The sequence below is a fragment of the Eschscholzia californica genome, unplaced genomic scaffold (genome assembly GCF_041429995.1).
Source record: "Eschscholzia californica isolate CP2 unplaced genomic scaffold, dmEscCali1.0.p SCAF_5, whole genome shotgun sequence".
In the NCBI taxonomy this organism is placed as follows: domain Eukaryota; kingdom Viridiplantae; phylum Streptophyta; class Magnoliopsida; order Ranunculales; family Papaveraceae; genus Eschscholzia; species Eschscholzia californica.
Window position 1 is genome coordinate 44,745,209 of NW_028238472.1, and position 68,325 is coordinate 44,813,533.

The following is a 68,325-nucleotide window of genomic DNA, read 5'->3' on the forward strand; positions in this document are numbered from 1 at the left end:
AAGAAAGTTGTTAAGAAACTTAGGAAGAAGAAGAAGAACAAAAAGAAAATGAGTTCAAGATTGAGTTCTTCATCTGATAATTTTGGATGGTTTAGTAGTGAAGATGATGATAAAATTGATGATGAAACAGAGACATTTTTTTCATCAAGAAGTTTTTCTTCTGATTCATCTGAATCATTAAGAAGAAATTCTGGCCGGAAAAGAGGTGAATCTCGCCGGAAAAGATCTGCAGTAGTTGAGAAAACAGAAAAGGGTAGTAGGATTGAAGAAAGTTTTGCAGTAGTGAAACGTTCAAGTGACCCACAGAGTGATTTCAGAACTTCAATGGTGGAAATGATAATAGAACAACAAATATTTGCAGCTAAAGATCTTGAAAAACTTTTACAATGTTTTCTATCTCTAAACTCTTCTCATCATCATAGAGTTATTATTCAAGTTTTTACAGAGATTTGGGATGCTCTGTTTTCTAATAGGTTTTAGAACAAAAACCATTTAGTAGTACTACCTTAGTACTTTCTCTCTCTAGTTTATATGCTAATTAACTCTTGTTAACTTAACTAATCAAGTTTGTTCTATGGTAAATGTTGTTACGCCCGGCCACTCTCCCGAGTGAATCCCGACGGGTGAGGTGGCCGGGCTAGATTTAGAGAGGCCAGGATTCACTCGGGAGAGTGGCCGGACATAGTATCAAGGTTGTTGTTCTATTATGGGTTCTGTTATTAATTAGATGTTTATGTTTAATGACTACTACTAATCTCGACGACTTGTAATCAATCATTAATATCAAGTTATGGGTTGAATTCTAAAATGGGTTTTCTTCTATAATCTTTTTTATATAGATTCATTTCTATTATTTCACTTCTACAAACATTTTGTTAAGGAAATAGAAGAACAATAGTTCTTTGTTTGCTTCTGAAAATTAGATTTTGTTGCAGTTGTGAAAGAGATTGAAGAGAGAAAGAGAGAGAGGTATAGAATGAGTTGATTGAATAAAGTCAATACTTATTGGATTTATCTGTTTAGATGGGTTTGTTTGGATGGAAGCTAAGAAACAAAGTATAAGGGACAAATTTTTACTCAAAAGATTCATGTTTTTTTTAGTTATTAATAATTTTTCATGATTGAAGTAATCATAGGTGTTTTAATTAGGTTAGTAATTAGTACAGTTTAGCCGACAATTTGAATTGGTGTTCTTTTATAAGTTTGACCTAAAAGTCTAATAAATCTTCACTAAAAGAAGGGTAATGCTCTGGGAGTTTGTTAATGTTTTTCTTTTTGACTCCTTCTTTGGACATGGGCTAATAATAGTATGAGTTTAAACTTTAAAGTTAAATTTAGTTTTGAATTCCAAATAGTATTGTCCTTCGTTTTAGGTAGGATAGACACATAGACAAATCGAAGAATTGGGGGTCAAGTAATAAATATATAATCTCTCAACAAAAAAAAAAAAAAAAGTAATAAATATAAAGATTAATATGCGGGGAGCTGGATTTCTGAGTAAGAAAGGGTTGACTTGAACTAATATTAGGCGACACAAATATCAACTAGAATGTGACATTATCAATCGATAATTAAATACAGTATCAACTATCAACTAAATATAATCAATGTGAGCTTTGTTTATACCTAAGCCCACTTTTCGTAGATTTTTAGGGCGCCTTAAGAGGGCACTTCGACCCATACCACGACCACTGCCAAACGATGGGGTTTAATCTACTGGACAATAACATACATCTTTATGATACTAATAAGGTAAATGTTTTATTGGGATGACCTTTGGATAAATGTCGGACACATTATGGTCATGCCACCTGTAGATAGTTTTTAACGTTACACGTGTCGAGCGATGGTGCCCCTGCGGTGGGTGTAAGGTATGATGTTAGAGTTGAAATTGATAGCACCTAGTCACACTATAGTGGCCACTTATGGCAACGAGTTTTTGCCCATACAAACTATGTTGACTGTGGATAAAGAAAGTCGATCAAGGGACGGATCCAGGATTTTCATGTAGGGGTTGCCGATTTATATACTTAAATAATATTTTTTTAAAAATATAGTAATTAATAAAATATCTATATTCATTACTTATATTAATACATCAACGATTACAAACGCAATAGACCGCGCGAGAATTCATATCTTAAAATGTTCGCATAATCGACTCATTGTCAATTTCACTAAAAACTTCTTTTTCAATAAAGACTACTAAACTATCATTCAACCACAGAGGCAGTTGCAATCATCAAGGTTAGTGTTAAAGTGATAAGCAAATAAACTAAATGATATACTTTATCTGTCTTGGTTTCCACCAACGTTCTAGCAAGAGCTCAAATCCCACCTAATTTGAGACATCATCATTCTGCCTCGCATCGTAAATGTAATTATCAAGCTGACAACTAAGTAGCACAGTGTCAAGACTACTGAATTCTGACGAATAAAATTTAGCAAGACGCATCAACTTACTTTTGTCGAAAAGGACAAAACTTGTAGATGGACTCAAACATATCAAAAAGGGCAAAACCTCGATAAGTTGAAATTTATAGGGTTTAAGGTAGACAAATTAAATTTTATAAGACTTATGGTAGATAAATTAAAGTTCATAGGATTTATGGTAGATGAATTGAGTTTTACAGGATTAGGGTAGTTGAATTGAATAACTTCATTATAAAAGATTTAAAATACTTCAAATTGGATATAGTGGGACTCGGACTTGGGACCTCAAGCTCCCACTCGCCAAACCTTAATGCCTCAACCACTAAACCAGAGCTTAATTGATGTCAGTTACATATAATGTTATATATATATATATATAGGAATAGATAGATATGTATCAAAAAAAATATATAATGCTTGTAGAGGGACTCGAACTCATGTCCTCGCGTTCAAAACCATATTCCAAACAATGCTCCAATTAGGGGTGGGAAAACGGTTCGGGAACCCGAGATGCGGCCCAATCCGCCCGGACCGTTAGTACCCGAAATTCGAATCTCAAATGGGAACCTAGTAAAGTTATCTTTTGGGCCTGATTCTATTTTCCTTAGGAAATATTGGTTGTATTATTTTGATTCCTATCTTTTTATTTATGAAATTTTCTTGTTTGGGTTTGACCGTTTGAATAGGTTGAGATGAAACTTTCTTGTTTGGATTTGAAAGGGTTTAGATTGAAATCAGTGAACTCTTCATCAAAAAAAAGATTGAAATCAGTGATGAAATTCTTTTGTACTTTATTCCTACTTAGAAAAATATTGTACATGAAATTAATTTTTTTTTGAGTTAATTAATGGTTATTATATATTTTTTTTCTTCTGAAAAACCCGAGTCTGCCCGACCCGTGACTGGAGGAGCCCGCTCGGGCTCTCGGACAAAATCAGACCGCGGGTTCGAAGAGACTCATGTTTACCCGGCCCGAAGTGCCCGACATCCCGATCGGGTCACTGACTCTTGAGCCCGAACCCGCACGAACCCGCCCGATTCCCACCCGTAGCTCCGACCACTAAGCCAACGTTTTCTTTCTGGCATTTTCATACATCATAAGCTATACATTATATATACCTATTACCTATACATATAAAAAAAAAGAAAAAACTGTAAAATCTATTTACTGAGCGGCTATAAACTCAAACTCGTACTTCACCATAAGAGCTCGAGCTCACAGAATTAACCCTCAAAATAAATTGATTCTCCAACAAATAAAATACACGTACAATGAATCCGCCTCATCTTAATTTGTCTCAACATTACATGCTACCTTGCCTCCTTATGTTTCTCTTCATTAATTAAAATTATATTTATCTAGATTGAGCAATATGGCATGCATGTAACATGGGAAGAAGGCATGGACATTTTTTTAATAAAATTACTAAAATATATCAATTTGTTCAAATCCGACCCATACCCACTTCTTCATCTACCATATAAAACAAGCTAGATAGTGAAAAATAAATAATTAACGAGAAAGAAAGAGACAATTGAATGTGAAGCTAGAGTACTGTTGCTCTGCTTTTACTGTTGTTTAACCTAAGAGAAAGAGAGAGACAAAAATTTCCATTTGTATGAATAAGAAATATAAGAGGAGCTTCTTATTTTCTATGTCTATTTGCATGTATATGACTGCATGTATATTTAAAATTTGAGAGGGACAATTGAGTGATAAAGGAAAGAGAGAGAGAGTAAAGAAATAAAGTAAAACTGCAAAGGGGTGTTTGGTGGTTGGAAGACAAATAAGAAGAAAGAAAGTGAAAACTCAAAAGAGAAAAAAAAGAATTCCAGTGTCACACGGGATGGTCTTTCAAGAATGTCTGAAATTATCTATCTAGTTGCCTTGCCTCCTCAGCTACCCACCAAAACTCAATTAGGGCTAGGGCTAGGGCTAGGGCTAGGGCTAGGGCTAGGGCTAGCTAAGCACTAGCAATTGCAGTAAAGAAGTTTAAATCCGTATATCCTCTCACTATGACTTGATTTCTGCCACTACATATCGACTCTCTCGTGATGTCAAGTTCAAATTTTAGACGACTAGAGAGAGAGAAAGAGGAGAATAGGCTCAAGAATCAAGAAAATTCGAGGGGCATTAATTAGAGGAAACAGAAAAACTGTTAAATATAGGCCTGCTATAACATTAGAGCTAGTTTAAATGGACAGAATATCAAACCTTTAGGTATTGATAGGTTCTTCTCCTAATGAAACCTTGTAATAGTCATAAATATATTGTACATATAAAAAGGACTGTTCTTGTAGGCAGTTAGAGGATTGTTATTCATATGTACCTAATCTCATAATTAAGGAGATATTTGTTCTTATATCTAAGTAAGTTTTTTTTTTTAAGGAATATATCTAAGTAAGTTTGTCAATATTTAAACGAACGTGAGGTATCTAAACAATTTTTTTTGTAAGTTTGACTGTATCTAAACAATTCTTTTTGGACCCGTTCATCTTTTAATGGCCTGAGATTCGGTCTAACTTTTAAATGGAACTTACATCATTTCTCGATAAAGTCCGTTTTTTTTTTGTGAATCTAGCATTACCGGTAATAATATGTATGAGTCAATCAGTCAAGCACATTTCTTAAGACAAAAAAGGTGGGGGCACTGCTGGTTTAGTCTTTGTGGTTGTTGGCCCATTACTCATTCTCTTATTAAGCCGGGCTTCCCAATTACTCTTAATTTGGGATGATTTTTGTAGGCTCTCCCCTAACAATGTGACCTCTGAATTTTGTGGCTCAAAGCGAGCAACTGCTGGGGATCAAGTAAGCAATCATATTAAGGATTGTAGCTTCCTTTCTTCTTCACAGGAAAAATTATACTCGCGAGTCGCGAGTAACTAACCAGCTCCGTTAATAGAGAGAGAGAGAGAAAGAGATGACGAGGGAAGATGGTGGTGATGAGGAAGATGAAAGAGAAACGAGGTGGTTGTTGATTGTGGTGGTGGAAAAGATTCATCTTCGTCTTCTTCATTTTTTTTTTCTTTTTGGGGTTGTACAAGTAGGGGGTTTGCTCTTGTAAAGCCGTAATGGCCAATTACCCATGTAACTTGCATTTGAGTGCAATGATATTAAGAGAGCTTAATGGGGTTTGACTATAACTCCACCGAAGATGAAAAGAGTAATTTGTCGATTTAATTACTATGCTACATAAGATTTTAACGTGGTAATGAAAAAACTCATCGTGCTCGTGAAGAAAACATTAATCCCCTTCTAGGACGCATGGTGGTGGTGCTCCATGTGGTGGGTGAGTGTGAGTGTGAGTGTGAGTGAAAATTGACTTGGTCAAGTAATTTGACCACATCAAATGTGATGTGAGTTTGGCAGGTAGAAATGGTTAGTGTATATACAATTCAACTTATTGGAGTGGGCCTTATGCTTTCAACTGTAGGTCTAGTGGAAGCACTCCCCTTAAAAGATTCAAGCCCACCTTGGGGACTGGGTCCAGTGGTCGGTTCCAATTTTGGGAAATTCTGCAGGCATTTCCATTTTTTTTTGTTGGCTCCCAAGTCACTTTTCCATGGTCAACTAGGAATTCCTTATCTGTAAGCCTGTTTTAAGTAAGATGAAGAGGATGAGTTTTTTTTTTTTGAAATGGACTATGTTGACCTAGAACCTCCAGATTTTTGGAGTTTATGTCAACACTTTGAACCACCTGGGCCACCAAGTGTTGACGAAGAGGAAGAGTTATATACTTATATCCACAAAATTAACAAAGTAATGTATGCAATTTGTACAAAGACAAATTTAAAAGGTGATATGAATGACTATAGGAGGTTTAAGGAGAATAAAAGAAGATTAAAGAAAAAAAAAATCTACAACTTTTTATCGTAGTCTTAGGACTACCATATGAAAAAAAACTTGATGATTAGGATATGGCTTTGGACCGACTTTATTATTTCTAAAATTTTGACCTACTTTGTGATACATCTATATCATTTAGGAGAGTCTTAGAAGTCTAGAAGACCGTTGATAGCTCCAACTTAACAAATGTTGAGGCTTTTCAAATGTACTTGTGGGGTTTCTTTCCAGGATGAAAACCCCATACACATTGAGGTTGATCCAAAGCAGAGATATTATCGGTAACTAGCAAGAGTAAAATTGTCAAATTTCATGTTAGTGTTAAGAAGATTATGTGAATCATGATTTTGACATGATACCTAACGAAAGGTCAAGTTTCTCTTTCGTAAAAGTGCAAGTTTATAATCAGGGATATTTAGTAAACGCCCCCCACTTATTTAGCAATATTAGGACTTCACCCCTAAAAACATTATCGTTCAGGCGTTAACCCCCATTGCCCTTTTTTCCGTCAAAATCTCGTTATTTAGTGGGCGTGCGAGTCACGTGCTTGTCATCGGACCAAAATACCCTCGTCCTAAGTTTTAGTATATGACCCCCATATATTTAGCTATATTAGGACTACACCCCCAACCAAAATAGTTTGGTTAGTTGTTGAAGGACAATCTGAAAATCGATTTAACATGGATGAATTTCTTCCTTAATTTTTTTTCTTTGATTGATTCTCCTTCTCCTTCTTCAATTTCTTCTACATTTATTCTAGATTTCAATTCTTCTCTAGCAAAATCTTCTAAGATTTCATCTTTTCTTTGAAACCCATGTCTAAGCAATGGACAACTCCTTAAAACATGACTAGAAGATTCAATATCAGATTTTTGTGAGAAACAATTATAAAACAGAGACTTTTGAAACCAATTACACCATTTTTGGGTACAACTACTACTAGTTGTTCTTCCATTCTTTTTCGAGTTCTGTTTGGTGGATGTTATAACTTGAACTTGACCCATACGAGTAATTTTATGGTACAACTACCTCGGACTGGTAAAGACACGATCCACCCTACCATCAGAAGGTATTAGCTCGGGATAAACTATTCGAATGGACAAGGTATTTTGGTCGGGGGTGTAGTCCTAATATAGCTAAATAAATGGGGGTCATATACTAAAAATTAGGACAGGGGTATTTTGGTCCGATAACAAGCACGTGACTCGCACGCCCACTACATAACGAGATTTTGACGGAAAAAGAGGCAATGGGGGTTAACGCCTGAACGATAATGTTTTTAGGGGTGAAGTCCTAATATTGCTAAATAAGTGGGGGGCATTTACTAAATATCCCTTATAATCAAGCAATTTTATAACACACAAAACACACTAGCTTAGCGGCTTCCATTCCTTCTACAGTACTATATATTTATAACAAAGCTTAATTTGATTGGTTTATGAATAGACACACTTAAAATTTTATTTATAATTTTATATGACCTCAAATCAAATATTTAAAATTAAGAACATTTAAAACCCTAGAATTTGACCCAATAAACTTTGTCCAACTTCAACCTGTTAGACTCCATATGATTCTATCACTTGGTAAATAAGTTCAAATTTAATTATCTACATGATTCATTGAATCTTATACTTATTTGTATAAGAAAAGTCTAACTACTACACCACCAACTCCCCGATTCTTTCAACAAAAAGAAAAAACTCCCCTACTGATTAGATATCATGTCACCTTTACATATATATAATATATATATTGGAGTCAGTATTTTCATTTAATTTACAAAATTCTATACTCACATTTTGAAACCCTACTGAAAACTCAAAACTTTGAGAGTGTTAATATTTGTGAAAGTTTAGAGAGACATTAAACAAACCTATAATCAGTCTCAAAATCTAAAGGTTGTCGAACTTCAACTCATTGAATTCGGAAACTATGATTCAATTATTATCTAGTAAAGGAGTTAACATTAATTGATTACATGATCTATTGTCCTATTGAGTATATTTTATACAAAAAGATTATCTAGCATAAACCTCTCGCTATAGTGATTAAGAATCATGTCATAAAAATACTTAGGAATTTGCATGATCAATAGAATATTATATCGAGTGGATGGGTTTTAGGTCTAAAATCACAGGGTCAATGGGTTTAGAGCCTAAAGATAATATTAAATAGAAAATAAATCCACTAGAAGTAATTTACATGTTTAACCTCTCTTTTCTCTACTACTACACCCCTTAATTTACCAAGGTTAAATAAAATTACCCAGATTAGAAGATGCAAATAGCCTTTTCAGTTTCAGAAAAATAGTTCTTCAATAAGAAGTTTTCATCCCTACAAAAAATTGTCTTTTCTCTTAAAGGAATGTTTCGTTAATCTTTTGACCCAAACAAAATTGATCATAACTCTTTCTTAAAGGAATGTTTCGTTAATCTTTTGACCCAATCTTTTGACCCAATCTTTTGACCTAAAGAAATCACTGAGAAAATTCATTCGTGCTTTTTAGTCTTCACTTGGAGAAAACCTAGAAGAACATGATGCTCAATGGATTAAATTTCTTCTTTTACTATATTCTCGTTTTTTTCAACGATAAATTGTTGAATCGGTGCATGATTTTGTTGTCCTTATTCTTACAGCTAGGAATATCAATTTTTTTTCAAGAAAATCCTTCAGATCTTGTCCCATTGTTTCTCTCTCTACAATCTTGTTTTCTCCAGCAAAATTGCATGAAAAGTAATTATATATTTCGCAAATTTTTTGTATATTCTCATAGCATTTTCTTGATTTTAACAACATATTTACGTTTTGTAATTTTTTGAGTTATCCAGAAAATCATTTACGTTTTGTAATTTTGAATGAGCGAGTTTGTTTTGCACTCGGCAACGCCCTCAAATTTCTTGTAACATTTCTTTGATTTTGCATAAATTGTTGAAATTTCTACCAACACTTTTTAAACTTTGAAAATAAAAATAAAATTGAATGCAAAAATAAGAGGGTTGAACTAACTTGGTTGTTACTGATGAATTGAAGGATAAATGAAAAAAGTCTTTAAGTTATTAGTTTTTGTAATTGGTTATGTTGTAATTGATTATGTTATAATGAGTTTCTTTTAATTTTAATCACTCTAAGTTTTAGTACAAATATCGTGAAATACATAAAAAAAATGTTGAGAGTTAATGGAAAATGTTATAAGATATCACAAAAATGGTAGAATTACCACAACGATGACAACATTTCTTGATTATATTTGAGTATTTCTATATAATGCTTGGCCTACATAGGTGAATATAGATGATACACACGCCTCTTTCTTATTATTTCTCCATTTCATATAAGAGACAATATAATTTTGTTCGCTAATATCTATTTCATGATCGGTAACTTGTGCATCTACATAGTAAATAAACATTGAACGATACGAAAACATCAATGTAAAAGAACAAAATATAAAACTTTGCGGGAAATCTATATACTTTATTGTGGGTAAATTCAACTTATTTATGTTTGTACAAATATGATAGTTTTTCAGAGTCATATGATGCTGTTAGGATCAATAAAATGCTACAAAAATATTAAAAATATCTGAAAAATATATGTCAATTTACATGCATATTTTAAATGAAAACAACGTCGAATTTTTTATTGTAAGATATAATTGTGTCGTTAAAATCTAAACTAAGTAACTCAAAGAACATGTTATACCCAATAAAATACTAGGTAAATAATCAAAGTTTTGTTCACCTGCTCTAGTCAAGTAATGACTGAGAGCATCTCGAAAGGCTTGAACCCACCCTCAAACTCTTGACCGACGTGGGCGAAAATTGGACCCCATGCATCTGCCTTAGTTATTTTCCGTTTAAAAAAAAGAACTATGATAATTCGCATCACTGAAATCCATTCAATAACTGAACAACTAGTCAATAAAAATGTAAAAGCATTACGTGTAATAAAAATAAATAAAATACTAGAAAAATATTTAAAATGTTGTTCTCCTAATTTAAGTAATACATGAAAATTAAGAAAATGCTAGAGAAACGTTAAAAATTTGATTAACATAACGTAAGTAAGTCAAAAAACATGTGATACATTATTATATTGTTATTACGTCGATTCTTCACCTAAGTTGTTTTAAAAAGTTAGAAATACCTTTTAGTGTAATTATATAATTGTATTTTTAAAATCAATAAAATTCTAGAATTTTTTTAAAATTCTGTTATATTTAAGAATGTTGTTATAATCAATAAGATGGTAGATAAATAATCAAATTTCTATTCACCAACTCTAACTGATTCATAACAGAAGTCGCGCATGTTATGCTAATAGAATCAATAAAATGTAAGAAAAATACTGAAAATGTCAGCAAAATAAATATCAGTTTACAATATGATTTTTTTTTATGAAAACAAGACTCTAGTGGTGGAAAATTCAACTTCTTTTCATACGAAAAAAGTGATAATAAATATTACATTTAAGCATGTTGTTAGAATTAAATAAATGTTTTAAGAAGGTTTGAAATTTAATCAACATATTTATAATTTTCATAATGATTTTGAAGACAAAATAGTTTGTACAGATAGAAACGTTGTAAGAATATAAAGAGAGATTGTTTGGACAAGAACAACTGATTTGGTATGTTGGTCTTGACAACTAGTATAAGTTTTGGAAATAAATATTGAGAAATAAATTTTGACCATAAATTTTCTCTCTTAAAATTTATGGAAAGAATATATTTATTAACTCAACTACAAAAAACCTTTGGTTTACTATAGGCTAAAATATATTTATAAACGGGCAGTAATGAGAGAAAATAAATGGATTCAAGCATGAGGTCCACCAAAAAATACACTTTTGGACTTATTTTTCATTTTATGGTTTATTTTGGTCTTATAGTGTTTACTAGGTATAGCCCGTGCCTACGGCACGGTGAGAATTAAAAATTTAATATAAGCTTCCGCGTTGTTATTGTTGAGCCCAAACTCCATCGATTCACAGAATGACCTTAAATTAATAGGAAGTTCTTTAGGCGTCAGTAATTACCTATAGGAGAAATTCTACACCCGACACTCTCAAATGGTTCCATTAGCATAATATTACATCGTTCAGCATTAGAATTTGTGAAGTATTAACTTTTGAACATTCTCTCTTTATAAGACGATTTTAAAAAAGACTTAGGCCTAACTAATTTTAACACAGTACCAGAGCATTGCTTGCACGGATTTGCTTGTTGATGTCTAATGGGTTTCCATCACCCTCACAACATCCGTAAGCCACTGAAACAAACTTATTTGTACTCATGCGTACTATTAGTGAAGCACAATGAAAGTATCCCATTTATATGAAATATCATTGTTGAATTCGTGTCTAAGAAATTATAAGAAAATGCATGATAGATTACAAATACAACCCTGTACGTCATCATTGAATATCTTTGTAGAGTTTCAAAACACTTCCATAGAAAACAAATAAATATTCTTTTCATCCTAACCTCGGTTGGCGTAGTAACAAATCTGCAAAGTTCCAACATAAAGTGAGAAGAAGTAATTTTGTTGAACCACATGAGAAATAAATAAATTGAAGTAAATTTTCACCGATGTATTTTAGTGGGTTGATGGCAGCAGTTGTAACATCCACGTCGAGTTCCGCAGTACATATCCTTATCCTCGAACTCCAAGGGCACAAAGTGACAAAGGGTTAGAATATTACTTCCATCTGTCAACTTACATACAAATATGCATTGTTAACCGATAATTAATCCACTTTGGGTAGTGGAAGATGAAAGTGGTGAAGATGGAGTGAAGTTTTCGTGATGTCAACACAATCATCGTGTATCTCATATAATTTACATTGCTCATCTCTCACTCTCTAGACAAAATAAATATGGCACCATTTACCCCAAATTGCATATAACAACAACCGAATTCACTAAAACTCTTTTAGTGGTAGTGGATAATAGATCTGATTCTATATTCAACCCAACATCATACAGAACTAATCAAACAGAAAAAGAACAAAGAATTTAAAAATCCAGTAAAAAAGGTGAGGATGTTACAATCTTGATCTGAAAATGCAGAAGTTCTATTCAAAATCCAAGAAAAATTAGGAAGAATAATTTTAATTTTAGGGTTATGCTGACATACCTGAAATTGAAAAATCTGAAGGGTCAACCATAGGAAAAACATTAACATCGGAAGTGATTAGTTTTTGGCTTTGCTATAATCAAATTTAAAAACGAAACCAAACTATTAGAAGAAACTCTTTATTCTCGTAGTCTAGTTATATGAACCAATAGTACCGTCAAGAATTCAGGAAGAAACGAAAACAAACTAATCAACCACCAATTTCAGCATAACTTTACATAAGTTGAAGGGTTTAAACTAACATGAGATGGTGAAAAAATAACTCGAAATGATCAAAATACGAAGAAAAAAAATGAAAAGTATAAGCTTTTACCTTAAATACCTCATTGACCGATTTGACATCCAATGTGCTTGCTAAATAACCTGAACCACTGTGTAATTACGTAGAAAGCATTAAAAAAAATAGCCTTATTGTTGGTAAACAACCATTAAAAAGTAATTCACAGCTTGGAGTCTGGAGTGATTGGAATTCAACAATTTATGTAGAAGCTGTGAAACAAAACTCACCTTTATATGACCACGTGTCCAACATAAGCACACTAAGCAAAGGTAGATATTTCCACGGAAGCATCACCTGCCACAATGTATTTGTAAAATCTTCTACCTCTCTGTCTCCATTACCACTTTGAAATTAAAATTTAACGAATAGGAGTTTATATATAACACAACTTACAACTTATGCAATACACACGAGTAACATCTTCATCAAAGCAACCATTTCTCGACAAACATAACAAATCTCTACAATTCAAGTACTCCGTCATAAAATAAAGGTTTTCACGACATGTAAATGGATACAAGAAATGCACCTGGTTAAGTTTAAACAATATTTTAGCCACGACAATAGAAATGTAAATATTTTCCAAGAGATGCAATTCTAAGTAGGAGATATCTTTGTACCTAAAGAAGAAGTGTGATTAAGCTGTGCATATTACTGAGATGATAAAAAAAGATAGTATTTTTTTTTGTTGAAATAAGAAGATAGTAATTGGAAAGGGGTTTATCAAGTTCCTGTTTTAGAATGAATTAGTTTAGTAGATGTAATACTACCACAATCAAGATAATGCGTTTAACATGAAGAATGAAGAGAAATCCATTATCCATATTACATACCGAGAAAGAGAGTGAAAAATGAATCTATATGAGCATCCTAAGTGACCTCATTTTAAATAATTTAAGTTTCTGTTTTTTGTTTTGACATTCTTCCTCTAGAAAATCATGTTTTGACATTATCCATATTAGAAAACCAAGAAACAGAGTTATCAAATGAGTGAAAGATGAAGATCACAACCCATTATGTATTAAAATTCACATAGACATTTCATCAAACATGTAGTGTGTATTGAGAAGTTGGTACAAAGATTTAAGTTCTTCTTTTTTTATTCAAACATGACTTTACCATAGTCAACTATAACTTAAACATAATCTGGAAATCTGAACTGTGTCAATTCATATAAAGCATGAGTGCTCGCAAGAAGGTAATTCATCACTTAATGAAACCGTGTCAATTCGTACAAAGACCATGTTTCCCATACCTTGTCAATTCGTACAAAGACCATGTCCCTAATAATCTAAGGAGAAGAAATGATATAAGCTAATACCTCGTAAACTTCCCAGGGCCTATGATCTCCCTATTCCACACCCTGTAACAACAAAAACTATGTCATTAACTTTAAAAAACATTTAAAACCAAAATCAAACTGAACAAGTAAACAATTTGCAGAAGATCACAGATTTAGATTTTCAGATTATATAGGAAAATCTGAAGCCATTATAACTGTGAAGAGGAAGATGAACAACATTTTCCAGTTTAGCTTGAGAGATAGTATGTGAAGATGAAAAAATTGAAAAAGCTGAATTATTTAACATCTGTTCTACCCGAAGAAATTAAAAATCCACGAGGTGTTAAGGAACGAAGGTGTAGGGTTGTCTTCTTCTCAACGTTTCTGGATCAAAAAATAGTAAGAAAATTGGCCGATTTGGTAACGGAAAGGAAGCAGACAAATTTGAAGTGAGAGAGAGCGAGATAATGAAAATGAAATCTCATTAAGGGGTTTAGGCGTTTCACAAACAGTTAATTGGGCATTTCAGAGAGAGTTCATGGAGAGATAGAGAAAGAAAATAAATGAAAACGAAATCTCATTAAGGGTTTCGGGAGTTTCACAGACAATTAATTGGGCGTTTCTGAGAGAGAGAGTTATTTTAATCTGAAAGATTGAACCAACCCTGAAAGGGAGTTTTAGACGGTCTAGATTCATAGTCTTGTTTACTCTCTTGCATTGAGGAGGTGAATATTATATCTTTTAGGGTGGGTAATATATTCAGTGGCCAAGATTTGTAGAAAAACACAATGAACGACCAGATTTGTCTTTCGACTTGTCCCAGTCAGCACAAAACATTGTGTTTTGTTATATAGACTAGGCATAACCCCCGCCCGATGGGCGGGGGAATGCCCTTTACGCAGTTGAATAGTAGATATGATATCCAGTTATTTAAATTTTTTTTTTTCTTTTTCACATTTACTGTTTTCTTATTAGAGTTTCAACTTTTCTGATCAGATTGCGTGAAGTATTCGGGACACTGTCTTTTTACGAAATAGAAATAGTTGGACAATGAATCGAGATTGGTACCATTGGATACAATTTTTACTTTTCAAACGCATCGTATGTAACTACGAGTACGGATACACCGCACTATATCATATATGAGTTGGAAACAATTAGTGTTGTATTCCACAAATCCAATTCGAATAGCATTGCAGGAATATATATGGTTTGTAATGAAATTAAAATCTCAAACGTGAACTCCAACATTTCGTATGGTTACGAATTCCCCAAATTTGTTTTCCTCGGATAAGTCAGAAACTACAAAACATACAAAAATAAATGATGCGAATCAAATGCAAACATTAGCTTTACATTCATCAAATGCGAATCAACCATTTATTTCAGAAAATTAGAGCATACATTACTTGTTGAAAATTTGACTCAATGATAAGCATGGATTATGGTTTATTAGAAATAACTCCATGAAAAATAAAGGATAATTTGGAAATCTACAAGTCAAACCAATAAGTTAGACTGTTCCATGCCATCAAGATCAGATGACCTAAAGATATGTGACTATGAATCCCTTATGCTAAAGCGTCATGGAACTCGATCAAAGAGATGTAAATGGAACGATCACAGTTATGTGGCTGGACCATTGTTAATGTATATATTAAGGAAGAAATTCGTTTGCTTTTCGAAGTGATGAAAATGAAGTGTCTAATCTTTACATTGTTATTCGTAGATCAAATCTTTCAATTATCACACCGTTTTCCAAAGTAATTGTTCAAATAACTATCCAAAACCACTTTGAACGAAAATGCAAGGCATATCAAGGGCAACCTAAAACCAAAATACTCATTTGATTAAAAAAGAACAACATAAGTTACAAATAAGAAACTTATAAATTTCTAAATAGTTAGAAGTGGAGATATATCTCTTGAGGTAGAATCTGCCAATCCTCAATATAATTATTTCCTCGCTCTCATTAGCTCCCTGCACAAGAATACTCAGCTTGACTAAACAAAATTAAAATTTACTTAATCGCCAAAAATGAACTAACCATGAGTAACCCAATCAAAATTATCATTGTCTTTTTCCTGGGCTGCTGAAACTACCTGCAAATTTCGTGAAGATCCTCACAAAATATACAACAAAAATGAGGAATGTGTGAATCAAATGAGATCCGGAGAAAAAATACAACAATAAAAACATTGAACATTTCAGTCAAATATCAACAAAAGTTGAAGTGAGTAGCGCTTACAATTAACATATCATCATCCTCTTCATCTTCTTCGTATGCAACCCCACTACGAGACGTCGTAACATTTCTAGCGAGACTCTCATGTTCCTCTGCTGCAAAAGAGGTTCTCAACCTAAATCAAATCATAGAAACACATCCAAACAAGTACATGTGTCATACAACGATCATAAGCCATGATGTTTACATTTTATATAAATATCATACAAAATATATGGAGACGTGAAAAATAATTTAAAAGTCAGTTACATGTAAAGATATAGTCATCAATTATCTATCATATTTGGGTGTTCTAACGAAGAAAGGTGAAGATCTTGTCTGGAAATATTATAAACCCAAGCTGTATTAGTAGTTGACTCCAAAATCACTCAGAACTACCAAGTAAAGCAATGTCCTAATTGATTAACCAAACACTAAAATTCTCTATTAAGATCATGTAGAAACTGACTTTAAAATCAAATAAAAAATAGATTTTTTTGTCAATCCATTGAAACCCATAAGAACAACGGAGAGCTTCCAACAGGTCTTCCGTGAATAAATTCACCATCTGTTTTTTGGTGAACCTGTTTACATAAACGAGTATCAAGTGCACAAAGCCACGACAAAGGCGAAATACCAACCATAGCTAAAACGGAAAAAGAAAACACCAAAAACACAAAACAAAAATAAAGCACAAATGAAATTCAAACATATTGATTAATCTTTAGAGAGAAGACAAAACAAATAATACCTTAATTGAAATTAAGAAATGGTATAGGCCCTTGAACATCTTACCCGAACAATTTGAAGTCCGAACAACGATTTTGGTGGAAGAGTTGCCACTGTTCCAAACCAAATTAAGAAAATGTTCATCTTTCTAAGCATAAATCTCAGATACCGTAAGTATTTATATACAATATCACCTTTTCAAAATAACTGACTTACCTTCTAGTGTTGCTAATAGAGCACTCTCGCTAAGTTCCAAAAACTCTTTGAAACCTGCATACAAGTTCAAGAAATTAACCAATGTGATATACATCTCCGCTATTTTGACTAAATGAACAACTCCATTTATAATTAGAAGTAATTAAATGAGTTCAGATTGTTGCCAGAAACTTGAATCCTCCACATTCAGTATTCGGAAACATTAAATATTATATAATGTGATCAATGAAATATATTCTATTCGTGCCAGAAACATGAACACCTACATCCATTATTCGGAAATATTAAGTATTATATAGAGTGATCAATGAAACCAATTGGAATCGTGAAATTCTTATCGTCGTTTTATGGTAAATCTACTAAATCCATAAGAAATATATAGACTCGCCACCATCTAAAAAAAATCCTATGAGTAAGAATTACAGACTTAAACAAATAAGTATCCGTAGTCAAAAACTACAAGACAAATACACCATTAACATATACTGGACAAGTCCGTATCACTTCTTCCACAAATCCATCAACTAAAATTTCAAATACACAACAATCATATGAAAGAAGTGTATCAAAACTATCATCTGAAAGAAGAAAAATAGCTGAGAGTTAATAAAGCAACTGGCCTGAAAGGAAGATCAGACTGAGAAGGCACGATCGAGGGTTTATGATGATGAAGATGAAAAAAAGAAGTCACGATTCAGTAATGAACTTTATGATTTGAGGAATTCTGTGTGCATGAGAAATCGAAATACATCTCGGACAAAAATGCAGGAATATCTAAGATTTGTAATGAAATGCAAATCTCAAAGTGAACTCCAACCTTCGTATGCATGAGAAATTCAATACGTTTGTTTTTCTCCTTATAAGTCGAAACTTCAAAATTGAAAAAGTAAATGATAAGAATAAAATACAAACCTTAACTTTACATTCACCTATAGACATAATAAAATTTTGTTATAAAGTAAGATTGCCCACAATACTCTCCTTAGATATCTTTCTTAAAATAAATAATTACTTGCAAGGATAATAGTAAATGCTTGCCTTAAGGTACATAAGGGTGGAGAAAGACAAAAAATTTAACACACTATACTTTGATTGAGGGGAAGGCCATATGTAGCATCTTGTGAAGCACCAATTGTTACCCCAACGAATGTACCCAATTTGGAAAGAGAACACGTTACAGGCACAACATTTATTCTATCTGAAACTATTGGAGGTTAGAATCATGAAGAATCACACTATCATGTTGTAGCAACTCAATTGTTTCTGAATTTTGCTGAATTTTATCTAGATAAATGTCATAACCAAGCTTATTTTCTATATTTACTATCTGAATATCATCTTCATCAAATGCAGAAAAAGTATAACCATCTCCATGTGGAAGCTGGCCTCTAGTTTCCTGCAAACATATCATGACAACAGGTCCTTACGTGGACTGCACAAACTGAAGTCTAAAACAAAATAATAAATCGTGAAGCAATGAAGGTTTTAGAATTTCAAAATGTAATTGGCCTAATATGCTTAGTCGGCTTCTTATCCAAATCTCAATGTATCTTCTTCACACGGTAGCCTTCGGAAATGTCTTGAGATTCGCAGAACTAATATTAATATTTAAAATTGTTGTAGCAGCAAATGAACACATGGGGGACAATTTGAAACTTAAACATCACAGTATTAACTTAAAGATATGCATCAATCTCTAGTTTACAGCAGCAATCACTTCAATAGGTAAAAAGTGAGAGTTTGTACAAACATCTAGCCCGTACTTGCCAAGTTTGACATACTCATATTAGGACCATAAAATATTCTTCTAGTCTAGTTGGGCTTTGATTTACGTTATATATATATATATATATATATATATATATATATATATATATATATATATATATTACACACACGGGTGTTTCTATGTGTGTTGTCGTATTTTCGATTCGGTTAGGTCTTATTTCGCTCACCATGTTCGATAACTCGTATAGGTTCCAAATATTAATACGTGTATGAGTTATTCAATTTACATGTTACACAGATCAAGTGTGGTTGAGTTTTGAATCAGTTATGGCTCAGAAGAAACTAATGTCAATAATAAACTAAGAAGTGAATGCGAGTATACCTTGGGTTGGTGCATAGGGCTTCCAAAACAACCTATCCTGAAGGATAAAGAAGAATGGGTAGCATCAATCTTAACTACTTTCAAATTTGATGTGTTTTATAAAATCTAAAGCAATAATGCAAGTTAACACCTCAATGAACAAACTAACAAAAAAAGGTTTGTGAACGAGCTCACCATCTTAGGGGCATCAATCTGAATAAGTAAGATTCTAGCACTTCTTCACCGCTTTCTTGAATAATAGAGTGCAGAACCTTTGTGCAAGAAGATGTTGGTCCCTCTTCTTAGCTTCATAAACAAGTAATTTTTAGTTTAACATGTCTGTAACATTAATGTCGTCGAAGTCAAATGGAAGGGTTTCAGCAATCCCTTCAATTTTACAGAGTGGAATCAATGAAGAATCAATAACATGGTTCACAAGGAGAACTTTTCCCATGGGGATGCGCCCAATCACATTTCTATCATTTACACAAATTTTATTGTTATCTAGATGACTGAGATAAAGGGTTAATTAGCTTTTATACATGTAATATCGTGAATATTCAGAGATAAAATGCGTATGAAACTAATATTGTACAATTACTTAGTATACTTACACATAAATAAAAGTTACTTTGGGACTTTAGGAAAACAAACACAACTTGAGGTGCACTCATCTATATCACCACTTTTCAATATTTCAGGTTCAGCATTTACTAATATTTTTTTTGTTGAGAAAAATATTTACCAATATGCATGTGTTAAATGGATCTACCAAGACAACAAAGATATTGATACAACAAACTAAATAGTAAAAAGCTTACAATGATGATGGAACACAACACTTGCTTGCTGCAAATCCTTTAATAAAGTATTCACCACCATTGCTAACATAACAACCGACTAAGCAATAATTTCTAGAGGAGTACCATAAAATTGCAGCTTCACGTAATTAATGTAACGAATCAGTTTGATTTGCAGTTCCTTCGTGATACATTTGTGGACACATTAGATGTGAATGTGCTATCTACTATAAATTGGTAAAACTAAAGGAGGATGCAAGTACAACTCAATAAAGCGTCAGCAGTAACGGCTAAAGGAGGACTGAACTATGCCTGTCAACATCGTCTGCGAATATTAGTTAGTCGGGAATAGTTAGAGACACATATCATGAAAAATTATGGCAATTGAGTAAAACTTAAAAATGGAACTTATGGCAATTAACTTAAGGAATTCTGCCAAACAGGTTTAGTGGCGTTAACTTAAAAAATAAAACTTTTGGAAATTGAGTAAAACTCATTGAAGATTTTTGTCAAACAGGTCTTGTGCTGCTCATGTAAGTAATGAAATAATTATAGAGCTATTCAGCCAAACAGATTTTGTTGCTAATGGCTGAGTCTCCGGTTTTCTTTACCTATGTGTAAAAAAGTTTGATCAAAAGAAATCGACACGATTTCGTTGATTGAAAGTCATTGAATCAGACCAACACAAAGCCTAAAAGGGTTGAGCTGTAATTTGATCAGAAGCAATCTATAGTAGATTGTTGTGTTAATAACCCACAAGACATCAACATAACTCCACAAAAGACATAAACTAAAGATTGTAAGGAAGCAAAATTTAACAAAGTTAAACTACAGCTGGATGATGAATTTCATCAAAGAGGATGTGTGAGAGATAAGAAAATACCTGAATAAGTACAATAAAAATAGCAGAGAAGAAGAGTTGGTACCCAGAAAATGTGCAACAATAAAAATACCTACATGAATTTACAAAGAACAATAACAATTACAGAAACCGATCAGAGAAGAATTACAAAGAAAAAAACAATTGGAGAGAAGAAACATAACTTAATTAGACAGACCAGAGAGAAGAGTGGGTACCTAGAATGAGTGGAGAAGACAATTAAAACTGAGATATCATGAGATTTCTTTACAAACCCTGACCTGTTGTTTAAAAAAATCACTTGCCTATTGATCTTCTTCTCCATTCTTTTTAACTGAACGATTCCTGTCCCCATAATCTCCTCTTACTTTCTAGAGTAGTGTAGGAAGTTGAATGAATTTCAAAAGTGGAGGAACTTCCATTTAGGTTTTGAGACGAGAGAGAGAAAGTGCCACGGTTCAGGAGAGAAAGAAAGGAAAAGAAGATTCATGAGGGAAAATAAGAAAAGGAATCGTTCAGTGCATCTGTTATGAGAGAGGGGTAATGAAACGTTCTATTCCACCAACGTTGGAAGGGGTAATGAAAAATTCGTTGGATTTGACTCAAGTAGGAAGACCGAGGGCTAGATTTGTAGAATGTAAGATAGATATCTACGTGGACGTCTAGTCACCTTATTTTTGTCCTAGTCATATTTATGTAATTATTGTGTCCCAGTCACAAGGATCTGTTTTGTATAATAGATTGATTTAGGATTGTATATATGAATTACCCCTTCTATTTTTGGACCTTAGACTAAAAAAATTGTTTTTATTTCAAACAATGTTTCATTCAAGAACCATTCGTTTTCTTCATAATTTTTTTTTTCTCGAGAACAATTATTCCAATATTTTTTGTAAACAATTTTTTTTAAAAAAATAGTTTTTCCCGAAGGTCGTTTTCCCCGAAATTATTTTTCTTCTCGAAATTTTTTTTTCGATAACCTATTAGATTACCTGAAACCCTATTTTTTTTTCACAAAAACCGTTTTTTCTTGGATTTTTTTTTTTTCGGGAAAAACGTTCTTCATGAAGCAAAAAAGTTTTTAGAAAACTTTAGTCATCGAAAAAACGATTTTTGAGAAAGAAAAAAATGTTTTTCGAGAAAAAAATGATTTTTCGGTAAAAAACAGGCTTGGAGAAAAAATTGTTTCGGGGGACAAATAGTTTTCGAGGAAATATTTGTTTTCGGGAAAAAAAAAACCAGGTTTTGGAAAGAAAGTTATTTTGGGAAAAAACGGTTATCGAAACAATCGGCTTTTGGAAAAAAAGGTTGTATGATTTTTCGGGAAAAAAAAAGAATTTCTGAAGAAAAAACAGCTATTGGAAAAAGATACGATTATCGAAATTATTTTTTTAATAATTATTATGTAGAAAGAAATATTTTTTTTGTTGATTTTAAGTTTGAAATCTTGGTTTATTACTCCAAAATCCTAGTAAATCTCAGAAGGTATGGTGAGATTTTGGTCCAATACAAATTTTGGATTCAGGAATCCTCAAAATTCAAGAGTCCAAGGATAGCAGGATTCTCGGTTGCCAAATAGAACAAGAAGTCTTGATTCCTATCATGAGTAGGAATTCTATAGCCAAACACACCACTAATGTTTAAAAAACAAACAAAATATTGTGCAAATAACAACACCTTACAAATATAATATATTGAAATTGGATAATTATTATGGAAAAATACTAAAATCACAAAGGATTTTGACAAAAGAAGTAGCACAGCTGATGTGGTGGTTGTTATTTGAGATTTTGACTAAATTTGAATCGTTGAGAGATGAATATCACAACCGCTACATTAGCTGGACAACTTCTTTTGTCAAATCCTTTGTGATTGTAACACTTCCGAAATATTTAACAATGGAATTGCTCTATAAAAGATTGACAAGTACTTCTTGAATTAGTTACTGGGTCTATTACTTATCTCTAAATATCAACTACCTTGGGTTACATATAGCAGGGAGAGAGAGACTATTAACAGTAAGTAGTAAACCCTAAGTGAAAGAAAAGTTCAACATCATCATCTTTAGTTTGCTTCATCTCTTTATGTAAGCAATGTAATAATAGTAGAGTACTATAACCCCCAACCAGGGATCTAGAGAAAGATCTATCCAAATATTTTTGTATATCCCTAGCTTACTGTTTAGAGAGATTGAGATAAAGAATCCACAAATGCTGATAAGAAGCACCCTACTCTCAAACACCAAGAAGTTCTTCAACAAGACTTTCCAAAGTTTTAAGTCTTTAATCAATGGTGAAGGATACCAGAGAATACCCAAAACCCCTCCTTCTTGCTTCAACAACCATGATCTTCATGACTTGAAAACAGGTACCCACTTTGATAATTTTTACATAGATTTCTCAAACAAATGGGAAGAATCAAATCTTCACCAAAATCATCCAAAACCCATAATCAATAACCAAAAGAAGAAGATATTAGCTTCAATGGTAGAGGATCAAAGTCATCACAAGCAGAAAAACAACAAGAAAATTGTCAATAATAGTCATGAAAACAGGGCAAGAAGAAAAGTAAGGGATGATTATGAAACAGAGAGATTGATAAGAGAGAAAAGAAGATACAAAGTGAAACAAAAAATGAAGAAGTTGGTATTAGTAGATATGAGAAATATGGATCATTTAATGGACATTGAAGAAATTCTTCATTACTATTCTTTTCTTACTTGCCCAGTTTACTTGGACATTGTTGAGAAATTTATCATGGATCTTTATTCTGATGATGATGATGATGAACTCTTCTTAGTTTAACAATATTCTGATTCTACTTACTTCAAAATTAACTCAAGGGGAATTTAATATGATAAATAAATTTTTGGAAGAAATTTATTATAACCCATTTATCTATTTTCAATTTTTGTTCTTTTCATTTTATTGGTTTGTATGTTTTATATTTATTTTTTTGTGATTTCTAAAGTATATTTGATTTCTCTATTGTAGATATTGGTTGATTTAATTATTAATTGGTGTATCTCAATTTATGCAAGAAAAAACATGGTGTATGTGGATTGTGGAAGCCAGTATTAAAAGATTGAGAAAATAACTTGGTTGAGGTGTTATTATTCCAATACCTAAAGAAGGGTTTGATCATTCAGGGGGAATTTCTTTTTGTCTTTCTTTCTAAGTCATGCAAACATTCAGAAAAAAAAAATAGAGATTGATATTTAATTTATTCATAAACTAGGTGTAACTTTACTGCCAAAACAAATTATTTTGTTATGGTAATGATCATTGATCTATGTCAAACAAGTTTTACGTTTATGCCTATAATCTCCTTGGATGCATTATGGGAATGTGACTGCGTCCAGAAATCACATGCCCCTCAAAAGAAATACTATTTTATACAAAGCGGTTTTCTTGTTGAAATCGGAGCCGATTTTGGCTCGACCTGATTTTGGTGCGTCTGGAATTCCAAAGAAAGAATCATCCAAGTGAAGTTATAGTGTCTAGAACATCTATTCGCTTCAGTCCAAGAGCTCATAGTATTTACAATGGTTCGCCCGCTTTCAGAATATAGAAGTACCATCTTAAAATTCTGAAAGGATAGTCGTTGTATCTCGAAGGCATACACCCTAACTTTTGGTACTGTTACGGAGTGTAAAATGTCTTAAGGAAAGAGAATTTATTCTCGCCTCGACTCCATTACTTTTTGTCTAACTCGGTTAATCCGAAAGATGGAATATTGATTATTCGCTTATCGTCTATCTCTTTATAACTTAGAGAAAGGAAGTTCCCTACTTCAACCGAGACTCTGTCTTAATCAAGACAAGACATAGACAAAGTAACATCGAATCATAACCAAAGGAACATCATTTCTCTCTTTAATTATTTCCTCTATCTCCTTCATCGACGTAAGCGAGAGAAACACAAGGAAAGGGGAAATAAGGGAAGGAGAGAGAGGGAGAGGAAATGAGAGAAGAAGAAAATAAAAGAAGAAAGAGAAAGGAGAGGGAGAAAGGAAACATAAATTGAAATGGCCAAGAGTTCAATGGCCGACCCCTCCACTTTGTCGAGTCTATTTTAGATGACTTTTTAAAAATATAGAAACATAGTTTGTTTTAAACGAAAAAAAAGAAGAGAAAATCACAAAGTTAAATTTATTGACGGAGTATTCATTTAGATGGTCACTCAAGAAAAATTCATTTGTGGATAGCTATTTTGGTGAATTGATCATATTTAAGGGGCTAACATGAATTATGATAAAGATAATTAAAAAAAAAATCTGTTTTTTTTTTGAGAATTCGACTACGATATACGTTAGTCGTTACAAGACATTGATGCATCATGAAGATGTAATAAGCACGATAACCGTCTAATTTAAACCAAGAACTAAAAAGGCCTAAAGCCCGACAACACAGAGGCCTAAAGCTCAACAACAAAGAGGCGTAAGCCCAACAATTTATTACATTATTTATAGCCTAAATTACGTAGGATAAATCTTGATGGCAAACTGCTTCCACCGAGACTCGATCCCACTACTTCATGGACTTAAGGTGTTCAACCGTTGCACCAAAGGCTGGTGGACAAAAAACAAATTTCCTTCTTACGATCATACATCTTCACTTAAATTAAATTTGAGTTATTTAGGAAAAATGAATTTCTAAGCTAGCTATATTAACACAAAGAGACTAATATTATTATATCTTGTTGTCTTTTATGTCATAATTTTATTTGGGATATTAAAAAGGGCCCACGGGTATACGATCCAAAATAATGTTTAAAAAGGGTTTAGGGTCCAATCTTCTCAAAAAATGGGTTTTTAGTCATTTTGCACTTTGGACCTAGAAACCCTTACTATATAAACCTAAATCCCGTCCATATCCCCGTACAGATTTTCCGCTATTTTTAAATTAGGACCGGACCAAAATGCAAACAACATTTTTGTAGCGTGATTTATGGTATTAAACAGGAAATAACAGATATTTCCAAATCAATTTTCTCTCTCTTCTTTACAGATTTGGAAATCAAATCAAATCTTCCTCTTTCCGAATCAGATCAAGGATCGAATTTTTCTAGGATCAATTTAGCGTGATTTGGGGGTTAATATACAAAACGTATATATCACTTTCTCTCACTTAACTTTCAGATTTGGAAAGAGTATATTTTCTGGGATCAATTTAGCGTGAATTGGGGGTCAATATAAAAAACATGTATATATCACTTTCTCTCACTTAACTTTCAGATTTGAAAAGAGTATATTTTTCTAGGATCAATTTAGCGTGATTTGGGGGTTAATATACATAACTTATATATCACTCTCTCATTTAATTTTCGTTTTTTACTTATACGTAACCAAACATCCTTTACAAATTATGAAACATATTCATAAATTATGTACAATTTACGAACATTACAACAGCATTTGTTTTCATTTTTACTCATAAATAACCACACATCAAATACAAATTATGAAACAAGTTCGTATTATGTGTTATTTATGACGAGGAAATCATCATTTCATGTATACAACGTAATTTTTCCAATGGTTCACATTATTTATGCCAGAACTTAATGTTTTTTTACACAGGTACACTGCAGTATCTTCTCAACTATCTGAGTCATTCAACAAACAACAGTTACACGCTTTAAATTTTTTTTGAATTGTTCAGAGTGTGCCTCGAACCCTTGACCTCTCGGTGGAAGATTATACCTCTTACCACTCAAACCAAGGGTCGTTGGCTACACGCTTTAAATTATTCTTGACAATTTTGAAATCATGTCCTGTGTTTATACTATACTGTTGAAGGGCGAATCGAAATGCTTTAGTTTTTTCTTCTTCCCTACGTTGGATGATCCTGTACGAATTTCCATCAGTAACAGCTAAACTACAAAACAAAAATTTAAATAATTGTCAGCAATACGTATCATTTATGAAAATCTACAATGTAAAATGTTATAAGGTATATGTACTGTTTTATAAATTTCGTAATACTGTTTAATAAAGTATATATACTGTTTACCTTCTCTTACAATAAAAGTGTATGGAATCTTCACTGGTTCAAATGTGTAAAGCGCAATAAAGTACATATAATTGTTTGAACAATATAGATTGTTTACATTATGTTACAATAACATTGTACGGAATCTCCTCTGTTTCAAATGTGACATGTTCCATAAATTACACATAATCTCTTTTAAATTACACATCGTTTACATTCTGTTACAAAAAAACATGTCATGTTCAATAAATTACACATCATTTACATTCTGTTACAAAAAAACGTACGAAATCTTCTCTGATTTAGAAATGGTACGGTTACCGGGATCTAATATCAAGAAATGTTCTAAAAATCAACATCTGAAACCTAAATCTAATGAAAAATAAATTGATACATGGAAACAAACATAACATAATCGAAGATAATGAATTAGTAAACAAGGATTTAACATTAATATCGTCAATCAGTTATTAAGATCTTAGAGAGAGAAATCATGAATAATGATGAATATTTGAAAAGATGATACAAAGATGAAACCGATTATAATGAAAATCATAAATATCTTTAAAGATGATGATGAAAACATTAAAAGAAAGATTAAGCTTGTTACTAACCTCAGAAGCAACTGTTGATCTTAACAATGGTACAGACTGAGTCCTTTGATGATGGAAATCGAAAAAAAATGATGAAGATTTCAGCTGGTGTAATGAAGATGAAGCAGATTTTCGAGAATAAAAAATAGAGGATGAATAGAGGATTCAATTTTAGAGAGAGAAAAGTAATGGTTTTCGTTTTTGGATAAGAATGAATGTAATGGTTTCTGTTAATAGGATCGTGATTGGCGAGATATAAAAATGGAAAATAGATATTTGGGAATTTTGAAGGAAAAAAAGTTTTTGTTTATATAGAAGGTTAGTTTAGGTATTATGATTTAATATGAATTCTAGGGATTTGTGTTTTCTCTAAAAATGGATACAAAAGGACTAGATTTTCATTTATGTTAATATTTTGGTTTATAAATCCATTTTAAGGTTAGAGAGGATTAAAAGTGTGTTTAAGGGTAGATTTTTGGACCATAAGCGCAAAAATTCTATTAAAAATGGCTGAGAGAGGTTCCAGGTGACTTACTTCGGAACATGATTTGATTTCTTATAGTTCGGCACATCGATTAACGGTTTTGCTTCCGGTGCAAGCAAGAGAGTAACGACCGCTAATTCTATATCGTTAATCCCAACTCTCATGCATGTAAAGGTTGAAGTTTAATACGGTCTGTATTACTATTTCTATAACGTATTTTAATTTTTCTATAAAACAATAATAAGCACAAAATAAGAAAAAGAACAATAGAAAGAAAATATTAAAAAGAAGGAAGAAAAACAAAAAAACAAAATAGTAATGAAATTAACATTTTAATAAACTAAATTAAATTAAAAGGATTTATTCTGTGTTAGGCTCTCAACGACGTCTCTCTACCGACAACGTTCAGCCAAAGAAGAAGGGTGATGTGGAGAGAGAGTGAGATGAAGTGGAGGAGAGATGAGATGAAGTGGACGAGAGAAGGAGAAACGATGCGGATATTAATAATTTAACATTTTTTTGGGATTAATTTCATTTAGATCCACGAGGATATTTTTGAAAAAATTTGAGCTCTTTTTGGGGCTTGGGGCCAAAATCCAACCTGGACACTTATTGTGGTCAAATCAGCCTGTTGACTAGAAATTGGGAGCCAACCCACTCTAGGCCATTAAAGTCAAATTTCAATAAAAGAAAATATTAGACAAGAGAACAAATAAATTTTAAAAATAAATAAATTAAAATTACAATAAAAAGAAGAAAAGTATATCTATAAAATAAATACTAAAAAAATGACAATGAAAGCGATTAATGACAGCGATAGTTTGTCTTCCATTAATTTACGAAGGCAAACACCAACTGACCATGAGTTAGTGTTCCTAACTCAAAATATTATTTAAATTTTGTTCCAAAGCGATCAATTAGGATTTTTTGTTAATGGCGTACTATAATAACTTTAACTTACAGCAAAATTATAATCAAGGCATAAAAGGTCAAAAGCTTCGAACGTCTAGTGTTCTTACTTAAATTCAAATCTGAATGACTAGTGGAGATTGATAAAAAACCAAAATATTTTATTATATAGATTTAATTATTAATAAAATATTACTTTAATTCTCTTCCAAGATTTACATATACATTAAACATTGTTTTAAGAAGACATTGTTCCATAAGAACTTGTTTAAAAAGAAAGTTACATAAGGCAATAACTAACTTTCGCAAATGAGATAAAGGAAAATACGGTTAGTGACAGCGTCAAAACTTACGCTAGGTCTTCATTATTAAAGAAGTGAAAACAATAACACATCGGAAAAACATACGATTTTTCTTCATTAATGAAGTAAAAGGAAAAAACGTAAGCGTCAAAATTTAAGCTTTGTTCTCTTAAAAAGTAAAAGGCGTAAAAATCATTTTATTGTCGATTCATGTACGCTGTTCTGGATGTGATCGACTTGGTGGTTCGACAAAGTTTTGGCTGAAAACCAGATAGACAAAGGCAGAGGAAAATATTTAGCAAAATTAGGACTTCTTAAGGTCACTGACCCCGGTGAACCTTAACGCCACCGCCAACCAAATATCGGATTTTTTTCTCATAAAACTTTTCCTCTTCATCAGATGAAATTAAATAACTGGGCAAATCTAATATATGTGATCTCAAAACATTTGTAAATGTATTTGTATAACTATCTTAAAGATGGTCAAGGCATATAATATATAGTCCAATTTTGGTTAACTATTCACCATGTTGTATCATATATCAAAGACTAAATGGGTAGAGACGTCTTTGTTACGTGGTTTCTAACTTGATAAATGGCAAAATTAGAAATAATGTGAAGTATTGACAACTTATTGGGTCATGCATGGTTCCATTTGAACTCGTAAATAATTTTTATTTTATTTGAATTCCTTGGGCAAAAAAGAGTTAGAAAGAGAAAAGACCCAAGTAAAATATAATATATTCACATCAAGTCGATCACACAAAGCTATGGAAGAAGTTTTACAAAAATAATTGAACTCCCTAAAAGAGTTATAGAAAATTTACATAATAATAATAATCAAGCATTAAACTTACAATTAAGCAAATAAAATGGAGATTATATATCTCATACAAATGATTAAAAAACACATTATGAAAACAGAAGTCCATATAGCTAGGTGCCTGCCTAGGTAATTAAATAGTATTATAATTCACCACCATCACTCCCCAAAGTTTTCTCGAAATAATCAAAATTTGGCATTGGAGGAATACTTTGTGGATGATTAAACACATTCTTTGGATCAATCAAAGTTTTAGCCTTAACTAAACGTTCATAATTTGATAAAAAATAACTCTCTCCCCAACTCCTACTAATCTCAATGGCATTATTAGCAACAGTTTTGTTCTCCCAATCTATCCCTCCAAGATCAAGATCCATATGATTAACGTACCCAGGTCTTGGATTCTTTGAAACATATGGTTTCATAAATTCATATACTTTTTCTAACCAATCCAAAAATTCGGTTTTCTTTTTTTGTTCGCTTTGATTCCAGGCAACTATATATTCGACCATTAATCTTGTACCACTTCGATGAGGAAACGGCGTAAAATCGCTACTAATTTTACTCATTTGGCCTCCAAATCCATTCAAAGCAATAAACCCGTTTGGCTCTTTTGATAATCTTTCCAATAAACCATAAAACGCTTTTGATGGCAATGGTTCTTTGGTTAAATCAACTTTTGTTTTAAAAGCTCTCTCATCAAATTTCAAGAACCTATTATTTAGTTGAGAAACTGTTTCTAATCCTGCTAAGTAAGCAAAGGACTCCCCCCAACTCATTTCTAGATAATCTTCTTCAACCAACCCCAATTCAGGAAACAGTAAGTCGATTGTGCTTTTAGCAACGGTTTTTGGTCCCAAGTGAAACCCTAACATTGTCAACCACACTTGTTTCTCATCCGCACCACCGAGGACGGATAAAGTAAAATCTTCTTCTAATTCTTCTGCAACAAATTGCCACTTATGTAGCAAACTTGTAGCTTCATCTATTGCCACATTTTTTGTCACACGAAAGACCGTCACCTTTTCGGGGACAGGTAATAATTTTATTTTCCATGCATAAATTGCACCCCAGACACCACCTCCACCACCACGAATAGCCCAAAAAACATCTTCCCCCATGGCTTGGCGGTCTAGAATCGCACCGTTAGCGTCTATAAGAATTGCATTGACAACGTTATCAGCTGCTAGACCATATTTTCTCGACATCATACCAAAACCACCGCCACTAATATGACCCCCAACACCAACGGTTGGACACCAACCAGCCGTAAAACCGAGTTTAGTAGTTGACTCGGTAATCGAATAATAAAGCTCACCAAGAGTTGAACCCGATTCAACCCAAGCTGTTTCGGATTCAAGATCAATTGAAACTCGATTAAGGTTCATTAAATCAACAAGAATAAAGGGTGTATCAGAAGTGTAAGATAATCCTTCATAACTATGACCACCACTTCTTAATCTAATAGTCCATGATCCTTTTCGAATACATCTAATGGTATTAGACAATTCTTCTTTGCTTCGTGGTAATATAATCGCTGACGGTTTCAAAATCGTTGAATTTTGAAATAGTGGGTTTTGGATTGACAAATGAAAGAATCGGTGGAAATCGGAGTTTGAGTCGGCAGAAAATACAGTATAATTAAGGACTCCATTAGAGGTCAAGCAAGAAAGGAGATCATTACCCCCCAGGGCACAGTTTAGTAAAGAGAGAAATATTGAAAAAGATAGGAAGATACAAATTTTGTTTTCCATGGGGTGTTTTCTTCTAGTACGAGAATGCTAGTTATGATTATTGTCAATCATATTTATACTGTTAACCTAACTTGGATTTCATCAACTTCTAAGGACCCCAGATATCCTATGAGCATCTCACACGTGTAGATATTGTTTACATTGGCGGCTGTCAGAAAACAAGTACAGTATATTTTTAGCACCGCTTAAATCCCGACAAATTCCCGAATGGTTAAATCTGTGGTTCTGGGGTGAAATACGGAACTCTAGGTCAAAAATAGAGGATAGTGTACGGTTGGTAAGAGGGGCACGATTAGGAGTTCGTGGGGGTAATTTTGGGAAAAAAGAGTAAGAGTTTGCCTACCAGTCAAATTTTCACCTATTACATACCACGTGGTGTGCCTCGTAGATTGACTAATAGGAGAGATTTGTTGGTAAGGGTCTCGTGTCCTTATCCAAGAATTAATCGGGGAAAGGGGAATATAGTATTACCCCCTCATCCATATCTAATCGGGAATACTATTGTCTCTTTCAAAAATACCTAGTCGGCTCTCAGCTTTTCATAGGAGCTCAGAAGACTAAGATTTTTAAGGACATCCTAGACCAAATCAAGAATAAACTGAATCAATAAAATCATTGTTATTTATCTCAAGTTGGTCGCACTGTGGTAATCTCGACCATAGCTGCAGCCGTACCCCGATATCAAACGCAATGCTTAGCAATTCCCAAAGGAATCAGCAAAAGCATCAAGTCCGCTCAACATAACTTCTGGTGGGGGTAAGTCAAGGGTATATGCACCAAAGCCTGGTCTTATATGTGTTTACCGAAGACCATGGGGGGTTTAGGTATCCATCTTCCAGAACTTGACAACACTGCTTTACTCACTAAAATGGCCTGGAGACTCCAGACTAATCCAGAAGCTATATGGGCTAAACTCATCAAAGATAAGTACTTTCCCAACTCCGACACCCCTGGTCCAACTAAAGCTCATCACTCTTGGATTTGGGGAAATATAAGGAAGCACTACAACATTATTGAAGATCTCTCCCTATGGGAAGTGCAATCAGGAAATGATATTAATATATGGGAAGATAATTGGATCCCTGAGATGGATAGAACTTTGGTAAACAACAATAACTCTAATCTGACCAAAGTTGCATAGCTGATCACGAACAACAATTGGGATAATGATATTCTCAATGCCAACTTTGATACCAATACTCAAAACGTCATCAAAGCCATCCCAGTGAATACCGAAGGCAAAGACCACCTCAAATGGAAGCTTATAAAATCGGGAAAATTTACGGTTGCATCTATGTACCAGCACTTAAGCACCAATAATGTTACCCAGAATCTTAACTCTCGGAACTGAAAGTTCATATGGTCTCTCCCTGATGTTCCTCGAATCAAAATATTCATCTGGAAAATTTGCAATAAAGCTCTCCCGGTCAGAGAAAGAATAGGCAAATATATTGACAACAATATGTATTGCCCTAACTGTACAGCTAACGAATCTATTGAGCATGCTCTCTTACACTGTGCAATAGCGAAAAACATTTGGTTATACTATAATGTCATCATTGAGAACATCTCTTCCATTGAGGAATGGATCTTCTCCTGGGAAAAGAATCCTGATCTTTGTTATACCAAAGAGAATATACACTTTACTACTATCCTTTGGATTTAATGGAAAATGCGTTGCAATCACTGCTTTCAACATGAAATCAATGATCGTCCTAAAATCATCAAAATGATAGAAAACTTCCCGAAAATAAACAAAAAATCTGCGAGAAACAAACAAAAATCTCTAGATAAATGGCAACCTCCGGCTAATGAATTTATTAAGATCAATGTTGATGCTTCATTTTTAAATATAACATCCAATGTGGGAATTAGTATGATAGCTCATGATGTTGATGCAAAATTCATACAAGCGCAAGTCAAATCTACAAGAGCCAGAAACAGCGAAGAATGTGAAGCCATGGCTATCCTTTTCAGATTGGAATGGGCGAAAGCAAAAAATTACAAATCAATAATCATAGAAAGTGACAATTTCAATCTAATCAAACATCTTTGCAACAAACACCATACTATTCACTGACAATCCTTGATTCACATCAGGAAAATCCGAGAAAGCAGAAAAGACTTCGAAGCGGTACAATTCCAATACACGAGAAGAGAATTAAACTCGAACTCAGACAAATTAGCTAGATGGGCAAGGAAGCGCAATAAAAACAAAAAAATGAAAGAATATTCCTTGTATTTTAGTTGATACTTACTGTAATAACGTTTTTATTCATTAATGCAATGTTAGTTCAACAAAAAAAAAAGTATGAAAACAGTTTCATCATATCTTTTTGTTCTAATATTACCACAGCCGATGTTCTGTCAACGAATCTTCATCTCTTATACTTATCTTTTTATATCAATTTTTTTAACTTTACCAACAACATTTATCTAACATTTAAAATTAATAACCCACAATTTATGAATGAAATTTCGGTTTCGGTGAAAATTTCAGTCAGGTCAAAAGTGGAAACATTTCATAGAAGCGTTTCGGTCAGTGTGAAAATTAATGTTTCCAAGTGTATCCAATTTTGAGAAAGACCTCTTGATATATGTTATTCTTTCTATTAATTACAAATCGTTTCATTCAAAGAATGCAAATAAAAATTGAAATGGGGAACCAAACGAATAATCCAAAGGTTAGAAGAGAAATTATTAATTGAACTTACAAATTAGATAGAAATTCACGGGGAAATCAGAGTGTCATGTTAGGTAGAGTATCTTCCGACCATATATATTCTATTTCCATGATAATGGATTTCCTTTGTTGGTATATATTTAGGTTACGTCTTTCCATCCAGATACCACAAATAAGAATTTGGTATCAAAATCACATACTGCCATCACATTTTGAGAACACTCTTTCCCACCTCACCTTCTAAAAAAATTATGTCACATTACTTTGAAAGTCTTTTTATCTCTCTAAAACGCTTCTTATCTCTTTAGATTTTGTCTCTTCAACGGGCTTCTGTTTTTTCCATCACCCACTTTTTACTTGGATTTAAATATTTATGTTTAGTTGGTTAATAGGTATTAGTAATTTCTAAACTTGTTTGGGTCTTTTATTGTCTTTTTTATCATTTAGAATTAAGTACAAGAAAAGAAGCTTTGCACTTACTTTAACCATTTCTATGTTGGATGTGGTTCTAATTTAGGTAGATTTGAGGGAGATCACAACAAGTGGTGCATAAGAAGAATCAACTTCTGCTGCCACTGAAGTAACTCTTGATATGGTGTTTCTACTCCTGCTGGTTCTGCAGCAGTTGAAGTGGAATTGCCAACTCCTAAATCGTCCGCTAAGACAGAAAAAAATCTGAGGTTTGGGATAACTTTACCTTTGTTGAGGTTTTCGATCCTCAGAACGAAAACAAAAAAATTCTGATGGCCAAATGCATTTTTGTGGTGTTACGAAGGATTATAAATCTTCCAAGCAACACATTGTAAGCGGCACACTAGACTTTGTGCTGCGAAGTTGAAATAAATTTGTCTCAATCAAAGCTATCTCAAAATTAGAGGCTTGGAAAGTTACCTCTTTCTAATTTAGTGAGACAATGGCCGAGAAAAATACTATCAAACTTATTGTTCTCCGCGAGTTGCATCTGCAATTTGTGGAGGATCCATTTTTGAGCATTACATTACTGATTCATTTCATCCTGGTTTAAATCATTTTCTAGAAGAACTGCTAGAAGTGATATCCTTAAATGTCTCAAAGAAGAAAAGGATGCTCTGAGAAATTTTCTTCTCAATGCACCCGGTCGAATTGCTCTTACTTCCGATATCTGGTCATCGACCCAGAAATCGAGCTATGTCTTTAACTGCTCATTATAGGGATGAGACTTGGTGCATTCAAAAGATAATCATCTCTTATGTACTTTTGGACAAGTCTCATACTGGTGAAAACATTGCTAATGTGTTATATGATAAACTCACTAATGACTGGATGATTTGGGGGAAGGTTTTTTCACTTTATATGGACAATGCAAATGCAAACACTATTTCCATTTCCCGATTAATCCAGTTGATGCCTCATTTGCCTTTGAGAGGCGAATGTTTCCATGTCAGATGTTGCTGTCATATTTTGAATCTTGTGGTTCAAGATGGTTTCAAGGTTCCTCAATTTAAGGAGATGCTTACACGTTTGAAAGGGACATTGGAATATATCATCGCCTCTGAAATTCGGAATGTGCAATTTCGAACTCATTGTGAAGCTAAGGGTTTTGTTCCGAAAAAATTACAGTTAGTTGTAAAACATCGATGAAATTGGACTTACCTTATGTTGAAAAGTGCCTTGCCCTTTAAAATGTGATAGATTCTTTTTTGTCTGATCGATCTCCCCCGTTTGTTTTATCCGAGTATGATTGGTAACATGCTAACATGTTGTGTAAAATTTTGAAGCCTTTCTTTGACGCGATAAATTTCTTTTCGGGAGTTGAATATGTAACTTCAAATTCTGTCCTTGAGTATTTGATCGATATAAGAATGATATTTATTGATAATCGAAACGATCTGGTGTTTACGAAAAAATCGGAGAATGGGGGTCCATTACTAAATAATCTTTATAAAAGATAAAGTAGAGATGGGTAAAATGGAGATATTTGAATTGCTTTTGAATCATGAAATTAAACTTGTGGGCTAAATAATGAGTGGAGACCAAATGGGGGCAGATTTGTAGTTTTAGAATATCTTAAATAATTGCCTTTTCAAATCTGGCGGCTAGGGGATTGGCTGGGAAATTCTCAGAGCTATGGTGCAGCCAGATGTAGCGAAACTAAGTTGCGCCCTCGTCTGGTTTGCATCACGTGTCTCGAATGTTGACCACAACTTTGATTTTAGCTAATTTGCTCATGCGAATTCCGATTTAACTTCCGTTTTCGCTTACGGGTTCGTCTTGGATCTACTTTTCACCCATATGCTCAAGTTATCAATTCACTAGAATGCCCTTGACTCCAAATGACCAAAATTTCCTTTGTGTACCTTTCATCCGTTTTTATTCGTTTTTCGCTTGACAAAAGACACCTAATCAAGCAAACCAATCATTTTACTATAATAAAGACTCAAAATAAACTAATTCTCCTAAATTAAACGATTTAGATGAGACATTTTCATGACCCATCAACCAATACGATGAGAAAACAGTGTAAAATCACTACTAAATTTACTCATTTGGCCTCCAAATCCATTCAGAGCAATAAACGTGTGCGTCTCTTTTGAAACTCTTTCTAATCCAGTTAAATAAGCAAAAGAGTCACCCCAACTCATTTCCAGATAATCATCTTCAACTAACCCTAATTCAACAAACAGTAGATCGTATGTGCTTTTGGCAACGATTTTTGGTCCCAAATGAAACCCTCACATTATTAATAACACTTGTTTTCCATACACACCACCTATGAAAGATAAAAGTAATTAAAATCGTCTTTTAATTCATCAAAAACAAATTGCCACTTAGAGCATCTCCAATGGGACACTTTGTTAGATACTCTATTATGAGGTGGACACATTTATTATAGAGCGTCTAGAGAGAGAAACTCTAAAACTAGCTAGAGTGTCTCTTTGAGACTCTCTAAGTGTCACTTTAAAATTTAAATCAATAAAAACCTTTTCTTTTCAACTATTTTTTTTTCCTATTCAATTTAAGAGTGGCATGTGTATTAAGTAGAGAGATTTTATAGATCTCCATTGGAGACAAAAAAAATTTAGAGTGTCTCTATGTTGACACTTAAAAAAAAACTCTTTATTTGACACTTGACAATTAGACTTTCAGAGTGTTTGTTAGAGTGTCCCATTGGAGATGCTCTATGTAACAACTTTGTAACTTCATCCACTGTCAGGTTTTTCATCACCCGAAAAAACGTCACCTTTTCTGGGGCGGGTAATAACTTTATTTTCCATGCATAAATTGCACCCAAATGCCGCCTCCACCACCACCACGAATAGCCTAAAAAACGTCTTCCCCGTGGCTTTGCGGTCTAGAATCGCTCCGTTAGCATCTAAAAGAATTGCATCTGACACTATTATCAGCTGCTAAATCATATTTTCTCACTGTGATGCCGAAACCACCACCACCACTAGTATGATCGCTGGTACCGACAGTGGGATACCAACCAGCCGAAAAACCGAGTTTACTACTTCACTCGTAATGGAATAATAAAGCTGACCAAGAGTTAAACCCAATTCAACTCAAGCTGTTTCGGATCCAGGATCAATTGAAACACGATTAAGATTTACAAAACCAACAAGAATAAAGGGTGTATTAGAGGTGTAAGATAATCCTTCGTAACTATGACCACCACTTTCTTAGTCTAGTTGTCCACCTGGGTTTTTGATTGACAAATAAAAGAGCCGTCGGATATCGGAGTCTGTGTCGGCAGAAAATACAGTATATAATTAGGTCAAACAAGAAATGAGATCGTTACCCAGAGCACAGTTGAGCAAAGAGAGAGTTTTGTCAATCATATTTAAGTCAGCTAACTTTCTATGTACCCCATATGTTGTACGAGTATTTCACATGTGTTAAATATTGTCCATAGTGGCAGCTGTTAGAAAACAACTATAACACGGCTTAAATCCCGAATAGATCCAAATATTTTAATGGTCTTAGGGGTGAGATACGGAATTCGGGGATCAAGTTAGAGAATCATGTACGGTTGGATTATAAATTCGGGATGTAGAAATAGAAGAATAAATGGATGAGAGAGGCACGCACAACCACGTACAGCGCTAAAAGAAATGAGAATATCTACCAGTCACTAATTTTCATCGATCATTAGATTTAGAAATAAGTCAGTATGATAAGTTGACTAATTTTCTTTTCACCAACTTAGATTTTATGTAGCATAACTGATTTTGTACCGGAGAAAAAGGTACTCTTTTTCTCATTTCTTCTACATAAATGATTACAGATTCTCTTTTAATATCGTGAAATGAAAATTTTCCATGACAATTTTATAATATTTTAATTTGTTTATTTCACACAAACTACAGTTTCCTGTTTTATATATGTTGCACGTTGTGTCACTCGCTTCAACAAATGTACATGTACAAATGCAATTTTTTGTAGCAAAATAAGTTTTGCATCACAAATTCAAAATACCCATAACATAACGTATTTTGCTTCCTGCTTTTTGGACAATGTTGTTTACAAAAAAAAAATGGTGTGTGCAGACGTTCTCATTATTAGAGTTATAAATGTACTCAGCACTACAAAAATGAAGGCTATTGCCGACGGTGAAAAACCGTCGGTAACATAGGAAATACCGTCGACACTGCCGACGGTTCAAAGGCTGTCGGTCCCTATATTACCGACGGGATCATAACTTCTCCCTGCCGTCGGCAGTAGTCGTAGGGACTCGTAACTAATTTTTATTGCCGACGGTGTTTCCTTTTAAAATCACTGTCGGCAATCGATTTTGGCGCCAAATTTTTTTCGCGCCCTTTATAGGTGCCCTTATTCTGCCGACGCCTTTTAGCCGTCGCTATTAATTTTCGTCGACGGAATATATACCGTCAGCAATAATTTTCTTAACTGTTTTTAAAAATCGATTTTTGTCACCCATTGCTGCAGTATGTGATCCTTAAACTGCAGCAACATAATGAACAATTACCTGATAAACATAAATTCGAAAGAAATTCATAACAAAATAACCAAAAGCATTCATATATATAATAAAACTCCTTTCTTCAACCATCCAACATCAAAATCATTCACAAAGTATTCATATATATAACAAAACTCCTTTCTTCAAAATTCATACTTTTCGTCATCGATTTCAATCCCTACAATGAAAAAGAAACAAAACATACCTTAGTATCGAATAGCTTAACATTGAATTTGATTCAAAGTTCACCAAACAACAACTATAGCAATTATATCAAAATAAAAAAACAACTATAGCAATTAGTACTCTCAGACGTAATCATGAATTTGAATCAATCTTTCAGGAGGAACAGTAAGATTATAACAGTACTCTCAGACATAATGAACAATTACCTGATAAACATAAATTCGAAAGAAATTCATAACAAAATAACCAAAAGCATTCATATATATAATAAAACTCCTTTCTTCAACCATCCAACATCAAAATCATTCACAAAGCATTCATATATATAACAAAACTCCTTTCTTCAAAATTCATACTTTTCGTCATCGATTTCAATCCCTACAATGAAAAAGAAACAAAACATATCTTAGTATCGAATGGCTTAACATTGAATTTGATTCAAAGTTCACCAAACAACAACTATAGCAATTATATCAAAATAAAAAAACAACTATAGCAATTAGTACTCTCAGACGTAATCATGAATTTGAATCAATCTTTCAGGAGGAACAGTAAGATTATAACAGTTCCGTAGCCGAAATGGATATAGATTAACTAATAAGCAAGACATTGTGGTATCACATGGAACTAATGAGACTCAAAACTTCTCAATTCTCTCATGGTTCAACATTCCACGATTCCACCTAAAGACTTAATGAGCAGCATGAAGACTAATATTATACTAGAACTATAGCTAGGTTAACAACTAGAAGGCATGAATAACATGAATAAAATTAGCACTAATGGGATTAACTTCAGCAACTGTGCTCAGGAAACCTAAACAACCTAAACTCTATCTGTAGTAGTCCTAACTTGCATCGCAAGTTTACCTCAGCCAAAACATGTAACCTATACTAAAGTAACTACTAATCATAGTTGCTGAACTTACATCGTGAACTTACAATGAAAAAGAAACAACACATATCTTAGTATTGAATGGCTTAACATTGAATTTGATTCAAAGTCTTGCTAGACTAGGAGTAATTAGTTCTGGAAAGGAAAGAGGATAGCTGATTCATATCTATCACATTTGTAGCACAAAACTCAAATGACATATTCATGATCAATTGCTTATAGAATTTAACTACTTACAAGGAGCATTGGAGTTCAAGAAATGATATACGAAAGAAACATTAAGACAAATTCAAGTTATTATTATCGAACCTTAACAAAAGATCGACGTAAATTCAGTGTAGGTAAGTTGGTTGTATATAGCTAAATATTTTTATTAGCATACTCTAAAAAATACAAGTAGTTGGATCAGTGACTTCTAGTTCGATTATCATAAATGAAAAACTAATTTTCATACAATGTTAGAGACTACAGGATCCAACTATCCTTGAAAACATAGTTAAGAAAATGTGAAGATTAAGTAATAGCATACCATCCATGAAGGCGCTTGTGAAGGTCGACGATGTATTCCCTGCTAACAACCTACTGCCCCTGTTAAAACTCAAATACAAATAAATCATCAAAATATGTTAAGTCGACGACATTTCAATACTTATTTGAGAAAAATAAGTTAGATATACCTGTGATGAAGAACCAACTCCATGTGACGAAGAACCAGCACCCTGTGATGAAGAACCAGCACCATGTGATGAAGAACCAGCACCCTGTGATCGCATCATATTCATAAGTTCTTTCATTTGTGCTTTCAAAGAAGAAAGTTCCTCTCGTAACTCCACATTCTCCTGCTTCATGTTCGAAATCTCTTGATCTATTTTCTTATTAGTTATAGAAGATTTCCGAGGAAATAGGTCTTTTGGCTTCACATGTGGCATGAGCCGAATTCGACACCTCGTTCTCGTCCCATGACCTGCGCAAAGATGTCGTTAGGACCTGGCGAGTCGTCTACTTCTCCGTCAGTACTCTGCATTGCATTATCCCTCTTGTTCTCCATCTTTTTCTGTAAAATAGAATAAACTTGATCAGTGTCTATAATTTTATCTACATAATCATTATGAATAATAAAACATTATGAGATGTAAAACTATTACTAGTAGTTCAGCAGCAATGGGGTTTACTACTACTCCTTCGTCTTTACTTGTATAACATTTTTGAAATAGATCCACTCGAGTAGGGTTTCTGTTATTTTGATGTCGAAACTGTAAAATTCAACACAAGCACCACAATAGTTAAGGAGTTAACTATGATAAACAATAACAGAAATATGATAAAAACAAAGTCCATGAGCAGACAAGCACATAGTATTTCCCGACACACACACACACAATAGTTCAGGAGTTAATAACATTAGAAAGAGTTAATCATATAGTATTTCAAGAAACTTATGCGAGTTGTACCTCATGAGAGACTTGTGCGAGAGATCTAGACCCAAGAGTGTGACAAAGCTTCAGAGCAGCCCTATTTCTTGCATTTCGTGCTGCTAGGTTCTATTTTTTTTAAAAAAAACTTAGTTGCAAATACATAATAAAGCTTTGAAGAAAATGTAATATGACGAAAAGAAATCTTTACCTTAACATCATCATCATTTTCCCAGAGTTCAAGCATATTGAACCACTGAGAAGGAACAATTCCCGGAGGGACCGCTTTTCCACACTCACTTTTGTCTTCAACATCCGTATAATATTTTCTCTTCGTAGCACATTTGTGGTCTTTCCACTTACTGTTTAATTCTTTACTTAAGTAACCATCTAAGTCATCTGGAACATCAATGTATTCCTTGAAAAACAAATAAGTAGAGTAAGCAGATAAGACAACATAAATAGAAAAGAGATAACCTATATTGATGCCAAATGTATTACCTTAATGTCACTAATGGCTTTCTTTTTATTTTCTTCGTCAATTGAGCTCCAATCTGGTCTTGTTATTGGGAATCTGGTACCATCCCTTGCCAATATTCCGATGTATTGCGCCAATTTTGGTTGGTTAGGTCCAACCGGCCTGTTTTCTTCATCTAACTCAATATGAAGTTTTTCCCCTTCTTTAAGGTCATCCAACCACGCGTTCTTGTTCGCCCCCCTTCCCCTCTTTCTTGGCGGTTCAGACATGTTTCTTCAAAATCTGCATAAACAAGACAAACATATAAGAAAATCATATAAGAAAATCATTAAATGAAATACATTTAACATGGAATTTAAAGGATAAAGAATATGCCATTATTCAAACTCAAGCAAAAGAAGTAAGGTTCTTCATTTATGTTATTGATAAATAACATGAATATCATAAAGAATCATGAAGTTATATGCCTTGGTAGATGTATTTCTGTTTTTACTAGTAGCTAGGTAACTGAAAAAAAAAAGATACAAATCTGACATCTTTCCTTGTAAAAGAAAGGATCCTTCACACTTATTTCTGGTTCTAAGAGGACAATGAAAGCCACAACAAAATCATCTCTGCTATATTGTTCTAAGAAATCTAAATTTTGAACCTAAGAGATATAAGAATCCAATAACTCTGGTCCCGTCTATGATTTTGTTAGCATCTATTTACATGGAGTGCACTGCTAGTTAACTGCTTGGATAACAAATTAGTGCACTCTCATGGGTCATCTCGTTGTTCATCCATGATGTACACCCATCACCATAAAATACATAAAATAGACAGGTTACGAGTACGGGTACACGAGGGAGTCAATATATCTATATAAAACTAATATTAGTTTATGGAAGAGTTCGACAAAAGAGGACTGCCAAGAAAAAGAATTTTCAGATCCACATTCACAATGGACACATAAGAGACTTGGGATATCTTACTCAAATACAAGACAACATCAAAATCGTAATTTTCAGATCCACATTCACAATGGACACATTCAATGAGAAAACTAACAATGCAAATATCTTACTCAAATACAAGACAACATCTCAACTACTGAATACATATAAGAGCAAAAGTTACCGATTATAACAACACAATTTCGAGTGCCTTTGGATTTTTAAAAGTGACAAATGCAGTTTTTGATTGCCCAATACCACTGCCAACAAAAACCCACAACCATAAATAAATTAGCCAAACTTGAAAAAGGAAAAACCTTTAAGAACAACAAAAGTCTCAAATAAGAAACCCTAATTACCTAAAGTATTTGACTTGAAACATGTCTTGTGTTGAAAAATGCCTCGAATATGAGTCAACATCAAAATCGTAGTTCAACTGTAGTCTTATAAATGACTATTATCAATGGAAGGGGGTCAATCTGTTTTAGGTTTTGGGTAGAGATAGTATAGTGTTAGGATTAATGAATTATAGTTTGAACAAGAACATTAAATACCCAAGAAGGGTCTGTTGTGCTTGGAATTGATACTTCTTCATATACAAATTAAATACCCAAGAAGGGTCTGTTGTGCTTGGAATTGATACTTCTTCATATACAAAAACAATTTACTTTATTGGACGGTTTAGTTTGATTCAAAAAATACTACAAACCGATTAATGGATGAACTTGAATACTTAATGGAGGAACCCTAGCCAGATTGAGCCAGAAAACTAAGATAATTGATAAATACAAGTGCTGAATTAGAATGGAGGAACCCTAGCTGTATCTTTAAATACCTTCTAATGGTTAGAAAATGTTTACTGCTATAGTAGAAATGGTATGAAAGATGAGAGAGAGAGACAGGGGAGAACCTGGGTTTCGAGTTCTTCTAATGGAGAGAAACAGCAGCAGAGATGACGCTGACCCTTCTTCGTCGTCGTCTTCTTCTAATGGAGTACTGAGAAAGAGAAACAATTTCAGAGAATTTCGATGATGGTAATGGAGTTCATAAATTAAGGCTTCATACCTTGTGTTTAATGAAGAATCACCAGTACTGGTTAGCTAGGGCATAAAAGGGGAAAAGAGAGATTCGTGAGTAGAGAAGGAAAAAGGAAGGGAGGTTAACAGGCTAGGGCATAAAATGGGTATGGGCCGGCGGCCTTTAAAAATTCCGTCGGCCAAAGGGTTTCGCGGAATTTCCAGAATTTTTTCCCACCGCCGACGGTGAGAAAACTCTTTTCCGTCGGCAAATGAATTTCCAGAATTTTTTTCCCACCATCGCGAAAATTCGCGCCATTTATTTACCGGCGGTTCCAAGTAACACCGTGGCCAAAGTCCTACCACCGACGGTTTGTTAGGTTGTCGGCCGTGCCGTCGGTGAAAGGAATTGAATGGAGGCCACCGTGGTGTTATGTGCGACGGTTTTATTAGACAACCGTCGGCAATGGTCAGCGATGCCGACGGTGTTTTGGTCTATCCGTCGGCTATAGACTTATGGCCGTCGGTATTTTTATATGCCGTCGGCACTGGCCGTCGCCAATAAGCCGTGTTTTTGTAGTGCAGGTAAGCCGTGCGAAGACATTTATCATTTAAAACAAGCTATAATTTCGAACAACCCATAACATAAAGATAACTGACCAAGGACAATCCCTTTGGAGAGTTAGGGTAATATTCCTACAAAAATGAGAGTCAACATTTGATAATGGACTTGTGATTTTGTTGTACCCTTTTGTAAGTTTTTGTCGGCAAATATCATTATGTATCTTATTTAGTCTTTTCTTTAGAACATATTGGTACTACTGTAATTTTTTTCTTTTGAAAGTGTTGTCTCAGAATATATAATTTTTAATGAAAGTTGCATTTATATTTTCAACATATAACTTTGACGTTCAACAAAAAAAAAAACATATAACTTTGACATTTATAAATGGAAGAATTATTTCAACATGACAATCACATGTACCTTGGCCCTGCATTTTGCTCGTCTTTCTAAGGTATTAAAAAACTTTTAATATCGTTTTAAGAAAGTATATAGGATGTTTTAACCCTGGTTTTCATCGGCAGATATCATGGTATAATTTAAAAATAACAAAATTGAACCCTAAGCATGTTGTTGGCCCATCGAGGTAAAATAAACAAAATGACATGATTTTATTTATACAAATTAGGATATAGATTGATTTATTTCAAGAGAATAAAAGTCATTTTGAGTCCCATTAAACATAAGGTTAACCGGGAGATTAGAGATTTATATAACTTGATCTGAGAAGAAAATAATGAATTCAAAAGATAATGTTAACTAAACTTACTGCACTAATGTATACCCGTGCCTATACGTCCAACCAATGAGCTTCTTAACCCTAATATAATTTAGGGTTATCAAACCTAGTAACCCAACATTAAGTTTCAATTTGAGTATGATAGTCTAGTACGGTCGGTGGTTATTGAAATAATCCGCATCGTGGAGGGAATAATTCCGCGAAAATCTACTACCGACGGTTTATATGGCACCGTCGGTGGTTATTGAAAACCCCCGACAGCTTTTCTTTTATCTAATCCTTTAGGCTCTCTGTATTTCTTTAAGTGCCGTATTTCATGTGGTTTCTCATCGAAGTAAACCAATTACATCTATAAGTTGAAGACAGAATGCTAGTAGATGTCAAATCTGTAAGTGTTTCCTCTCTGCTGTTACTTTTATCTACTACTTTTATCTACTAATATACTTGGATCTATTATCTCTTTTAGCACTTAAGATATTTGCTCTGGAACTAGGGATATCATCACTTGCAGATGCCATAACTTGCCAAATCGCTGCTCGAGATGCACTTTGAGGACAGAAGTAAAGAACATCATGCTGCTTGTTCACTTAATGGGGTTGTCCATCTTCACTACGTTCATTTTGATATTTATTTTGTAGTTCTAGAATGTTGGTTTGGGCATGCTTTTAGATGAATTTGATAGTTTTACATTGTTCCCGAACGTGTGAATTGAATTTTATAGCTTTATATAAGTTAATTGATATGTTAGAAACTTGTTATGAAATTTATGTTGATTAGGTTGCTGCAGTTTATGGATCAACTGCTGCAGTAGTGGGTTGGAAATACTCCCTCCGTCTCAAATTAAGAGACCCAGTTTCCCTTTTGGTTTGTCTCAAAATAAGAGACTCATTTCCCTTTTTATCATATAAAATTCATTAAATTTCCAACATTACCCTTTATCTCTATATTACACGTTTGTGCTCAAATATATATTGGCCAACAACCAAAAAGGTAACTAAATCAAAATTACTTAACTAAGAATACTTACTTATTTTTTTTTACTACGAATATAGAGCTCAAATTTTTGTATTCTTTGTCTAAATCAAGTTTTGGCGGCATACTTTTTGATTGATTAAATCTAATTTTACTCTAAAAAACAAAATTTAAGTTTCAACCAAATTTTACCTCCAAAAAATTTTAAATTTAAGTTGGATCTAAATTTACCTCCAAAAAAATTTCATGTTTTAACAATTTAAGTTGTATTTGCTTGATTATTGGTAACATTCTAACTTGGAAGGAAAAATACCATCCAATTTAAAAGAAAAATACCATCTAATATTAGGACAATTTATATTGTTACCCAAAATAATTTGACCATTAAATTGAAACCCAATTTTCCTCCACCTATTTTCGGTAAAGAAATTCATTTTAGATTTAGTCTAAAAAAGGAATCACACAAATCTGAACATTAAATGAGGGTATAAGTGGAAGAAAAAATACGTGAAAATTTTGAAGGATTTTAGGTCTGGGTCTCTTAATTTGAGACGGAGGGAGTATGTTTTTTTTTTAAATGAGTAAACTATTGCCGACGGTTTTATTTCGTCGGCACAATCAACAAAAATTGACACCACTCTTTATTACGTCGGCTGTAGACACATGAGGAAAATTACTTAGCTATTGCCGACGGTGTGGGGTTTTCAAACACCGTCGGCAAAATCTCTTTCGACTAGTTATTGTCGTCGGGAACTTCATCGCTAATAATGTTGCCGACGCCGTATAGACGACGTTTTTCTCACCGTCGAGAATTACTTCTGCCGACGATTTTTTTAAACTACCAACGCTTTTACGCCGTCAACAATAACTTCAATTTTTGTAATGTTGGAAGAAGGTAACTGTCGAATTATTCATAAAATCTATAGATTATTCGTACTAAAACAGATTGATAAGAAATCCAAGACAAAGCAAGTTATAAATCAAGGATCTTTTATGAACCGCAACTTGACATGATCAAGTTATATAAATCTCTAGAGAGAGAGAGAGAGAGGGGTGGTCTGTTCAAGAAAGAACAAACCTCCTCCCTCTCTAGATCTGATTAGAGAGACAAAGGAGAAAAAAAAATGTAGAGAGAGAGATGAGAGAAAAAAAAAGTTTGAAGGTCGCCGGTCGGCGACCCTCATCGGTAAAGACGATGAGCTGGCGAGAAGATGATGTGACAGAGAAAGAAGATGAGATGGAGGAGAGAAGGTGATGATTAGTTAACGGTGTGCTAACAGTAACTGAAAAAAACGGCCATATGAGAATATTTGATAAAGTTAGGGGCTAGGCAGGAAGTTTGTCACAAAGTTAGTGGCTATTAGGGAAATAACCCTTTACTTTTTTATTTGGCTGATCATATACCCTGAAATTCTTTCATTACTTATAACGAAAAAGTGTACCCGCACACAAAAATTTCTCGCCTTGCCATTGCTAGGGTGGATAGCCGAACCCTAACGGGTGGGGTCCATATATCTAATAACTAATTAATAAAATATTACTTTTATTCCTTTCAATTTTCAAGATTTGACCGGAAACTTTTTATATTGTTTTAAAAAGAAAGGGTTATTTCCCAAATGAACCCCAACTTTGTGACCAACTTCCTGCCTGGCCCCCCTACTTTAGCAAATATTCCCGTATGACCTCTTTTTTCCGTTATCTTTAACTGTCCGCTACTCTCTCTCCTCCATTGCATTTTCACTCTCTGCCAAGTCACCTACCACGGCCACATCATCATCTTCTTCGGCAGTGGTCGCCGGCCGGCCAAATTTCCGGCCGGCGACCTTCAAATATTAATTTTTATTTATTTATTTATTTTCTCTCTCCCCTCTCTCTAGAATTTTTTTTTGGGTTATTTTCCAAATGGCCCCCAACTTTGTGACCAGCTTCCTGCCTGACCCCCTACTTTAGCAAATATTCCTGTATGGCTCCCTTTTTCCGTTATCTTTAACTGTCCGTTACTCTCTCTCCTCCATCTCATTTTCTCTCTCTCTACTAAGTCACCTATCACAGCCACAACATCATCTTTTCCGGCAGTAGTCGCCAGCCGGCCAAAATATATTTTTTTTTCCTCACGGCGACCTTGAAGGTCTGTTCGTGAGCAATCTAGGTCTGTTCGTTGACAGACCTTGCAAGGTCTATTCAACGAACAGACCTAGCTCCGGCAAAGGGGTTTCCCTTCGCCGGAAATTTGGCCGCCCGGCGACCCCTGCCGTAGAAGATGATGATGTGGCGTGATAGGTGGCTTGGCAGAGAGAGAAAATGAGATGGAGGAGAGAGAGTAACGAACAGTTAAAGATAACAGAAAAGGAGGCCATACGAGAATATTTGCTAAAGTAGGGGGCCAGGCAGGAAGCTGGTCACAAAGTTAGGGGCCATTTGGGAAATAACCCATTTTTTTTCCTCACCCTCTCTCTCTCTAAAACTCCGGCGAAGGGAAACCCATTCGCCGGAGCTAGGTCTGTTCGTTGAACAGACCTAGATCAAGGTCTGTTCGTGAACAGAACAACCCTGAACTGTTCACGAACAGACCTTCAAGGTCTGTTCATGAGCAGATCTAGGTCTGTTCACGAACAGACCTAGCTCCGGCAAAGGGAAACCCCTTCGACGGAGTTTTAGAGAGAGGGTGAGGAAAAAAAATTTCTTTTTTCTAGAGAAAGAAAATAAAAATAAAAATAAAAATAATTTTTTTTTTTTTAATATTGGAAGGTCGCCGGCCGGAGAAGATGATGATGTGGCCGTGATAGGTGACTTGGCAGAGAGAGAAAATGGAGGAGAGAGAGTAACGGACAGTTAAAGATAACGGAAAAAGGGAGCCATGCGGGAATATTTGCTAAAATAGGTGGTCAGGCAGGAAGCTCGTCACAAAGTTGGGGGTCATTTGGGAAATAACCCAAAAAGAAACAGTTCCATAAGGCAAAGTTCTCACATTTAAATTACATTTGATCTTTGTTAATGAGGTCAACACAATGACATTAACATCCACAAAGTTCAAGATCACTAACCTTTGGTGTTCCTTATAAAGGTAGAAGTTAAGACAAGAACATCAGCATCAAAATCGGTATTCATCAATGGAGTCAAGATAAATATTTGCTTAATAAGTTTGGTCATCGTTCATGAAGTGAAAGACAGTAACGTATATAGTCTTTGATATCGAAGTAAAGCCAATGACATCAACGTCGTAACTTTGGTCTTTGCTAATGATGTGGTTCCAATAACAAGGGCGTCAAAATTGGGTTGGTTTTCCGTGAAGTCAACAATGTTTTAATGTCAAAACTAAAGTCTCTGTGGGTGATGTGAGAGCAATTAAAACGTAGGCCTCACTTTGGTAAATGAAATAAAGGAAATAATGTAAGTAACACTAGCGTTGAAATTACGTTTTGTCTTTTTATTAAAGAAGTGAAAACAGTAATGCCAGTAGAAAAACAAATGATTTTCTTCATTAATGAAGGGAACGCAAAAAAATGGAAGTGTCAAAAATTTAAGGTTGGTTCACTACATATAAACGGTGTAAAAACGTTTCATTGTTGATTTAGGTAGGTCGTGGTGGATCTGAACAACATAGTGGTGGAGCAAAGTTGTGACAGAAAACCAAAGACAAAAGGAAAGAAATTTCTTTTGCTACATTAGGGCTTTTTAGGCGCTAACGCCAGCAAACCATAACACCATCGAATATAAAATTTTCCGAATTACCGTGCCCAAACCAAAGAAAATATCACCATCGAAGCAGGGGCGGAACCAAGATTTAATACTAGAGAGGGCAAGCCCAAAGTCTCTATAAAGTAAACTTCTACATATAATACGTATGACCTTACAAGATACAACACAAAATAACTCTTTTAAGAACATCCTTTCATATCATGATTTCAACATTTATCTTAACAATCTAAACAAAACAACAGAAGTAATATTTTGACTTAAATTTACAAATTAACGTAACATTGGATAATCCAATTGAGTACTAAAATATGAACAAAGAAGTCACATAATTTTATTATTCATTAATCTAAAGTCGTCGTGTTATAACTATTCAATGACACTTGAAGTAGAAAATATTACTTAAACGAGAGTGTACCCGAGCAAAACAAGATTACCTAAGAAAGACAATATTTTTTTAACAATTGTAACCAATATGAAAATTAAAAAGAAAACCAATTCAAAATGAAAAATAACCAAAGGGAGGAGGCAGCAAGATTTGAACTTGTGCCTGTGGGTTGGAAGCATATGGCCTTCACCACTAGAGCTAACAGTAAACCACTGTAATCAGTGGTAGATTTAGTTATATTTGTGGAGACCAGGCCGGGCAGCTGCCCGGCCTGGTCTCCACATAGTTCCGCCCATGCATCGAAGGTGGGGACAATAACTTCCGTTTACTGTGAATTTTTCTTTACTTTTAACGTGAAACTCTTTAACCAAAACTTGCGGTGAAAAGTAGTGCCCACGACTTTCCTAACGCCGTCAGCGAAGGGACACTTAGCCGACGACATTGAAATGTCTATTAATGACATCAATGTAGATGACCATAGGTGAACTTGTCAGGAGTTGCTTATCCAAGCCACACAAAGTGGCCTATTGGCGACGACCATTCCAAATGAAAATGAAGGCTGTCCAAGATAACCCCTTTGGCAACTGTCGCCATCGCCATTAACATTCATTATTATAGTGTCTTCTTTAGTGAAGGGAAACCAGAGCAAAGACAATAAGGTCTATGTGATAATTTATGCTTTGTCTTATTTGATGAAGTGAAAGGATTTAGCCTCAAAACTTAGGTTGGTCAACACAAATTAAATTAATTGAATACTTTGTGCTAAACAAATCCAATACATGTGACCTCAGTACATATGTAAATGTATATGTACATGGCCGGTTCTGGGCCTAGGACCCCTAAATTAGAAGGTCCTCAATTTATGTAATATTTATATACGGGAGTGCTACATGTACAAGATCATTGATAAAATTTGAGATTTAATAACTTTTTTTCACTAAAAGACAAAAATTGATCAAAGTTTTTCAAAGTTTGACTTAATGATTCTTTGTACATTTTGTCAAAAATCTTGTAGATTTATAGAGTATATAAATCTACAAGGATCATTGCTACATGTATATGTATGTTTGTATGCATATATATAACAGGTTTGTTTGTTCAGTAGAGTGGATAGAGTAGTCCTTTAGTGCCCCTCAAAAGTCGGTCCCATTTGACCTCATTCAAACATTTCACTTTATGCAAGTTCCTTCTCCAAAAAAAGGTAGAAAGAGACCCGAACCAAGTTGATCGTGATAATTCTTAACAAAAAAAAAAAGTTGATCGGGATAAAGTTCAAAAAAAAAAAAAGTTGATCGTGATATAATCACGCCAAGTTAATCACAAAATGACAAGGATCAAAATTACATTTAGGCTTCCTCTTATCCTTTAGAATGTAATTAATATTAGTATGTATGTATTTTCTATTCTTATATACTAACCAAAGGGCGTTTTGTGTACTTCGAAAATACATTTAGTTAAATAGGGAGTTTTTTTTAGATTTTTTTGTTTTAACGTTTAGCTAGAAATCTCATCAAATTTTTTGTCAAAGAATCCAACCAAAGAAACTAAAATATTGGAAGGATGTCATACATAAATAATGTCGGAGAGAGATAAAAGAGTATGGGGTACTGTTATATCCTATCTTATCTAAACTATTAGAATATTTATAGGATTACATTTTCTTTTTCAAGGATGAATTTTTTTAAAAATAATTGAACTCCCTAAAAGAGCTATAGAAAATTTAAATGATAATAATCAAACATTAAAATGAAAATAAAGCAAAAAAAAAAAAAATTAGAGATTGTATATCTCCAAAAAGATTATAAAGCACATTATGAAAACATAAATTTTTTATATAGCTATGTGATGATTCTATATTACAACTTCTCCACCATCACTCCCCAAAGTCTTCTCCAAATAATCAAAATTTGCCATTGGAGGGATACTTTGTGGATGATTAAATACATTATTTGGATCAATCAAGGTCTTAGCCCTAATTAAACGTTCATAATTTGATAAAAAATAACTCTCACCCCAACTCCTACTAATCTCAATGGCATTATTAACAACAGTTTTATTCCCCCAATCTATCCCTCCAAGATCAAGATCAATATGATTAACATACCCAAGTCTTGGATTCTTTGAAACAAATGGTTTCATAAATTCATATACTTTTTCTAACCAATCCAAAAATTCGGTTTTCTTTTTTTGTTCACTTTGATTCCAGGCAACTATATATTCAACCATTAATCTTGTACCACTTCGATGAGGAAACGGCGTAAAATCACTACTAATTTTACTCATTTGGCCTCCAAATCCATTCAAAGCAATAAACCCATTTGGCTCTTTTGATAATCTTTCCAATAAACCATAAAACGCTTTTGATGGCAATGGTTCTTTGGTTAAATCAACTTTTGTTTTAAAAGCTCTCTCATCAAATTTCAAGAACCTATTATTTAGTTGAGAAACTGTTTCTAATCCTGCTAAGTAAGCAAAAGACTCCCCCCAACTCATTTCTAGATAATCTTCCTCAACCAACCCTAATTCAGGAAACAATAGATCGAACGTGCTTTTTGCAACGGTTTTCAGTCCGAAATGAAACCCTAACATTGTCAACCACACTTGTTTCTCATCCGCACCACCGAGGACGGATAAAGTAAAATCTTCTTCTAATTCTTCTGCAACAAATTGCCACTTATGTAGCAAACTTGTAGCTTCATCTATTGCCACATTTTTTGTCACACGAAAGACCGTCACCTTTTCGGGGACAGGTAATAATTTTATTTTCCATGCATAAATTGCACCCCAGACACCACCTCCACCACCACGAATAGCCCAAAAAACATCTTCTCCCATGGCTTGGCGGTCTAGAATCGCACCGTTAGCGTCTATAAGAATTGCATCGACAACGTTATCAGCTGCTAGACCATATTTTCTTGACATCATACCAAAACCACCACCACTAATATGACCCCCAGTACCAACGGTTGGACACCAACCAGCCGTAAATCCGAGTTTACTACTTGACTCAGTAATCGCATAATAAAGCTCACCAAGCGTTGAACCCGATTCAACCCAAGCTGTTTCAGATTCAAGATCAATTGAAACTCGATTAAGATTCATTAAATCAATAAGAATAAAGGGTGTATCAGAAGTGTAAGATAATCCTTCATAACTATGACCACCACTTCTTAATCTTATAGTCCATGATCCTTTTCTAATACATCTAATGGTATTAGATAACTCTTCTTTGCTTCCCGGTAATATAATCGCCGACGGTTTCGAAATCAATGAATTTTGAAACAGTGGGTTTTGGATTGACAAATGAAGGAATCGGTTGAAATCCGAGTCCGAATCCGCAGAAAATACAGTATGATTACGAACCCCATTAAAGGTCAAACAAGAAAGGAGATCATTACCCCCCAGGGCACAGTTTAGCAAAGAAAGAAATATTGACAAAGAGAAGAAGATGGGAGTTTTGTTTTCCATGGGGGTTTTTCTTTTTTTCTTTCTTTTACTACGAGAATGCCAGTTATGATTGTCAATCCTATTTATACTGTGAATTTTAAGTCAACTAACTTTGATTTGGTCAACTAATTCTATGGACCCCACATATCCTACAGTCATCTCACACGTGTAAGATACTGTCCAGATTGGCGGCTGTCTGTACACAAATCTATTATTGAGACCGGTCAAATCCCGAAACAAATCCCAAATATTTCAATCAGTGGTTCTAAGAATGAGATGCGGACTTCAAGATCAAGTTAGAGAATTACGCACCGTTGGATTAGAAAATCAGGATTATAAAGGTGACTTAGGGATTTAAAAACAAATGAGTTAATAGATAAGAGACGCACGATGACCTACCACGAGGTGTGCGTGGGAGTAAATTTGGGAAGAAAGAGATTACGAGCTAATTTTTCATAAATTAATAGATTTAGTAATAGTAATACAGCCTGGTTAGATTGACTAATAATAATAATTTGGACCTTATAAAATAATTAATTACTATATACTACGGTTTTTGGTTCTTTCCACGTCTTAACTATTAATTTTTTTATACTTTCAGTCAGAATCTTTCTTACATGATTACAGACAACGTTTAATTGCCTTTTATAAAAAAAAATCACGTGATTTTTATTTGTCCCGCTCAAATTTTGTAGTTGATTATTAATTAAAATCTAATATTTTATATTAAATTTTATACTCAAGTTGATTATTTTTTTTTGTTGAAAACTCAAGTTGATTACTTGTGATAATGAAAATCTAAAACAATAAAAGAAAGAAAGGAAAATTAAGATCAAGGGAGGAATTGAAAACCTAGAGAAGAATGTCACTCTCCCCCCACCCACCCATATCTTCTCTTTCTTTGGTTAGGGAGTTCCATTGTTAGTATAGTAGTCAACTAGATAAATTGTCTTTGCTAATTAGGTCATTTTGATAGTAGCCAACAGAATGGGAAACCAGTATTAGCCTTATATAGACTTAATGAGAGGATAGAATCAATCAATCATAAAATTATGGAAGGATACTAGGGTCTATGTACATGTTAGATGTCCCCATGAATACCTATAACACTGACGAGCCCTAATGGAAGGGCAATTGACAGCTACCACCGGAAAAGTAACAAGTTGGTTGCCATCAATAACTTGCCAATCACCATCTTACATTTTCACTTGTCAAACAACTACTCCACAAAGACAACTAAGGGAAGTTAGTTGTCATCAATTTTTTTTTTTTGTTGAAGATAGTTGTCATCAATTACTTGTCCATAATCTTGAATTTTTATATGTAATTCTTGGGAGTTAGTTGTTATAAAATCTTGTTTTCAATTATTCTTTTCATATAAATCAGACACTTTTGGAGAATATCTAACTTATATATAGTAATTTTTGGTTTACAAAATTCCAAAAACTTTACGACGACCACGCCTAATACATATATGGAATCATTTTCTAACACTTATGAATCATATAGCAACAGAAAAGAAATTAGAAAAATTGAATTTGCAACTAAATTTCTCTAGAGCGGAGCGAACTCTAAGATTGAATGGCGCCACCACTTCTGGCGGAGACATTTAAAAGAAAATAGCGGTTAACCAATTAATTAAAAACAGTTTCTAGGTAGTTATGTGTCGGTTTTAGGCAATCACTTCGACTTTTGCACGGATTCAAACTAAAAAGGAGTCTTTTTCCCATTTTGTTTCCCTAGAGGTGTTTTAATTCTCGAGATCAAGTCTCTCTTCGTTCATCATTTAGCGTTTTCTTTAAAAACTACCGCTTCCTTCTGAATATGGAATCCACAAGCGCTCACTTTCTACCACAATTGCGGCTTTAACAACGGAGGAACAACTTCCGGTCACTGTTGAAGGAGGGGATTGTATTCCATGGGTATCTGGTATTATCAAAAATGGTGTTCAATGGATTCAAAGTTCTAAGAAAATCGATATCGGATAAGCAATGATGCGCTTGTCACGAATTATTCATGGGTCGAACAAGTTTACTTTAACGGAAGTTAAGGACAATGTATTCTTATTGACATACATGATTGCCACAGAACTGGACCTTGCATTAGACAGTTCCCCGTGGGTAATTCAAGAGGAACTAATAATTCGAAAGGTTTCTATAAATGACATTTCTCAGGGAGATCATATGTTTGAATCAACTTGATTTTGGGCTCAACTTGATGGCATTCTTCTTGGGCATCTGAATAATACAACAATTAATCGACTGGCGGGTTCAATCAGAAATTTCATTCCTACAACAACCGATGATGCTATGAAATGGAGTAATTTGGCAGAGTTAGTATTGAATTTTTCTTGACTAGACCTTTATTCCGAAGGGTCAATTTGAAATTATCAAACTCTAAATTGATCTCCATAGAGATAAGAATTGAGAAACTCCCACGTTTTTGTACTTCATGCGACTTTCTGGGCCACACTCAGAAATTTTGCCTGATGATCCTGGCCTTTGGAGATCTCTTAAAACAACAACTCTGAACAAAAACAATTAGTACTGTGACTACAAGAAATACGACCTTTAGTTACAGACTACTTCCGTAACTAATATTGCCGTCACAAAAGGGTTTAGCTACGAACTGTTTGTTATGACATTATCCGTAACTACAAGTTTAACCTTTTCCTACGGAATTTGGCGTAACTAAATGTTCAAACATATTTAACCGTTGCCTACTAATTTGTAATGGAATCAGTCGTAGCAAAAAAGTCATAAAGAATTATTGTTGAATGCCAATTAGCTACAGAAGCATCCGTAGCAAAAAGTGGCCATATTAAGATCCCAGTTCCTGTTCGCATTCATTAATCGTGACCGTGTTCAACCTGCGCACACACACACACACACACACACACACACACACACACACATATATATATATATATATATATTAAAAAACATACAGTAACATGTCAATCATCTGTTTCATCCATTCATTCGTTGAAAATCCTTCTTACATATACTAAAAAGTAAAAAAATCTATCAAATCAAATTTACCAAAATTTAAACATAATATATCGAGTAAACAATCCAAACTAACTAACGCCAACATATTAAAAAGTTCAACGTACTATATATTAACAAAAAGAATCTCGTACGAGGGTTCAGTTCTCCAAGTTTTTCTGTAACAAGAGATATAATATATCATTGGAATCCCTTGAGTGTGATACCCTAATCATTTGTTACAAGATTCAATGGAAAGCATCTAAATGTAAGCAACCTAACAGTGAGTAAGTAAATGCGTAAAGTTATAACTAGTGGATACCAAAACATCAAATACAATAAAAGGTGAAAGCCAACTGCAGAATGTAGTTTAATAAAATGAGTAACAAACTGCATCATATTTACGTCATTCTATAGAGATAGGTTGCAATACTATCTTTCATTTCTCAATCTGAATGGTATCTTCTTGGTTATTTGAAAGTAAACATATACAGGTCTCGTACTTAAAACCGTCTCGATTTCATATATGACAGATCTTCGTTATGTTATTGCTTATATTATTCATGGCAATATCAGAACTGAAAGAATAATAAAGCATGTGTATGCTTACAATTGCAGTTCGGTTTCCTTTCCCCAAATAAGATATAGCTTAAATTTTAATTTTATGCACACTTTTTTGCGTATAAGCATCATTTCACATTGCTGTTTCTCATATACTTCCACATGTCTTAGGTCCAGACAAGATTTAGGGAATTGGTGTTGGTTTCATTCCCGACGTCCTTGATGTCGGTCTCATCGACGAAGTTATTGAAGTAAGCTTCATAGGTTTTTTATTAAACTTTTTACTGTGTTGGATATGGTTGTCAATTTGTATAGTTTAGATGACTCCCTACAATGACAGATACTTTAACATTAGGAGCCAAGGAAGAGAATTAGGCTCTTTCAGAGGGGAAACTACGCCCCCACCCTAATTCTCAATGAGGACAAATTTTGCTTATATGCTCTTTGTTTTTTGCTAGAATAAGAAAAGTAAAGTTCAAACAACAACAGGAGTTGCGGCAAAATAATCTAGCGGTCAGAGATCGGAATTCAGGGAGGTTGATCACCACGGGGGACAACATTACTTATACTTTGGTACTACAACTGGACGACCAGACACCAAAGTTGGAACACTTGTAGAAAGAATCAAGAAGCACTACAAGAGAAGAACAAGACTTGGAAATATGGAGGAGAGGGTACCGCCAACCCAAATGCCGCAAGAATTATAATTGTACTTGCTCGGAATTGTCGGGAACTTGGGAATACCCTGACAATAGAAATTTTAGGCTAGTTTCTAGGAGCGACTAAACCAACATTGGTTTTTCTCTCCGAGACCAGATGGTCTAATTGTCAAACCTTATCATGTTTTAATAAAAATAATCTTAGTGATTATGTTTTTATACCTTTAAATGGTTGAAGTGGTGGATTGTTATTACACTAGGCGTCTACCTTAAATATTTGTTTCAATTCATCTTCTTCTAATTTAATTCGTTTAACTATAAGTACATCTACTAGTCAAGAAACTTGAAACCTTTTTTGTATTTTTTTCCCCAACAATCCAGGGCCGACTACTGTTTTGGAACAGTTTAGTCACAAAAATAAAAGCGTTGTCTCATCCTTACTACTATATCGGGGATTTAAATGCTTTAACATCTAGATCAACAAAATGAGGGGGGTCTACTAATATTTCTTTTCTGTCTCATTTTCAGAACTTCATAAGAATTGCAAACTTGATGGATCTAGGATGAATTTGGTGCGGGATACACATGGACCAACTGTAAAGCCATTCACCACTTTACAAAGGAACAGTTGGATAGAGTTCTATGTAATGCCTCATGGCTCCTTCACTTCCCGGAAGAAGGGGTTTTCCAGCTGCCTCGCTATAATAGCGACCGCGCACCGATACTTCTCAAATTACAAGTCCAGGGACACATTCTTAGTACAATCGCCAAATTCGAAGTATTTTGGACGAAACACGAAAACAAATCGTCAACTTTTCAAGCAAATTAAGAAAATAGTGCTTGTCCTTTTTCCGAAAAATATACAGTAGGTAAAGGAATCAATTTAATCATGGAGTAAAGAGATTTTGGAATGCTTAAGAACCGTTGAGTGATACTGCGAAAAAGATTACTAGATATCTAGTCTATAACTCCAACGGCTGAATCGCTTTTTGTTGAAAGTAAAATCGCAGAGGAAAAACGAACAAAAGCTGAACAAAGAGCTAAGACAAATAGGGTTTGAAATGAGGATAGAAACACAAAGGATTTTCACGTGGCTATGTCAACGAGAAGACAGAAAATATAGTACATTAGTTGATCCTAATTTCGGCCAAATGTCTAGAAATGAAGACGAAATTTCAAAAGAATTTATCAAACATTTTCAGAATTTATTTTGGGCCGACCCAGTGAGTCAACCTCCGACTGGGATCCTTAGTGCTTATAAGGTATTTTTAAGATGAACTATTGAGCTGCATCTCAAGGGTTTTATCGTCCAAAGAAATTAAAGTTGTTGTCATGGAGATGGGATCGATAACAAATCCATGACCAGACGACTTACCTTGTTTGTTTTTCAATACAACTAGGACACAACCAGAGATGAACTGATTACCTACACTCAATCTGTCTTCACATCAGGTACTATCGATCCATCTATTAATTTAAAAACTATCGCTTTAATTCCTAAAACTAGGAACCCGAGTATGGCATCAGAACTTAGACCAATTTCCCTTTGTAACTCAATCTATAAATTCATCACTAAATTAACTGCAAATCGAATTCAATCATGCTTGGAAAGAGTATCATGTGGACTCAGAACACATTTGTTCCAAATCGACAAATTATGGATAGTATAGTAGTAACACAGATACTACTACGCTCAGTGCTTAATTCTAAGGCAAAAAAGGGTGTCTTCTCCCAAAAGATGGATATGGCAAAAGCATACGATATGGTTAGATGGGAATTTCTTGAGAAAGTATTGAAGGCCTCTGGATTTCAGGGCCTTTTTTTACGACTTATACTGTTATGTATAACTACTTCTAGGTTTAGCATCCAACTAAATGGTAAGCTTGTAGGTGACTCTCCCTCTTAATTTCTCATTATGAAAATCAGAGAATGTTCAAAGGGTATAAAATAAATCAAGTTAGACCCAACATTACCCATTTACTGTTTGTTGATAACTTGATTATCTTTCGTAAAGCAACAATAAAAAAAACTAGATACAATTATACAGATAATGGAACAATATTTTAACTTCTCTGGTCAATAAGTGAATTTGAACAAATCTTCCTTGTTCTTCAGTAGAGGCGTGCACGAGAACACACAACTCCAATTCACCAGTCAGCTCAATGCCCCACTCATGACTGATCAAGCCAAATGTCTGGGAACACCTATTCTTAAATCAGGAAATAAAATTTAAAGCCATCAGTGGTTGGTTGAAATTTTCCAAAATTCCCTTTGGGGTTGTAAACAAAAATTTATCTCATAAGCAGGTAAAACTTTTCTTATAAAATCAATACATGCCTCATTTTGCACATATCCATGTAGCTACTAGTTGCTGCAAAACAAGTTCTCGACCAATTGGAAAGAACATAGAGGTGGTTTTGGCTGGGACATGTACAAAATGAGAAAAAATTACACTTTATCAACTGAATCATCACTAGTCCAAAAAAGAATTGCTGACTAGGTATTAGATCTTTACAAGTTAATCAGGCCTTGGTAGTTAAAATAACATGGAGATTCATTAAACAGCCTCAGGCTAGATGGGTTAAACTCCTTAAATACAAATATGTTAAATAAGATAGTTTCTGGTAAACTGAAAACCCTAGTTCTTGCTCTACTTTCTGGTAAACTATGGGTAAAATAAAAAAAATACTATTCGAGAAAATATAATTCGACTCGTAAGGGATGACACTACTGTAAATATTATATCTGACCCTTGGATCCCCAGTTTACCAAACTATTTACCCATTATTGAGCATGAGCTACGTTCTAACATTTTTTGGGTGTCTGATCTTATATGCAAGTTACAAATAGAATATGACCACTCAGAGTTTCGATAAATACCAAAGTACACGCAATCAGTAACATACCATTACCACAAAACTATCAAAGCGACAAGTTGATATATTGTCATACTACAACTGGACGTTTCACAACCAAATCATACTATAATAGGGAAAAAGACTTCCAGAATTATCATCAGAGGCTTATCAGTTTCCACATAAAAAGCTTTGGGAGAAAGCCGAGATGAATCCACACATACAACCGTTTATATGTAAAATGATTCACAATAAATTGGTTGCTGCAAGTAATATTGAAATCAGACTACCAAACATACCTCAGCCATGCCACATTTGTGGCTCTGAAGATCTGGAAACAACTTTTCGCTTATTCGGTGATTGTCCAAAATATAAAGAACTCATTCAACTAACTGGAAATACATATTTATAACAGACAAGTACAGATCCAATTAGTATATTGAAGAATATCTTATTACAGGATGAAGATGGTAACAAAACATGGTTTTCGCAACTTATGTGGGAACGGTGGAAGATGAGGAATGAGCTCATATTTCAACAAAAACAAATAGATCTCACTCGTTGCTAGTGGAATACGTAAGAATCCCTCTAGTATATCTCCGATCTCTTTGATTTTTCATCGCTTGACCCTTCTTTGCAGATAAAGAACTAGTGTCATCCTCCATCAGGACTTATCAAGATAAACTTTGATGGTTCTTTTCGATAATCACAAGCATCCTGTGCAACCATAGTGATGCAGCTGACAAAATAGCATTAGAATTTTATGCTAAGTGGGGTCGTGACAAGTCAGGGATTTGATATTTTCTATTTTTAGTAGTTTCTGATTTCTATATTTTCTTAGTTTTAGTAGTTTCAGAATATTAGTTGCTTTACAGAAGATTTCTTAGTTTTTAGCAGTTTCTAGATTCTAGATATTTTAGAGTTTTAGTAATTTTAGACTTCTATTATTTTAGGGTTTGAAGCCTATAAATAGTCATTTTATATTCATTGTTAAGGGGGCTTAGTTTATTGAATAAAGTTTTGTTTGATTTAATCAATCGTAGAGGAGCGATCTCTATACTTTTTATCTCTTGCCTACTACGCGCTGCATCAGTTTGTATCAGAGATTGCGTCGATCTTTAACAATGTCACCGAGAAGACAACCTGCTAGAGGTAGGGAGAATCCGATGGATATTGTTAATGAAAGAGATGAAGCTATAAATCAACGATTAGACGGTGTTGACGAATGGCGGCAACAGGTGACTCGAATGATGGAGGAATTTACGCATCGGTTAGATGCCTTCACTGTTCATAAAGGGAACCGAGTTCACCAAATCGTGACTCAGCAAGGAATGATGAATCTACTGAAGATGATTTTTATAATCCTTTTGCTAGGGACGTTTGGGAAAGAAGGAACCAAAGCAATCACGGTTGTCGGAGATGGGAAGCGGGATTGAAGATTAATATCCCGGAATTTAGAGGGTGTGGTCAACCGAAGAATTCCTCGACTGGCTAACTGCGGTTGACGATATTCTAGAGTTTAAGGGGATACCTCAAGATAGACAGGTTCCTTTCGTGGCTACTAGACTTCGTGATAGGGTTGCTGCATGGTGGCAGCAACATAAGTTGGTGCGGTCCAGAACAGGAAAATCAAAGGTAACTTCGTGGGAGAAGATGAAGAAATATATGCGTGCAACTTTTCTTCCACATAACTACACCAAGTTAATGTATCAAAAATCGCAACAAGTGAAGCAAAGAAAGAACACTTATAGTTTTCAATTCGACAAGAAGATAATTGTGTTACTAGTAGTAGAGAGATTCCTCCTACAACTAACAAAGTAAAACACTTCAATTTTGTTATCTCGTGAGTTATTCATTGAGGAGGTTGAACAAATTGATGTTCCTACAACTAACAAAGGTGACACTTCAAATTTTGTTATCTCATGGGTTGTTCATTGAGGAGGTTGAACAAACTGATGTTGAATATATGATGATTGGTAAGGAAAGTAGTAATGTAGATGAGGTCATTCCATATTCTGTTTCCCTAACATTGGAAGAAATCGCGATTTTTTTCCTACAGATCTATCTGATGGTTTACCACCGCTAAAGGATGTTCAACATCGAATAAATCAATTTCCTTGTGCGACTTTACCGAATATAGTTCATTATAGGGCGAACCTAGAGGAACATGTGGAGTATGAGAAGGGCGAGTATGTTTGGGTTGGTTTAACCAAAGACAAATCTTAGTGGGTGAAAATAACAAGTTATCAACAAGGAAAATCAGACCACTAGAGATACTTGAAAAAAAAAAAATCCGAATGTTTATCGTCTAAAATTGCTAAGTCATGTGCATATGGGTTTTGCTGTTTATATATTAACAATGTTCTAACCGATTAATATAAATTATGTTTATCATTTTTTCAATAGTACTTCGAAATATATGAAGAAAAAAATGCAAGCAAGTGCGTGTAAGATGTTGAAAATATGTTTTTAAAGCATATACTCTGTGTTTGGTGAGTTTTGAATGTTAGGTGTTAATTTGATCTTTTAACTTTTCTATGCCTTTGTTTAGTTAATAGGAACGCTAGAGGTCATATAAGATCACAGCATATAACTTTTGACTATTTTAAATAGGGGACGTTTTACCATTTATCTTTTTTTCCTAATTACACAATCTAAATGAAAAAAAAAAACAGTTCTAGCTAGGCATTTACATGCGAGATCGAGTGAACGTGGATCATATTATTTTAAGACTAATTTGGATCTCCAGGGAACAAGACAGACCCTTTAAAATTGTATCCAATATTTGAAAAAGATTGTTTTAGATCGTGGCTACTATTATAACCAAAGTTTGTAATGGTTATAATAGGATTGACTTAGAGATCATAGAGAATTAACTTAAAACTTAAAAATGAATCATAGGATTGACAACTGGAGAATTCAAACCGCATGTGCATTCATCTTGAGATCCAACAAGCTTGTCTCATATATTTGTTACAATTTCATGTAACATTACAAAACTTAAAATATTGGCTAGCTGCAGCCAGGGACCGCTTCACCCTGACTCCCCACTTGATGGTTTTTTTTTTTAAACTCGCCTTGATGGTTTGTATATGTAGAATTGGTCTCCCACAGATCTAGGCGAATAAATATAGAATAATATGACTGGATTAAAAGAAATTTTTTTTGGAATAGTAGTAGTGACGGCTCTTATGGGAAATTGTGTCTACAAGCATTTCATTTTTTGAAAAACGTTTATTTTAATGAAAAGGTGGCTTCTGCGCATATGTGATATATTTTAATAGAGATGAAGTTTGAGGAGGGTCTGCCCAAGTTGACTGTCTTGGCCCTTGGGTAATACAAGTATATATAGTAGTATATAATTGGATAACTAACGGTAAACATTTGAACTAAGATACATAATCTTTAACTAAACATATGCTAATCATCGGGTCATCTAATGGGTGTCAGTGAGGTCTGGGCCGGGTCTCCTAGTGATCCGTAATATTCTCCTTCAAGTTGGAGCGGTAATGGAGAGAACGCCCAAATTGACAACGATCTTGTAAAAAGCATTCCCACCCAAGGGTTTTGTAAATATATCTGTGAGTTGATCTTTCGTTGACGCGTGGCAGGGAGTAATAAGTTTGGCTTAGATCTTTTCCGAACTAGGTAGCAGTCAATTTCACTTTGTTTGGTGCGTTCGTGAAAAACAAGATTGTCAGCAATGTGCGAGGCTCCACTATTATCACAATGAACAGTCATTGGGCAGGAATGGTCGAAACTGAGGTCTAGCTTTGAGGAGATATTTGAGCCGTTGAAGCTCGCATGTCAAGATGGTTATAGCACATTATTTTGCTTCAGCAGAGGAGCGTGCAACGGTGTCGTGTCTTTGATTTTTGGAACAAATGGGTGAACCCAATCATGGTGAAGTAAGGAGTTGTGGATCTTTACAATATGAACTTGTCATGTTTAAATGGTTTGGATTATTGAGTATAAGATAATACATGTTATTTGGGGGTCACTCATTTTAGTGGCATATGTAGAGACTAGAGAGAGGGAGAGCAGGAAGATTGTATTGTGGGCTTTGGATCTATTGTTTACAAGTTTCTACTCACGTTACTTTGGGCCCGCCCTCAGGCTAAATGACGTTGTTGTGGTCCATTTTATAACATTGTTGGCATGACATACAACTTATAAGGGCAGTTTTTCTTAAGTTCTTAAATGTAGCCCCTAAATTTTAAATTTAGGTTCAAAACGACGTTCACTAACGGAAGCCCCCGTAACTCCGTGAGACATAGCAAATATGATGACGATATGATGACGAGGATGATGATGAGGATAATGATGACAATGAAAAGTGATAAACGAGAAAAAAGAAACTAAAAAGAAAAAAAACAATATTAGAAAGTTTTTGTTTGACTCATGAGTCAATGCTGAAAAGATAATCGAGTGGCGTTTCTCCTAATTGAAGAGGCCACACATGAAACTAGTGCTACTTTAAGGGACGAATCGAGAACTAACCCTAAACTTCAAGATTTCTTTTTTAAGGTAACGGTACACTTTGTATTATTTATAGTTCAGAAAAAACAAAGTTACGAAAGTGGAGTTGAAAATTGAAAAATACAAAATGAAGCTTATACTCCTAATTGTACCTTTATGGATGTATCATAAACCATCCGACAAACCGTCTCATATCTAGTAGTTCACCGACCATCTTTCAAAAGTGGAAGAGTAACAACGAAATTCAACAACCAAGTGTGTAACAGAGTCAGAGTCCAGTACAACCCTTCCAGACTCGAGCATGAGATCTCAATAAACCAATACAACTCCATGTACCTTTCGAACAGATTCGTACATACTTGTCTCAAAAACACAATAAAGAATAATAACTCGGAGGTAGGATGAAACATGAATTTAACATCTCCAAAGAAGATATATAAGTACTAAAGTACGGAATCTTAATTGAGATAATAGATTTGAAGTTAATGAGTTTTTTTTGGTGTAGTCAGCGTGCCTCAAACCCATGACTTAAAAGATAGAAGACTGGAGTTAACGAGTTGCCGCTTACTCAAGCTTTCACACTAAAGGGTTCTGCTATGGCAAAAAAAGGACTTCCCTGAGTTTCAGATCCTATAAATAGGCATTTCTCGCAAACTAAAATGACAATTTTTTCACAAATACCTTACGTGCATGTAACAGTCATCCGCCTCTATAAACTATCAATGGGCGCTCTTCTTATAATAGGGGTAAGGGAATTTTTAATTGCACTCGCCATTTTTTTTATATTCACTCACGTCTACTCTGATTTTTAACAGAGAAATTAGCTCTGATGCGAGTGTGTATAACAAAAGTGGTGGCTGTGCATTTAACGTTTCCCCTAAAATGTTTCGCCCTATTCTGTCAAAATTTTGGATCGTTCAACCCAAAACCAAATATATGGGCACCGCTGTTTTTACTAACTCCAACTCTTTTAATTTGGTCGGTTCACTTGTACCTAATGTAATCGTCAAAACTTTAAAGCGAGAAGTAGATTAAAATTGGGGGACGGGTTTAGGATCTAAAATCATTCGGTCAATGAGTTTAGGATTTATAGATAAATTAATTTAAAACAGGAAATATGTTAACTAGGAATAATTTACATGTCTAACCTTTATTTTTCCCGCTACTACCTAGCATATCCTCTATCCTCACGTTAAAAAAAAAAGCTGCTGAAGTCAAAAGATAAAAAAATTTCAGTTGCCCAAAGATAATCGAATCCATCAAAACCTAACTTTCCTCTTAAAAACTCATTGTTTTTACTATTCTCTCTCTATCCTCTACCTCTCTTTCTCACCCAAAAGAAGGTTTTTCAGCCCAAGATCGAAACTACTCTTCGTCTCTAGTCTACTTTTCTTCTTCTGTGAGAATCTACGGTTTTCTTTCTTAAAGCATCTCCAATGCAAGATTAAAACAAATTCTAAAAATCCTATACGTCAAGTGTGAGAAGTGGATCTCTAAATAGTCTCTTTCTCATAGTTGCGGCTTTGGAGAATAAAAAAATTCTCAGGAGAATCAAGATTTTAGTCAATAAAATATTGTTTCAAGGGTATATTTTTTTCAATCCAAAAATTGACTTGATCGAACATTGCCCCCTAATCTTCATCTTCTTACTCCTTATCTTTTACTTTCTCTATCTCTCTTTATCGATCTCTCCTATTGATCTCTCTCTCTCTCTCTCTCCCTCTCTCTCTCTCTCTCTCTCTCCCTCTCTCTCTCTCTCCCTCTCTCTCTCTCTCTCTCTCTCTCTCTCTCTCTCTCTCTCTCTCTCTCTCTCCCACTATCTGGCACCATCTGTCTCTTGTTCTCTTATTCTTTCCCTCTTCTTCTCTTAGTATCTTTCCTCATTGTTTATCTCCTCTATGTTGCTCTGACTATCTATGTCTCTCGATCTCTCATTGTTTCTCTCTCAATCTCTCATTGTTTCTCAATCGATCTCTCATTGTTTCCCTCTCCCTCTCACACAGACACCGCTTCGATAAACAGAAGTGTTCCCTTCGTCAGAACCTGACATCGAGGAGGGTTTCTGATGAAACCCTCCTCGAGGATTTCGTGTCCACGAGACATTTTGTGCCCATAAAACATTTGTGGTCGTGACCATTTCGTGGCCACAAAACATCCGTGGACTCTGTGATTTCCTTAGATAGATCTATGCAGAGAGAGAGAGAGAGAGGAGGAGAGATTGGGAGAAAGATAGATAAATACTGCGAGGGAGAGATATAATGTCTACAACGAGAGAAATAAAGAGAGTGATCTCCAATGAAAGAGGTAGAGGGAGAGAGGGTAACAATGAGTTAGAGAAGAGAATAGAGGAAAGAGAAGAGGTGGCAATGGTGGTCGGCATGGTGGTGGTGGGAAGTTGGTGTGGTGAAGGTGATAAAGACGATGAAGATTAGGGGGCAATGTTTGATCAAGTGAGTTTTTGGACTAAAATAATATATTCCCCGGATAAAATACACAAAAACATGGATTCCCTAGAGAATTTATTCCCCAGAGATCATTTTTTACTCCCCAAAGTCGCGACCTTTGTTATTTGGCCATTTAGAGATACTCTATTCGAAACTTTCTCTAATGCAACACCGATGAAAAACTCTAAAAACTATATTAGTATAAACTTAATTGGTTTG

General features: G+C 34.2%; 4 protein-coding genes, 3 long non-coding RNA genes and 2 pseudogenes across 12 annotated transcripts in view; 2 read left to right on the forward strand and 7 right to left on the reverse strand.

Annotated features, from left to right (window-relative positions):
- The window catches only part of LOC147539601 (uncharacterized), a 1,263-nt gene extending 455 nt beyond the window's left edge, over positions 1-808 (forward strand). The window contains exons 1-2 of the mRNA XM_086641888.1: positions 1-565; positions 693-808. The exon at positions 1-565 is cut by the window's left edge and continues 455 nt beyond it. Coding sequence (XP_086498014.1) covers positions 1-480 — 480 coding nt within the window. The 3' untranslated portion in view covers positions 481-565; positions 693-808. The remainder of the gene's footprint in view (positions 566-692) is intronic.
- Positions 809-11,626: 10,818 nt separating this feature from the next.
- Positions 11,627-14,575, reverse strand: LOC147539602 (uncharacterized). 3 transcript variants are annotated; one of them, XR_015225775.1, is made up of 7 exons: positions 14,296-14,575; positions 14,019-14,060; positions 13,091-13,226; positions 12,925-12,991; positions 12,731-12,788; positions 11,869-11,945; positions 11,627-11,787 (listed from the first exon to the last, which is right to left on the reverse strand). It is a non-coding gene; the product is annotated as an uncharacterized LOC147539602 (long non-coding RNA). The 3 variants fall into 3 exon arrangements; XR_015225774.1 differs by lacking the exon at positions 13,091-13,226; XR_015225776.1 differs by lacking the exon at positions 13,091-13,226 and having other exon boundaries at positions 12,925-13,025.
- Positions 14,576-15,749: 1,174 nt separating this feature from the next.
- Positions 15,750-21,246, reverse strand: LOC147539603 (uncharacterized). Of its 3 annotated transcripts, XR_015226300.1 has the most exons (8): positions 21,115-21,246; positions 20,921-20,990; positions 19,433-19,543; positions 19,259-19,295; positions 17,149-17,202; positions 16,999-17,045; positions 16,228-16,339; positions 15,750-15,959 (listed from the first exon to the last, which is right to left on the reverse strand). It is a non-coding gene; the product is annotated as an uncharacterized LOC147539603 (long non-coding RNA). The 3 variants fall into 3 exon arrangements; XR_015226301.1 differs by lacking the exons at positions 20,921-20,990; positions 21,115-21,246 and adding an exon at positions 20,059-20,176; XR_015226299.1 differs by lacking the exons at positions 19,259-19,295; positions 19,433-19,543; positions 20,921-20,990; positions 21,115-21,246 and having other exon boundaries at positions 15,808-15,959; positions 17,149-17,279.
- A 1,640-nt stretch (positions 21,247-22,886) lies between these two features.
- LOC147539604 (uncharacterized) lies at positions 22,887-24,114 on the forward strand. The gene has a single exon (XM_086642320.1). It carries the CDS (start codon positions 23,107-23,109, stop codon positions 23,698-23,700), a length of 594 nt encoding a protein of 197 aa, XP_086498446.1. The 5' UTR covers positions 22,887-23,106; the 3' UTR covers positions 23,701-24,114.
- Positions 24,115-29,956: 5,842 nt separating this feature from the next.
- Positions 29,957-31,773, reverse strand: LOC147539605 (reticuline oxidase pseudogene; annotated as a pseudogene). Its single transcript, XR_015224829.1, has one exon. The product of XR_015224829.1 is annotated as a reticuline oxidase pseudogene (transcript).
- Positions 31,774-36,910: 5,137 nt separating this feature from the next.
- LOC147539606 (reticuline oxidase pseudogene) lies at positions 36,911-38,254 on the reverse strand (annotated as a pseudogene).
- A 1,177-nt stretch (positions 38,255-39,431) lies between these two features.
- Positions 39,432-42,697, reverse strand: LOC147539607 (uncharacterized). Its single transcript, XM_086641662.1, has 8 exons — positions 42,390-42,697; positions 42,100-42,306; positions 41,928-42,017; positions 41,622-41,729; positions 41,154-41,530; positions 41,006-41,064; positions 39,857-39,960; positions 39,432-39,530 (listed from the first exon to the last, which is right to left on the reverse strand). Exons 1-5 carry the CDS (start codon positions 42,633-42,635, stop codon positions 41,393-41,395), a joined length of 789 nt encoding a protein of 262 aa, XP_086497788.1. The 5' UTR covers positions 42,636-42,697; the 3' UTR covers positions 39,432-39,530; positions 39,857-39,960; positions 41,006-41,064; positions 41,154-41,392.
- A 438-nt stretch (positions 42,698-43,135) lies between these two features.
- LOC147539608 (uncharacterized) lies at positions 43,136-44,485 on the reverse strand. The gene is made up of 3 exons (XR_015226161.1): positions 44,367-44,485; positions 44,212-44,297; positions 43,136-43,561 (listed from the first exon to the last, which is right to left on the reverse strand). It is a non-coding gene; the product is annotated as an uncharacterized LOC147539608 (long non-coding RNA).
- An 8,003-nt stretch (positions 44,486-52,488) lies between these two features.
- Positions 52,489-54,178, reverse strand: LOC147539609 (reticuline oxidase). Its single transcript, XM_086643560.1, has one exon. It carries the CDS (start codon positions 54,140-54,142, stop codon positions 52,526-52,528), a length of 1,617 nt encoding a protein of 538 aa, XP_086499686.1. The 5' UTR covers positions 54,143-54,178; the 3' UTR covers positions 52,489-52,525.
- Positions 54,179-68,325: the final 14,147 nt, after the last annotated feature.

Bases quoted from the DNA above. Each gene is read 5' to 3' on its own strand.
- LOC147539604 (XM_086642320.1), top strand. From the start codon at position 23,107: ATGCTGATAAGAAGCACCCTACTCTCAAACACCAAGAAGTTCTTCAAC.
- LOC147539607 (XM_086641662.1), bottom strand. From the start codon at position 42,635: ATGTCTGAACCGCCAAGAAAGAGGGGAAGGGGGGCGAACAAGAACGCG. The intron at 42,307-42,389 runs GTAATACATTTG...TTGTTTTTCAAG, and splicing joins AAGCCATTAGTGACATTAAG to GAATACATTGATGTTCCAGA. The intron at 42,018-42,099 runs GTAAAGATTTCT...TAAAAAAAATAG, and splicing joins AAAATGATGATGATGTTAAG to AACCTAGCAGCACGAAATGC.
- LOC147539609 (XM_086643560.1), bottom strand. From the start codon at position 54,142: ATGGAAAACAAAACTCCCATCTTCTTCTCTTTGTCAATATTTCTTTCT.